Source organism: Alosa alosa, chromosome 2 (assembly GCF_017589495.1).
Source record: "Alosa alosa isolate M-15738 ecotype Scorff River chromosome 2, AALO_Geno_1.1, whole genome shotgun sequence".
NCBI classification, from domain to species: Eukaryota; Metazoa; Chordata; class Actinopteri; order Clupeiformes; family Clupeidae; genus Alosa; species Alosa alosa.
The window spans coordinates 798,058-870,146 of record NC_063190.1 but is presented as its reverse complement, the minus strand read 5'-3'; the positions used below and the strand labels follow the sequence as shown (position 1 = coordinate 870,146).

Here is a 72,089-nt window from a genome sequence, read left to right as displayed (position 1 = left end):
AGTCACGCTACCGTAAGGCTGATAATAGCTGTGTCCTCACACTATTGCATGCGTCAATTTACTTAAAAAGGTGATTTTCTCCTCTTCTAGCGTATCGTGACAGGAGAACCATGCCAACTTTGGATGCGGTTATCTTAGCGATAGTTTTTGCAATACCCTCGATATACATATAATTGGAAAGCTTAGTTAATGGCCGTTCATGTGAGCACACTAACTTAATTTTGTACATTTTACCAAAGCGACTGGTTTCGCCTTGCAGGGTCACATTTAAACAAGTCTCCTAGCCTAGAAATCTAGACGCACCCTAGCGGCGGCGGCAAATTAATTTGCTCAGCCTGTACGTCTAGTAGCAAACCATAGGGATTTCTATTGGCTGACGCCATGGACGTCATCCAATCACAGCGCTCTATTTTGTTAGAGAGTCTTAAGGCGGGCTTAACAGGATTACGACAGTCCTGCGATGGTGAACAACAAGGAAGGTGGCTATGGCAAACCAAGAGCGGTTGTTTGAATCAGCGTTGGCGTCAACTTTGGAGGAGTTGGACTTGTGCTTTTCTTTGAAAGTTGAGCAACACAATGCACTTAAGTCATTCCTTTCGAAGAAGGATGTATTTGCCGTTTTGCTGACCGGATACGGATATGGTCGTAGCGCTGGCCTATTGCATGCCTAGGCAGTTTGAAAGACAATTCTCTGCCCGCCCCTTGGATTAAGCGAGGTGAATGGTCACATCTGTTGCTAGGCAACCCTAAACAAATGCTACGTGGTATGTTTTTAACATTTCTCTAGTTTTATTGCATCGTATTCATCAAGTTCTCGGTTCAGCCCCAATTCGACCGTGTGTGTGGTTCTGAAAATAAAACAGATAATAAGTACATGACTAGGTTAGATAAACCACTGCCTATTTAGAGCATGTTACATGCATCACGTAATGACAGTTATCTGAAGAAATGCGCATTGGAAGCTACACCAAGCATCACATCAGCTAACATGAATTTGATAAAATCCATTCCCTAGTTTGTAACGATATACATTAACGTTAAACTCAAAACGTATGAGCTACATAATTCACATATCTGCAGTGAACCTACTTTGTTCATAGACGACAACTTCATAAACTGTATGTTGCCGTAGACTAGGCTAATGAGCAGCTAACCTGCTAGAGGTTAGCTTCTAGCTTATTAGCTCATTAGATAATGCTAACCTTCTAAAGGTTAGAATCTAGCTGCTAACCTGCTAAAGGTGAGCTAATTGCTACGTTAGATATATAGACTTCCGGTTCCGGCGCCGACAAGAGTGGCAGCATGTTGAGGTAGCTCCGTGTCTTTTTTTTGTACGTCTTTTGTTTACTTTTTACTTACTGTCCTTATTGCTTAGTTGTGTTTTTTATATTATATACTTTTATTACTTTTCTGCTGTTTGTGAATGTTGTGTGATGTCTGTATGCTACTGAGACCTTGAATTTCCCCTTGGGGATCAATAAAGTATGAAAGGTCAAAGTCAGCTTTATTGTCGATTCTTCATATGTTCCAGACATACAAAGCAATGGAAATTACGTTTCCCTCCATCCCACGGTGAAGACAGACATGTAGTTAAAAACTAGACTAGAATTAAAAACTAGACATAGCTAAAAACATTTAAACAGATCACACCTATAAATAGACATTTAAATTAAAGTTTGCAAGTGGCATGGCAGTGCAAAGACAGTTCGGTCATAGCAGCATCGGGGGGGGGGGTCATCTTCTTGATGGCCTGGTGACAGGGGAGAGAGTTCAACATCCTAACAGCCTGGTGGATGAAGCTGTTGCTGAGTCTGGTGGTGCGGGAGTGGAGGCTCCTGTACCTCTTCCCAGATGGCAGGAGGCTGAACAAATTATGAGCTGGATGACTTGTATCGCTCACAATTGTGGTTGCTTTGTGGATGAGGCAGGTGGCGTATATGTCTTTCAGGGAGGGGAGTGGGCCCCAATGATCCTTCCGGCTGTGTTTACTATGCGCTGCAGAGCTTTTCTGTTGTAGTCAGCGCAGCCCCTGCCCCACACAGTGATGCAGCTGGAAAGAATGCTCTCAATGGTATCTATCTATCTATCTATTACATTATCTCGATACTTTATTCATCCCCAGAGGAAAATTATAGAACGTTACGTTATATGTTAACATTTGACAACTTTTCATTCAGTTTTGTTACTTACTTTCATCGGTGGCCAACAATGGTGTACTTCTTCCGAATGCTGTTTAGCTGATCCTAAGCTGACCTCAATGTTGCTACGTAATGACGTGTAACCTGAAGTCGTGCATGGATGTGGATGTCTCTGTCCTGCAGGCTGTAGCCAGAGCTCTCTCAACTCCGCTGCCATGTCGTGAGTTTAGAATTATAAGGTTCTATCTCCGTTTAGGGTAGTTCTGAGATATTGAGCATCAAAGTTTTTACACCCCAGCTGGCAAAACTGTTATGTAGTATAATCTACTATTATAGCTCAACAAGACCATCACCCTACAGGTACTTTGAGGATAGAATATCAAAATCTTGGCACATTTAGAAATGGGATTTTTTAAGATGGCCCAAATGGAGATAGAACCTTATAATTCCAAAGTGAATCAGAGCTCTCAGAATTATAAGGTTCTATCTCCACTTTTACAAATCAAACAATGCATATAACCATTGATTTGAATCAATTTATACATTTATAATACAAGCACACAGCTTGTAGTATATAATATAATGTATAATAGTATAGTATACATCAAAGCCAAGCAAGTTTGTATTTTATTTTTTTCAAAGTTCAAAGTACATGGAAATTTAAAATTACAGCTGAACAAAACCCCCACCCCCTCTCGGAAACATTTCTCATTTATTTCATTAAACTATGCCACTTTTTTTTATTATTTATTATTCTGTATGTCTGTTTTGTTATGTATCTGTCTCTGCTGCCCTGGCCCTGGGTGTCTCTACTACTGTCCCTCTCGCTGCTGCTCTGGGAGTCTCTGCCTCTCCTGGCATGGCTGCAAAAAGTAATACAGCTGAGCATCACAATAGCATTTACTAGAAAGTAACTAATGGTGAGACATACATTTTGCAGAATACGATCATCTATACCAGGACAATCTGCATGGCTTAACTGGTACTGGACCCACTGAGGCACTGTCCAGGACTACTACCATCATTTTCCTTACAAAGACTGAACAGGATAAACAGTCAAATAGGCCTATTGATTAAGTACTTCTTAGTGTACACACTGACAGTGGCATGTTTGCCTACATAGTAGTGTCTGAAAACATCTGTGCAACTCGAGCATCACTGCCCATTAAACCTGCAATAACCCCAGCAGTAGCCAAGAGAAGCTAAAAATTCTTTATTATTACATGATCCAATATTATAATAATGTGTCAGTTTATTATTTTGTTTTATGACACCGATAACATAGTTTGGGTATTTTACAAACAAAGGCACGGTAAATACCATAGAAATTCCACCCATCTATAGAAGTACCCACCACTAGATACTGTCTTCTTTGCTGCTCCCACTCCCTTTGGAGGACTTCCACCACTATCATCATTTCTGTAACAAAAAACAATTGAATTATCATCCTGGTATAAATGGGGCAACTTTTATCAATATCCAATAATCTAGCAATCTTAAAAAGCTAGTTAACTTGCATTTATGGAAGGGGAGTAAGTTAGAAATTGGCATTATGTTAGGCTGCAGTCATTAAGACACCAATAATCTAGCTAGTTTAAAAAAAATCTAGCAGCTAGCTAGCTTGCATTTATGAAAGGAGAGTAAAGTTAGAAATTGGCGTTATGTTAGCTAAGATGCAGTTGCCCATCTACAAGGATACAAAGATGTTTATTTGTCACATACAGAGATTTACAGGTGCAAAACTGTAAGCGAGCTGTTGGTGAGCTATCAAGCTAATTCTAACGTTTGCTAGCAAGCTAATGTTCGCTAATGCTAAGCTAGCTAGCTAGCTACCTTGGCAAACAAGCTGGTTTACATTAGCTAACTAATGATTTGTAAATTAAGTATTATATACCAGCTCTATGTGCTTCAACTTACCGATCTCTTCTAGTGGTGTCTGTACATTTAAGTCTTTTGATCACCATCGCCGGCTTCAGATGTCCAGGGCAGGCTAATGTCCAGCCATAAGCTCTGTGTCCAGGCTACAGAGCTAAGAGGTGGGATTTGATTGGTCCGTCTGTGTTCATTCAGGGTTTTGATTGGATATTGAATCTACTGAAGATAGAACCAAAGATTGTTAAGGCGGAGCAAGATATTTCATCAGGAGCCACTTCCGGGAACCCGGATCGCACGAGAGGGGGTCAAAATCCCCCTTTATGCAGAGCAGAGGCAGCGACTGCTCCATTGAAGTCTATGGGCATAACTCAGAATTTCACCACATATGCTAAGGTCTTGGTTCTATAGTTAGGAATGTGAATTTCGTGCACGTTTTTATGATCCTCAAACTCTTCTGAACATTTCAGGTACATTTTTAGCATTTTTGAACATTCCAGTCTGGAGAAAATCGACCTTATATCAGGTGTCGCGGCGGTTATTTATGCAGCTGCTGTTGGCCGTTGCAACGCATCATCAATACGTCCATCGACCGCGCTCTTTATGCAGACAGGATTCGATCCCCATTTCGCGCCCATAGACATGAACTACGACGAAGTATCTTGCTCTGCCTTAACAATCTTTGATAGAACCTTATAATCCCAACTCGGTTTATGTTTTGTGAGATGGAACCTTTTTATTTTATTAATAACTAAGGGCATCGCTTTCAAATGGCCACTTCAATCGCGCATTACGAGGCGTGAAGCTGCGTGAAGCTTTAGTACCACTTTCAGCCACTGTGCGTCGCTCTGCCACTGTACATCACTCTGTCAGTAGCCTGCCTGCCGCCCCTTCTGAAAAAGCAGGAGGCTAGGCTACCTTTAAACGTAATTGTTACCGAGAGGAATCCCAGCCTACGAATTCAATAACAAAATAAATCGTAATAAGGCTTGACTACACGGTGGTAGCAAAAATCGAAATCTGCTTTTGATAGCCTACCGGTGCCGCTCCACAAAACGAAAAAATATCTTAATTTGCTGTCTATGTTATTGTCAGTGTTGGGGGTAACGCAACTACGCAAATCAAAACAGTGTCTTAATTTGCCCTACTTCTTGACTGCAATGTAGTCAATTGACTGCTTGACATGTCATTTTTATTTTTCTGTACAATAAACAAATACATCTGCTTTATGCAGATGTATTTGACGCGCCACTTCTCTCCCCATATTCCAAGATTAAGATAGTAGCCTATACAAAAAGCACTTCATACTATCATAAAAAAAATCGTTAAAACGAATAGCTATTTGCAATTTGACAAAACACTGGTCCTCATTTTGCGAATGCGAGGACGATATGAGCCTGTTGCATTTAGTTAGATGTCCGAGTCATGCATAATGTTTGAAAACCACTGGCTCGTAATCACAATAATTTAACACACGACAGTTGGATAGCCTACTTCATCATGTTCCCATGCCTACATTTTTGTGAGTAGCATAGAGATCGTTAAAAACAATGAAGTATGGCTCTCCGTTTGGGACATCGAAAACTTATTTTTAATACACTACCGTCGAAGATGCTGACTTGCAAAAGCCTCGGGATAACACGTTATCTCCACTATCATCAGTCATGCCCCTTGATCAAAGTGGGGAATGAAATAAAAGTTTGAGAACCACTGGCTTAACAAGTTACCTGCAGTTCAGAACACAGAATCTGTTGCAATATTCTGATGATGGGCGAGGATATCGGCAAATGTTTGTTTTCCAAAGTAAGAATTTCACTTCACCATGCACCTTCGACAATTTATAGCTCATTACACTTGTTAATGTTAAACGTAGGCCTACCTGGTCATTACAAACATTATTCTGTGTCCTAACACTGGCATATTTTATGGCATTGTGTCATGCAAGTTCGTTGCAAAATCTAGACAAATGTGTGAGGTGGTCAGCGGGGGACAATTGAGACACACATTGGATTGTGTTATTACTTGAACATTCCACACTATCCACAGCTGTGGTAGGCCTATCAGGGGCAGGAGGATTACTGTTAGCGCAGGCTTTATATAAAATTCTTCAACAGAAGGCCTTGAAAATGAGGGCTTCCCTCAATGACCCTCCGAGAATAAATAAAGGTTGAATGAATGAATGCCCAAAATAAAGGCCTGTGGTTTGCGCAGCCTACAGTAAATAACAGACCAGCCAGAATGTGCGTTATGATGCTTTTTACGAGCAAGGTGTTTTGGTACTCTCCACGACACTGCATGTTCTTAAATAACAATGATCATCAGTAATATATTGACCATTAATTTGGGTAAATGGGCAAGCGTGACCACCTTGATTGGCTGATGATTGTAACGCGGGCATGATTCCAAACACCTCCCTTACGATGATGAGTGACAGGTCTCAGAATGCGTGCGCTACACAAGGACGGAAGATGATAATAACTGGGGCCGTAGGCTATTCACAAAGGCTTTTTATCTTACTACTAGGAGTAGGCTACTCCTAAATCGCACTTAAAGATTTTAGCTTGGAGTTTTCTCTTAAAAGTTATTCACAAAGCCTTTCAGACAACTCCTAAACTAGGAGTGAGTCTTCGTATATGGATGACGCCATTACTCATGCACGAAGCTTGACTGAAGTGACCACCTTGATTGGCTGACAATTGTAACGCGGGAATTCCAAGCACCTCTCTTCCGATGATGAGTGACAGGTGACAGGTCGGAGAATGCGTGCGCTACACAAGTAGTGCGAAGGACGGAAGATGATTAATAACTGAATAAAAAGGCCTAGCCTAAATGAATAAAGAGTAAGGCAAAACAAATAGCCTAGTAGCCTAATGAAACATAGGCCTATGGATTGATGCAGTAGCCTACCTTTGCAACATTATTAAATGAATCTGTCACCATATGCCTAGGCTTCGTTTGCAAAGAGGAGAACATTTAATTTGATTCACAATGAAACGTCACATTTCATTTACATGTTAACAATGAGTAGTTTGGGTTGTTGTTGGTGGCATTATTGCATCCCTTTTATGAATGCAAAATTGTTCCCTCGCTATTGGAAGCTCCTGTTGCGCATAGGCTACACATTTCAAAACATCGCAACGTAAAATGCCACAAAAAAGCTGTTTATGAATAGGTCTTAGTGAGTTAGGAGTTCTCTCGACTTAAGCGGTCCCAGACTTAGGTGCTACTTTTAGGTCCAAAATGCTTTGTGAATTACTTTTTGTGAAAAAATTAGAAGTCCTAAAGTTAGGAGTGAAACGCCCATTATTTTTAGGAGTTGCTCCTAAATTCGCCAGTTAGGAGCTACTTTTAGCCTTAAAATTCTTTGTGAATACGGCCCTGAATAAAAAGGCCTAGCCTAAATGAATCAAGGCAAAACAGCCTAGTAGCCTAATGAAACATACGGATTGATCTTTGTAACATTATTAAATTATTCTGTTACTATGCCTACGTTTGCAAAAGAGAACATTTTAATTTGATTCACAATAATGTTACATTTAATTTACATGTTGACAATGATTAGCCTAGTTTTGGTTGTTGTTGGCAGCGTTATTGCATGTTAGTTATGCCTACAATGCAAAATTGCTTCCTCACGATTGGAAGCTCCTGTAGCTGCATAGGATTTCAAAACACGGCAAAATGCTGCAGGTTTGTGAATAGGTCTGTGAGTAAGGAGTCCTCTTGACTTCTCTTAAGCTGTCAGAGGTGGGAAGGTGTGATTTGTTGGGGGCAGGGGCGGATTAACTGGGCACAAATGTCTGATGGCCCCCCTTACCCCCAGCCAACGTGAATCGGGTGGTTAGTTAATAGGCCTATGGTGAAGATTTTTGCTGCCATCTAAGGCACGAGCGCATCTATGAGGCCAAGCCTCACCAAGTAGCTCGTTTGTTTACAACTAACATTCCATTTAATTAAACTGCTTTATAGGCTATGCCGAAATAGTTTTCAACATTTTGAATACTATTATATATTATATATTATATATATATATATATATATATATATATATATATATTATATATATATATTATATATTAGTGTCGGGTGAATTGAAATGTTCTCTAAGTAGATGGCTGAAAGCTGCTTGGGATGCCCCCCGTCAAGCAATATAACCATACAAACGCTTCCTGCACTCATTGTTTCAAAAAGGAGTAATTTTGGCTTTGTCAGAACTGAAGAGCTGTGGGACCTGCACGGCACTCCCAATGAAAATAAATTAACGCAACGCAACACAACACAGACCCCGCTTCTCTAAATCAGTCACTGACAGTAACCTAGAATAAATGCATGGGGAAAAACACTTCCCCATGACAAAGACATCGTAAAAAACACTGAAAGTTAACATTTTGTCACTAGCAACATACATCTGTCCTTTGTTAAATGTATTATGTTCCAAGTAGCCTATCGTAATTCTGCTTCATAAAGTTGAACAAATACATTTGCTTATTTCACAGAAAAATATAAATAGCCAGTTAGGGTCTACAGTGCAGAGTTGGTAAGTTATGGTAGGCCAACTTGCAGTGAACATACAAACAGGGGAAATTCTTTCTCTTGTAGCTGAGTAGCCTCAGGTGCTTACGTGAACATAAGGCCGAACATGCAAGCCAATGAATCGCGGTCTCACGACAATCAATGCCGTTAAACTTAAATAGGTTAACATCACTCCAAGTTAAGCCTTCAAGCAAGGAAAAAACGATGATTTGAAGACATCTGTTTTGTTGGAAGGGCAAGGGGTAGCAACAGGGCAACACAGAGACAGGCCCGATGGCAGGGGCTGTTATGAGAGTATTAAAATATGGGATATTCTACGGGAAAACATTAAAACGGCAAGACAGCGGGGGAAAGTTAAAATACGTGATAAATACGGAAAAAGTTGGCATGCATTGTTTCGGTCCCCGTGCACAGGGATTATTTGTCATATTAATCACATATGATTATTTGTGAAATTGTGCAAATAGGCGCAACACATTTGAAAAGGGAGGACTGGTAGCATGCAAGCTCACAGGAAAGATTGATTTAAGAACGTTATCACAGTGTGTGGCTGTGGCGCGGGTGGAAGACAGCGACAATTGGCAGGGGAGGGTCATGTCTTTTTTAACAATTCTGTCATTGAACAATTTCTAGCAGGCAAGATAGGGTCATGCAACTTGCAACTGAAGCACTCAAGCATAGCCTCTCGCGGTTGCACCCATTACAAACAAACATGCAATGTGAACGTCTGGGATTGGGGAGAGCACTAAATGCTCTACTGAATAAGCATGAAGTCACACCTTTAAATGAAAAACACTCTTTAATAATAATAAAAAAAATAAACCGCTAATCATCGTAAACTTGTAACCATCAAAAATAGTTTATCGTCTGTAACTCCGTGATAACAGGACGTAACAGGAAGGTATTTGGCTGAGCAACGGAGGTTAATATGCTCTATATTTTGTGATTTCATGATTTAAACTGGCGTAGCTTACATAGGCATGTTGCAGAACTGTTTGGAATTACATACAAGTTGGTTCAATATTGCAAACAACTCATCTATATTATATTTTATCATGTCTGCTCGCGGACCACTTGGAATAGCTTGTGGACCACCAGTGGCCCCCTGACCACACTTTGAGAAACACTGGTATACTGTGATCAACCCCAAATGTTAATACGTATCCTTGCCAAGGACGGATTAAACAGATATGGCCCCCTGTGCACAATATCAAAAAAGCCCCCTCCCCCTGACCGCGAAGATTTTGAAATTCTGGCTGTTAAATACACCCTTTTAGCGCAGTTTGGAAGGGGCATACAAACTTTAACAGAGCAAGCAGGGCCCGTTTTCTGTCTGACTCAGGTGACGTGAACATTGGCTACCTGCATGATAAGGTTTTTACTTCACTACTGATTGACACTACCTTGCATGGAGACATATTTCACGTTAACAGTGGAGATGTTAGTAAAACTATAGCGTTTGGTATATGGAGATGCAGATCATCCACCTATTTTAAATGGGTACAGTGGGCATCACGCGGTATCACACGACTTTAATTTGTATTTTTCCAGTGACGCTGCAACGACGCTGCAACGACCCAAACAACCGGCAGATGTCTCTTGTGAGCAGGGTATCTCGTAAAAAGAAATGGAGCCTGGAAAACCCTACACAGACTTCACTACAGACTTTAGCAGACTGGTTTAGAAATAATTTAATAGCCAGAAATATGCCTGCCCTGCCCTAATAAAGAAATAGTTGGTTAACTGCGAGTGAATCCCGTATGCAGCCGTAGAAGAAACGCAGGACAAATGAAACATACCGGTTTTCTCTGAGTGCAACGATGATAGACAGACATCATTTGGACAAAATATAGAGAATATGGTAACACTTTACTTGACGGGTGAGTTCATAACACATTCATAGCAGCTGTCATAAACTGCACATAATGCATTCATGACTGTTTAATGAGACATGACTCAACATTCGTTGCTACCAAACCTTTCATAACCTTTCATAAATATGAAGTTTACTTCATTAGCGGTTTATTTTTCTTGATTATTAACAGGGTTTCCCGCAGGAAATGTGTTAGTCAAGGTGGTAGGTCGTAGGTGGGGACTGGGGGGGTCTGGTATCAGTTGCCGTCCGACTGGGGTGGGGGGTTATGGTGTCGGTCCGACTGGGGGGGGGGGTGGTTGCTGGCGTCTTGTTTGTGCGATACACTACAGACTTTGTACATTAAACACTACATATTAAATAAATAACCAGCTAACAGTTAACAAAGTAATAACACCAAGCAAACTATACAACAGTATACAAATATTTCAAAATATTTGTGTAATTTGGGCAATTTTAACAAAGACTATTACAAACTATAGAACAAGTGCAAAAGAAAGTGCAAAACAACAAAATTTGCAAATGTCATGATCAGTCACTACTTATGGCAGAGCTGACAACTAGCATGTTACAAGCAATCCTCCTTGGCTTTAAAAAGATCATTTCAAGGGCCCTTTGGTAATTGCACTGTTTTACTATTGGACCATTAATGCTTATCTTCATGCAGGCTGTCAGTCTGTTGCCCTGCAGCCTGTTCCGCAAGTCTGTCCTGATCTATACACCGCGAGTGAATGAAGAATAGATTATACTATAGTTTTGTGTAATATGGATCGAATTTGAGCGCTGAATGCTTTTTAATTTAGAGGTCGGAGTGGCCGCTCTGTTCCGCTCCGATACCGCTCACACCACGAGTCTGAGGCATGCCCAACTGTCTTGCTAATAAAACCAAGACCGTTTTAGATATTGGCCATATAGCCTAAGTTCGTTGATGGGGATGGAGTTAGCTAAATAATTTAGAAAGCATACGCGTAGGCACGGATGGGCCTGGACGGGCTAGGCCCGTCTATTGTCAGTCTTGTGCGTCCGATTAGAGGGCTTTCCTTCGTTTACGCTCACCATCTTAAAAAGACGCACAAGTCAACACTGTGCTGAGAGCAGGTGGCTGTTTACTCGGCCGATCCTCCGGTCAATTTCGCTCCCTGGTCCCAAACTAAGAGCACCGGCAATATATGTCACTCAGAACATTTATTTTAAAAGACTGCAACACTGATAGTGCAACAACAAACAAGCTTGGCAACGTTAATACACATAAGCCTAAAACTAAAGGGATCAGTCAGGATTAATTGCCAAAAGAATACAGGCTTAGCATCCAAGTTTTACTTTAGCCTTCTACTTGATATGAAGCATATTCAAATTGCTCACGTTTTTCTTTGCTCATGTTTCCGCGAAATGTGTCTCTTAGATTCCAAAATGAATCTTTACTCACTGGAACAGTGTCACCACCACATGGTTATTCTTGCTCTACATTGTTAGTATCTAGTTGTTTTGTAGGAATAGTACACTGACTTATCAGTTTCCTTTCTAACAGTAGCGTAGCCAGAAATGTTCAAATGGGTGGGCACAGCAAATTTGATTGAACTTAAGAGAGGCCTAAATTAGATACACCATACAAGCATTAATCATAGGCATGTTATATTTATGACATAAAACAGGAATTTATTGAACGCATTTGATCACAGCTGACAAATTATGCAGAAACATTATCAACTGGAGCAAACAATGCATGAATGTAGCTTCTGCGCGTCATATGAAACACAATTGAGACAGTAGATTGACCATATTGGACAACTGCAAAGCCTTATCATAGGCATGTTACATTCATGACATGAAAATTGGAACTTATAGAACGAAAATGACAAATTACGCAGTCGGCTAAACATTTTAAACTTGTGCCAAATGGATGAACCCAGCATCGGTGTGTCGCATAAATTAAAACACAAATTGAAGCAACAACTTGATCATTGGACAATCCTACCACAAAACCTTTCCACAGGCCTGCAACGTTTATGACATAAAAAGTGGAATATGAACGCATTTCATCACACCTGACAATTAAACGGAGCTGTGGCTGTTCGCAATTTGACTGATTCTTGAGAGCGAGGAGCGAGATATTTGCACCGCTCAGCTCCGCTCACTAGCTCTGATTCGGAAGCATATCACATATGTTAAAATGATAAAATATGATTATTTTTCGATTCATGACACGTTTCTTCTTATTTTTTAATGTGTTCTGCGGAGAAGGGAGATTGGCGTTGGTCACGGTTTGGAATGAAAGGGAGAAAACAGGACAGAGTAACATGTTTTTTTTTTTTTTTGCGACGTAGTTAAGGCGGCAGGCTTGTTTTGCCAAGGCCTTGACTGCGGGAAACCCTGCATTGGGAGCTTGCTATGGCTAGCTGGGCCTCTATCCTTCCATCCATCCGTGAGCGGTGCTGCACTTGGTCGAGGGGATTTCTTGGGACAGCTGGACCAAGGTTAGCCTACTCTGCGAAAGATCTGCCGCAACCGCCGAGCTGTTGCTGACCTGCGAGCTGCCGTGCCAACTGTCTGGACATTAATGTTACCGTAACATTGAAGAACTCTGCATTCTCATGGACTGTCGCTGTCAACAGTCCACCGAGTTGCTGATCTGCAAGATCACCCATGATTTCAGACTGCTTCCAGTGATCTCCAGACTGCAGCCTACAAGGCCTAACGTACACTTCATTTCAAATTTGGATCTATCTATCTATCTATCTATCTATCTATCTATTTCTCTGTCAATATCCTCCATCCCCTGCTTCATTCCTCTTCTCGCCCCCAGAAGTCTGTCCCAACCACCGCGGCATTTAGTTTAATCTTAACTTTTTTACTAGGGCTGTCAAACGATTTAAAACAATTAACTAATGAATCTCATATTTTGAAATGAATTAGATAGATAGATAGATAGATAGATAGATAGATAGATAGATACTTTATTGATCCCCAGGGGAAATTCAAGTTAATGTAGATTAATGTAGATTAATCACGATTAGAAAGTACATTTTCTCCCTAAAGAATAAAGCTTCTTAAGTGGCATATTAAATACAATATAAATCACAAAATTAATGAGTATAAGTAAGTATAAGTATACTCTTTTGATCCCGTGAGGGAAATTTGGTCTCTGCATTTATCCCAATCCGTGAATTAGTGAAACACACTCAGCACACAGTAAACACACAGTGAGGTGAAGCACACACTAATGGGAGCAGTGAGGGGTTAGGTGCATTGCTCAAGGGCACTTCAGCCGTGCCTACTGGTCGGGGTTTGAACTGGCAACCTTCCGGTTACCAGTCCGAAGCGCTAAACAGTAGGCCACGGCTGCCCCCGGAGTAACTTTTTTTGTTTTAAAGCCTTCTAGTAGTGGGAGGGGAGGCACTGTTCCTATCCCCGACAGCAACTTCTATTACTTTCTATATGACAACCAATGGGACATGCTCAGAGTACGGCAGAAGTGCTGTTTGCCTTATTCAGAGTTTATGTGGCATCAAAATGATTTTGGAAACTTTATTTTAAGGTAAAACAAAACTCTTGAAATATCAGACAGAGACTTGAGTATTTGTATTAAAGCATTTTAATTAACTGAACCTTATATGGTAATTAGAGACACACAATAGCATCTCTTCTATCAGTGATATAAATCAAAGGTGTTACATTTCATGCCTGCATGGCAGCAGGTGTATCTGGTTGACATGAAGGATGGCTGACTTTGAAGGCCTCGATTTTTAATAGTGTCTGATTTAGCCTTTTGATAGTTGGAAACTGGCAGATGTCCACCTTAAACCTGTTAATAATAAGATTCATAACAAATAATTGAGTGATTATGAAATTTTTATTATGACAGATGAGACTGGTTTGAGTTTGACAAAATAAACATTGCTTTGTTTACCTCTCAGCATTGTAGACCTGAGGCACAAGACAAATGTCTGCCATGGATATCTGGGAGGGAATCAGTTGTGTTGTACATTTCAGTTATTGGGACAAAATACACCAAGTAGAGCTGATTCATTACGGATAGTTTCACAATCAGGGTAAGTGCTTTGTTTAACAAAGCCTCAAAATTGAAGCCGTTGAAATATCATTATTTATGTTTTTGTTTTGTTTAATCTACATCAATTGGAGGATAAAAATTGGATTGGACTGAAAGAAATGTCATTATTTACAAATAGCATCATCGTATATAATGTGTTTTTTATAGCACGTCTATGGAAAGTGTGTTGGACTGAACAAAAACTGTTTGACAGAAAAGTTAATCAGATATGATGTTCAAATTGTATATGGAAATTTTGTTGGTAGGTTGTTACTTGGTTTGCCGCATTTCTGTTTCTATTTCTTCTGCTAAATAAGTTCAACCAGGTCAGCTATATTTCTGAACTTACATTCCCATTAAAATCATGATGATTATTTGCTTTCTTCGACATCACAATTGTAACATATTACAGAATGTCCTAGTGTGGTCCAGTTTTCTGCCCACCGTAAAATCTAATGTGTTGAAGTGATGTAATGAAACGTGAAGTGGTAAAATGAAACGTGAATTTGGGCATGAAAATGATGAAATCATTTCATGAAAAGGATGTGTTTTGTGCCAACAAGCGGTATGTTCTGCACTTCTTTTTCCAATTGTCAAGGTGCTCCCCTAAGGGTCCGTCCACACGGAGACGCTTTTTGGGTTAAACGCAGAGGTTTTGCTTCGTCTTGGCTGAGCGTCCAAACGAATCCTGTAAACGCACTGCCCGAAACCGCACTTTTTTGAAACCTGGTCCCAGAGTGGAAAAATCTGAAGCCCTTTGACGACGTAGTTAAGGCGGCAGGCTTGTTTTGCCAAGGCCTTGACTGCGGGAAACCCTGCATTGGGAGCTTGCTATGGCTAGCTGGGCCTCTATCCTTCCATCCATCCGTGAGCGGTGCTGCACTTGGTCGAGGGGATTTCTTGGGACAGCTGGACCAAGGCTAGCCTACTCGGCGAAAGATCTGCCGCAACAGCTCGGCGGTTGCGGCAGATCTTTCGCAGAGTAAGCTTTTTGAATTCGTTTGGACAGCGAAACCGCACATCCTACTTGCGTATCGATGATGTCATCGCCACACCTCAGCTGCCCTGGACTTGACACTATAGTACTGCCTAACAATACTAGTTTTCATACATGACATTACCTACGATTACACTCCGTAGGATAAATATCACAACTGATGCTGTGCTGCGCCGATAGCTTATTGACTTGGTGGACTGAACACTGTTTTTCCCGGTGTTTTTTTATGCATTCTAGCTACTGTCAGTGACGCGAGAGAACTTAAGTTATTAGAGAAGTGCGGTGTAAGTTTGCATTAATTTGTGCGTAGTGCCGGTGTCATTCATCTTACAACATAAATAAATGCATTCATAGTGAAGTCAGATATGAGCATACAAAGACGTCTAGAACTCATGTTAAGCCTATAGATGCGCACTAAATGCGAATGCGCGATTTGATGCAAGCAAAAGTATCGACTGTTACTAACAAAGGTATTATAGCAATATTATAAATGTGGCGACGGAATGGCCTAGAACTTGGGTACGCCTAGCCTTTGCACTTGCGGTGATAACCAAAACTAATCGTGGACTATCCTACAACCAAAGAAAGTAAAGGAGATTATTTTTACCTGCGTTAGCCAAATAAAGGACGGGACTGCACCCTTAAACCGTAAAAATTAAGTTTATTCGTTTTACAGTGGACTACACTTGACAGTTCACTATAAGTCCACACAAACAATTCTGGTTTCCTTGCACTATCCATTTCGTCGTAGCCTATTCTGTCTGTTTGTATAGCCTACAGCGCAAGATTTGGTCAATTTCTGTAAAGAAACAGTGCCACCTATAGGCCTGGGATATGAAGTAACGTGTTGAGATGGATCCGTTTGGACGCAAATATTTTTGATACGGTTCCAGGGAAGACGGAGGAAAAAAAGATCGGTTTGGTACGTGTGGACTAGGCCTAAGTCTACTCTACACAAAATACAGTTATCCAACATAATTACATATTGAGGTACACAGACATCTATGCGGAAAATTGTCAAGCGCGTATCCTTATGAAACTACTTAATCCATCCTGTTTAACATGGAGCTTCTCACTTACCTCATCCCCGACACTATACATTCCTGCAGTCTGTTTGAGGATAGGCTCCAGGGCTGTGGTGGTAGGAAAGGGATACACATTTGTGCATTATCATTACTTCATTTCGAAGATGCATTTGTGAAAGTAAAGCATGCATAGTTTTCTTACTCATGATACTGAGGGCCAGATGTACTAACGCTTTTGCCACTTCAGGCGTATTTGTTTCGCAACGTGCGTGTAAAATCATGGCGAGGTATGTACAAACAGGCTGCACTGAGGTAAAAGCACAGACTGCCCGTCACGGGAGCTGAAAACGGCAAATTGCTGTCACGCTATCCAGAGAAATTCTTTGGTCACCTCTATTACCGATTTACGGCTCCCCCATTGTGTACATGTCTTGAATGGAAGTCAATGGGAGCTGTAAATCGTTAATAGAGGTGACCAAAGAATTTCTCCGGATAGCGTGACTGCGGTGCTGGTAGATGGACAGTTGGTAAGTGTTCTACTGTCTTCTGCAATAAACTCCGGGTTCGCTAACTAGGTTGTTAGTAGCCGTTTTATGTGTAGAGACCCTAAGCAAGCTACTGACGAGGTTTGGTGCCGTTTTGAACAATATTACTGGTTAAAAAAAATGCTATTTGGGAAGCGTTTCGCCTACTGCCCTTAGCTAATCCACTGCTTACAATTTGGGGCTATAGCATATACCAGGCCAAGCTCTATAATGCTTGATCAACAAAAAATAATGCAGAAAAACACCCTTGGGTCAATTTCCGCCGGAATTACACTTTAAACAAAATTATATGGTCATAGCAGTTTCAATTTTGTTCTAAAAAAATGTTTCTGAATGTAACTGTATCACAGCACTAGCTCTTGTGTATATCTATTAAGTATCCATTAGTACATTAAAATATGATTTATACAATAATATAATGAAAACATTTTGATGACCAATATTAGCTTTTGAGATGTCTAACTAGGGGTTTTTAGGGGTGCTGAATCTATCCCAGCCATTAGTTTTGAGCAACATTTGCAATTTTTTTTGCAGATTGGCGAAAAAAAAGCCTAACTTTCCCTAACTATTCCCATAGTATTATATTTAAGTATTTAAGATAAAATATCGTATTGAATTGCCACCTGTGCTGTGTAGCAGCAAGGGAGATGATGGTTCCTGAAGCTGTTATCCTAACCTACGAAACATTTAGCGCAGCTTTGAAATCTTCCGTGAAAATCTAAATTATTATGGTCTGGGTCCGGATAGGATCACGTCAGGGTCCGGACTTGGACCACGGTCCGCCATTTGGGGACCCCTGGTTTAAAGGATGTTACGCCCAAAACACACCCATGACTGATTAAGAAATATAAGAACAACCCTTTTGCATCCAGCGGTAATGTCTATAAACTTTACGCCTCTGACCATCCGTTTCTGATCACCAAAATAGGGCCCAATGTTAGTGTGGTATCATTGAGAGGTTTTAACTCACCTTCAAACCCACGCTGAATGAAATGGTGGGCCCATGAATCTTTCTCAGCACCAATCTTTTTGATCACATAAAGGTTCTAAAACATAAATATCAATTATGAACAAAAACGATTTATCCTTTAAAATTATTATAGTTAATGTAATAATAACAATAATAAGCTGTATTTGTATAGCACCTTTCATACACAGAATGCAGCTCAAAGTGCTTTACATTTGGAGCATGTAACACAATAATAGAGCAGAGTCAGTCATTCAGTCATTATCAAGAACATGTACCACAATAATAGAGAATAATCAGTTATTCATCTTCGTTGCTGTGGACGTTCATGATCCAATAAGCAACATATCAGAAATACTTAGCAGTATATACTGTATATATAGGCTTTGCTAACAAATGGTTAGGCTAACAAATGCTTAGGCCCCGTTGATGTGGATTCTAAGCAGGTTGCCTTAGAATGATCTTAGTATGTGACATGTTGTGATTACATGACTTTATATTCAAACGTTTAAAGAACACCACGACCGGAAGACTGGCAGCCTTAACCCTTTACCCCCTACAAACACGCCATATGACAACTGTGGCAAGGAAAAACTCCCATATTCCAGGAAGAAACCTTGAGCAGAACCTGACTTAATAGGGGGAGCCCATCTGCTTCTGGCTGGCTGCAGCTCTAATGGCAGCAGTCCAATGTAGAATAATCCAAAAATGTAGTCTGCAAGATAAGAGTTACAGTAACTAAAGGCTCTCGTATACAGGTATGTTTTTAGGTCTTTTTAATTTGGTTTTCTTTCAGTCGAGTTCACTCAAGGATTACTAATGAGCAGTACATGTAATCCTCGGATCATGTGACAAAGGCTGTTTCTCAAAGTCAAGGACGGATCCTTCAAAGCTGCTTTTTCAAGTTTTCAATGTTACGCCATCGAATCTTGCCAAGCACTGTTCCAATCAGTGTTCATTTCGTTGACTAAGACTATGACGAAAAATATTCGTCAACGAACCCTTTTCACAGATGAAGACTAAATAAAAACTTTTAAAGTCAGATATGATGACGAAGACTATGTCAAAATATAACTGACACTTTAGTCAACGAATAAAAATGAGACAGAAATGGACAGAAATAGAGATCCAATCAAAACTACTCTTTTTGTCGGACAAGTTGGGAAGAAATCCAATCAGAGCGAATCTTTGAGGGTAGGTTGATCTAGGCAGAAGCAGCAGAGCCATTTAAAAAGCCGCGGCAAATGCAGGCATAACGGCTAAACAAACAAAGCAGCAGTTGCATAGGAGGAGAACAAAGACGAGTTTGCAGAACTTCGCACAGTTTCAAGGATGTTTTCACAACAGTTAGGTTGTTTACATTATATGCACAGACTTAGTTACACAGTTGTGACTGATTTCAGCTGTCTTTGCTCATTTCATAGTGACATTTGACCCAGTGCAGTCTGGCTCTCGTGATTCAAGCAGGCAGACCAGAAAGCACTGCTTTGAATGAAACATTTAGCCTATGTTTTAAAAAGAACACCCAGACCAGTACTGTTGACAGGAGCATCAATCTACTATTTCTGAATCTGCAGTAAGGAATTTCTGTTGCCTACCTAGCAGTTCTCACGTCTGACGTCCCACATAAGTAGCACCTAAATGCAAAACAATCTGGAGGTAGCAGCTAGTCCTACGAACTACATTTCCAAGCCTGTCAGCCTGCCTCGAGCCTGTCACTTCCCAGCCAATACAGAAAAAACAAGGAAAAAAAGAACGGGGCCATAATAGCCAAACAGGAAATAGCACCTCTGTAGCTGGGTAAGATTGAACGCAACAACTAATGAAAATCGTTCACATGATTCTTCCGAGTGTTTCGTTGTACACACACGTTGTATGTCACAGTGGAAACCGCTGGAGCTCGTCACACTTGGAGCACAGAGTAAGTCGTCCCCTGTTTTAATGTTACAACAAATTCACAACTTATTTGACAGAAAAAATGACAAGTTGATCGCTGTTAGAGAATGTTGCCTACATAATTAGCATCTGTTTTTCAATGCTTAGCGTCATTGTAGCCTAAATTTAGCAACAGTTTACCAACTTGTGCTCTCTCCCTCACACACACACTCACACCATGCATAGGCTGCATGCACACATGCGGACAATTAATAATGATTTATACGTATACTGTAGAGAGAGTCCTGTAAAAGTAGCCTATACTGTTTGTGAAGCTGTCCTACTGTAAAACTAAACATAGCCTTCTGATAAACTATTCAGAGATGGACATCAGAAAATTATTCCTGAACAGAGGCAGAGGGAGAGGAACAGTGAGGAGAGATGAGGAGAACGAGGGAGGTATGATAATTGCCCACATTAACGGTAACATTAACATTTATGCTGGCAATAGCCAGTGCTGTGATTTGATCAATGGTTTAAATAAGTTTGCTGCATTTGCAAATGTAGCCTATAATAATCTACACAGAATAGCAAGAGTAGCCTATAATATAGTACAGTATGACCGTGACAATAATAATTTTGAAGCTTGTACTTGTAGGCTAGCCATTTATTTCATATTGCGCGCACATTTTAAAAAATGTTTTTTTTAAATGTATTGGGAGCAAAGCTCTAGGTCTAGAATGGCCCCTGTTCTTATCCTGGACTGTCACCTACTCGATAGAAAAGGCAACAACCTAGTAATTATGTGAATTAAAATCTACAACATGTTTGAATGGCCAAAAAAAGAAAAATCATCACATTACTTTGGTGTTAGGGTAGCCTACGCTGCACATGTCATAGACAGTGAGTGGTAACTTCAGTCATTTGCATTTATCATGCTAAAAATCTGACACCAGGCACTACGCTGATGCATGATCCAAAGAAAAATTATAATAAAAGAGAGAGATGTTGAACTTTATCTATCATGTTGGTTTGGCTCTTCATTGATTCACTCATCTGCCAAACTTGTTTTTAAGATGTTCATAGCAAAAATGGATACATGTGATTCATTTGGATTAATTAATCACAGTATGTACAGTCAGTGTTTTTGACATTAAGAATAAAATAAACATCTTTTGTATTACAACCGTTAAATCTGTGTCTGTATTGCATATTCAAACCTTAATGCCATAACAGACTGATGGATACTTCCAATGACTGCAAATTCTGGAGAAACATTTAGTCAACTAAGTCCACTGTAGATTTAGTCGACTAAAATCTGCTAATATTGGTCGACTAAAACTAGACTAAGACTAAAAGATTTCAGATGACTAAAATATGACTAAAACTAAATGGTGTGTTATTCAAAAGACTAAATCAGAATTTACTGTCAAAATTAACACTGGTTCCAATGTCAAGGGTGCTTTAAAATTGGTATTGAGTTCTTAGTACTGAGTCCTTCGTTCTGATCATTTCTGAGATTTTCAAGGATGCATGTGTGTATCCTCTGCATGCTTGGAACACCCACAATCCTGTGCACACATTTATGGAAGACTTAAAATCTGTACTAAACAAGGCAGTTAACTATGTATTTAAATGTAAACATTGCGTTATTGTCACTATGTAAAGTTACCTAAATGAGATATGCGCTCAAATAATTTTGACAACTTTGAACTCTCCCACCGTAATTGTGTAAATAAGGCATTTAGTAAAGGGTATTTAAACATTTTCTAAAGAGAGCTATTGCGATCTAAATATTACACTTTTCTCTTTACAATTTTGCTTAATAGTTTCTGCTCTGTGGTTTATAAAATAGCCTCACATCATCACATACCCTTCACCATACCTAGAGATTGGCATGGTTTTATTTCAGTTAGCCTATTAACTTGTTTGATTTGCATTGAGCTCAATGAGCATAAAAATAAAACCATGGCAATCTCTAGTTATGGTGAAGGGTATGTGACGATGTAGGGCTATTTTAATTCCAAAGGCCAAGGGAACTTTATCAGGATGCATAGTATCCTGGATCCATGAAATAACTGGCCTTTCAAAATAAAAATCTGCCTGCCTCTATGGGAATTTAACATAGGGGTGCTAATACGTATGACCCCTGTATTTTAAGGAAGAACATTTATTTATTTACAAATTCATTCTTTAATTTACACATTTACATTATTCATTCACAAAGAAAATTGGTGTCCTTAAAGGTTGGATATTTTCTCATTGTTTTACTTAAAGTGTAAGTTCAGTGTAAACTGACCCCTAGTCCTGTTCAAGCTCATCACATGCAGCCCCTAGGAAAAAGAATGAGACACTTTGGGACAACATGGGCCAAGTTATGGACAGGCAGCTTAAAGCAAACCCATGGGCCAAGTTATGGACAGGCAGCTTAAAGCAGACCCAGGCAGCTTAAAGCAGACCCATGGGCCAAGTTATGGACAGGCAGCTTAAAGCAGACCCATGGGCCAAGTTATGGACAGGCAGCTTAAAGCAGACCCATGGGGCAGTGGGGAGTTACTTTCAGTTTCCGTTTTGATGCCCCATGGGTCTGCTTTAAGCTGCCTGTCCATAACTTGGCCTACGTTGTCCGGAATTGTCTCATTCTTTTTCCGATGGGCTGCATGTGGTGAGCTTATACAACAGGGCTATGGGTCAATTTACACTGAACTTACACTTTAAGGCATTAAGATCAATTTCCAAAAGATGATTTTATATTCCTCTTTTTAGTCAACTTTAGCAGAGGTGCCAATAATTTAGGTACTGTATAATTTAATTTAATTTAATTTATACACATGGGAGAATGACTGGTGCATTCATTGTTTTTCAAAAAGAAGTGGGCAGGAGGCATGATTTTTAATAACACACACCTGCAGCTTCCTGCACATTGTGTGTTTTCCGAATGCTAAGAAGCCTTGCCTCGTCTTTGAAGGATTTGACTCGGCAGAGCTCATTCTACCAAGCATGAATCCTCGACTTGTTTTTTGTGGGTTATAATAGCATGACAGAAATCCAAAACCCTTTTTCATTTGATCTGACGAAGCAAATCTTTAAATCAGACCTAAGCCTTCAACCAAAGACGCAGCAAGATAACACGACCAAGCACTCACTGATGCGCTTTTCAAGTCTCTTTTAAAGTTATTTAGAAGAGTATGGCTACGGATCTGAATAGTGCTATTCCCACTCTAGATGAGACAACCTGCATGCACACCAGACTGCGGTCACCAAAATGACAGCAAACATACAGACGGCACTGCATTAATAGGCTATTTCAGTGGCTAGTTGTTTACATTAGTTCCAAAGTATTTTGAGAAGTCCATAAAATAGGCTACAAGTTTTAATTTAAGGCGAAAAATAAAGTTGTCACCTTCTTCCTCCTGTTTTCATTTTTATTTCCACTGTTCTGCCAGTTGTGCACGTGAAAAAAACATTATGTGTAATGTAAATGTGAAAAGGTAAAAAATTGTGCGCATTTTCAACGATGTGCAGCTTGAAATGACAGGGAATATTCAATCTGCCTGTTTAGGTGACAGTCGCATTGGCACATCTGATTTATTTCCACATATAAATGAGGCCTGAAATGGACCTGAAATTATCACATTCCATGTGCTTTTTTTCTAATTTACACATTCGTGCCGCACATCAGAATTGTGCCACATGTGAGCAAAACCACACACTTGTGGTTGCATGACACATTTCTGACTAAACCAACACCGTCCATGTCGGAGACTGTTAGTGCCATACTCTGTCTGTTAAACATGATGCAAGCATTTCAGACATGGTTTTTGAAACCGCAAGATGGACAACCAATATTAATACTGTATGTGTGCTTACATTTGGTGTTAGGCCTTAATAGGTCATTAGATAACAATCTACTAATATGGGTGGTAGGCTAAGTTATAATTTTTGTATAAATAGGCAAAAATTGGTCATTAGGTGTCATGTCTGATATTTACATGATAAGATGCATACAGGAAAACTGCCGGTTTTGTTTCTCTCAGTCTTGCCTGTTGAATAGGGCTGGGCGATAAAACGATATGTATCGCAATAGACATGTAATCGATACAATAAAAAATACGCTCGATAGAACATTCGATAATTAAAAGCAACACACCCCTCTCGCCTTACGTTGTCCATAAATAAATAGGCTAAATATATCTTGCATTGTAGCTAGCTAGTATGTGCAACTCTACCAGAGTAGGCGATAGAAGTAGGCCTACCTCAACACAGACTCTCAAGGAGTCCTTGCCCCGTGCACACACACTCTCTCTCCCTCTCTCGCTCAACAGGCGCATCCCTCCTCAGCATGCACATGTAATCCAAACATTCACAATCGTGCAAGACGACTGGCTAAATTGCTATTAAATCTGGTTAGCATCATTAGCACGCTGCACGAATTTGTTCAAAACTGTTGCATTCAAATTGACTGCTAAATTCTATCATCTCAATCCCGATGCAAATGGAAAAGTATTTTCCAAGAGTCAAACGGGCCTGTCCCAAGGAGAAAAAGTATCCATTTGAACTAACCAGTAGACTATGATAAACTAGCAAATTAAGCTACTTTGTTTACAATATGTCCAGGCTTCAACCAATGCTGCTTTTAATTCAGATTTATGTGCACATTTATTTATTTGAGTGTATTTCATGATTGTGTTGCTATTTCTTTGCCCTGTTTGCTTTGATTGATAACTGAGGTGATTAAAATTTTTCTTTTGGTCCTTATCTGAAATAGATTTTTTTTTTAAATCAATAATTATCGATAAAGTGATATAAAATACTTATATCGTGATACAGTTTTCAGCCATATCGCCCAGCCTTACTGTTGAATTTCAAGTCTAAATAATTAGTCCATTGGTGTCATTTGATACACCCATTTAAGCTCATGTTCATGAAAAAGGTAGCCTAATCCATTCATCCCTTTATAATTTACCATTAACAAACACAGCACATCTGGGGAAAGAATAGACAGACAGCAGTTCAATGTTGGCTGTGCATATTGACTCCTTTATGCTGACATTCTTGTACCACCGCAGGTTTAAATATACACACATGCCACTTACTTGAGACTTCCCTGTGGCCCTGTCCAACCTGACAGGTGTCCCACATTTTAAAACCCTGCACCGATGTGCTTGCATGAATGTGCCATTGTTGCACCGTTATTCCGATTAAATGGTTATTGTATATATCACACCTGATCAGATTACATTATTATGACATGTTAACAATTGGTCAAGTGTCCAAACCCTCCATGTGATAATGGCTATTGCAAGAACAAAAAATCCATTTTGCATGGACCCTAATAATGAGTACAAAAAACCTTACTACAAAAGTAGTAAGGTTTCAGCAGCTTCGCTGCTTGGACCCGTAATTGAGGCTGACCTGCAATGGCTGGATTCCAGAAGCAATGATGTCACAGATCATGCGCACCTGGGCACGCTTTTTGAGGTCAGGTGGAAGAAGGTGAGGTCCAGGGCGCGTTTCCTCAATATACTGGATGATGGCCAACTAGGGGAAAAATATCATTTCCAATCATTGATGTGCATACTATTAATGATGGCTTGTAGGACATTCTTTCATAAGACCTGACAAAACCCATCATAAATCATAACTCATTTTTTTTCATGATTTTAAGATTATGGCGTTCAGTCGTTGTTTAATGCTTTGTTTGTTGACTTCCCTTGTCTTGTGTTTATCGCTCACAAGAAATAGATTAGGGGTGCTATTTTGCAAACTGGCGCATGGCAGAAAGCTAGTTATTTGCCCGGCGTTAAGTTAAATTCATATTTTACAAGTCTCTTATATTAAACAACACGCCAGGGGGTGTGGCAATTAACAACCTATGGAGGGGATCTAGCGTGTTGTCTAAAATCGCTATTGTACACAACCTAAAACGCATTGTGCCACTGACCAAGAGAAACCTGGTCAGAAGTCCATGGCGAGTTGTTTATGTTATTTTAAGAGCGCATTATCAACAGTCATATGGGCGGGTGGACAACGCACCATCCTTCTATCCTCCATGAACGCGCACCAGCACACATCCATGCAAAACAACCAATGAGTTCAAATAATAGACGAGTGCAAATGCGTGAAGGCTATACTATGCTAGGTTTTAGTAAAGCATGATTTAGTGGAATAACTGTTCCATACAGTCTCAAGTGCAAGCAGATTCCTTCAAATGTACCACTAACTGTCAAAATACCGATGCACAGTTTGAAGTTGCGCTCCGCACAGATGTCCTTTTCATTGGTTTAAATGATGTTACGCCCAAAACACACCCATGACTGATTAAGAAACATAAGGCCCACCTTCTTGTCCAGTGCACCGGACGTTTCATAACGTTTCATACCTAAACCACACCCAATATGGACTGGACAAACCCCGAAATTGGTTTAAACTATTCGCCAGTGCGCTTTAGACTGTCATAATAGGGCCCTAGGTCTTATTGAGATCTCACCTGTTTCTCTGAAGGGACTAAGAAGAAGATAAGAATAGATTGAGAGGAAAAACTATTTTAACATGGTGTACTGTAAATAGTATCAATATAAATGTTGCTCTCATATGACCAGACTATATGCTGACAGTAATGGAGTCTTGCGGGGTGAGCATGCATAGAAGCCATGGTGGTGGAGTTCTTTGCCTATTGTTTTCTCAATGGCCTACTTGCACTAAAGTCTCTCAATCCGGCCTTTTTGTTTCCCGTGGAGCATTAACAGTGTTGTAACGGCATCTTCTGTGACGTGTGATTGCCTGAGTCCTAATGTCATGTGGATAGCCTTATTGGAATTATACTTACTGAAAAAAAGTGTTGATGCATTCAATGCTTATTTCCCCCCTTTAAAATTACACAGATGTCTATCTTAATTCTTTGGAATTAAGTTAACAACTGTATTTAAAACTTGTTTACAAGAAAGATGTATTTCCTGTACTTCCTAAAAGATTCAGCACAAGTTTAATGTACCAGTTTAAATTTAATTTCACTGCTGGTTACTCCCCTGAACAAAGCACCCCAGACGAGAATCGTTCTGGTGATAGCCAGGCTAGTATTAACCTTCTCCTGATACAAAATACATTTTGAGCTTACATTATGTGGTTACAGTGATGTTTATAAGGTAGAGGGAGAGTCGTCCCTGATAATAATGTTATAATCATGTCATAAGAAGGAAGAGTCAAAAGAATAGGTCACAACAGAACAGTGTTAGTTCATGAGAGCAGCTTACCGACTGAGACAATGTCATGTCATCAATGGTCAAAGTAGGTACTTGCTGCATGGGGTTTATTTTTTTGTATTGATCTGTTACCTGAAAAAACAATGATTACTATCAGTTTGGGCATTGGCATGGTAACATTTTGTGGTATTACACTACTGAAACTCAGATAGATACTAACTGGTGCCCTACCTGTTGCCCACCATCTTTTACAAGGTTTACATTATTCTGGTCATAATCAATTCCTTTCAGAGCCAAAGCTGAAGAAACAGTAAACACATGTCAAGTGAACAGGACACATTTTCACATTCAATAAAAGTATTGTTGCAGACACAATAAGGTTAATGTAGGTTACAGTCACATCACTAACAAAGATACTTTAGTTTAACAAGATGAAGCATATCAGGATTCGCCAATGGAACGAAAATGGTAGTCCCGCCCTGCGCGGGACTGTTTTCTTCATCCAGCTGCTCCCACATAATAATGGAGATGCAGGAGAAAACATGTCATTTTATAGGCTATTAATAAAGAGATTCATGGGGTTGTTTGTTTCTCCATCCTGTCGCTAGTGTTAACCTTTCCTGATTGCCTCGTTTCCGACCGTGGTCAGAAAACCAGGGGCAGTGTTGGGGTCGTTACTCAAAAAAAGTAATGCGTTACAAGTTACTCGTTTCTTCTTTATATTGTAATGAAATTACTTATTTATTTATTTATTTATAATAATTACTTATTATTGTTAATATTCGCAATTTCAGATTCGGCATTGGTCAGCTAAAAGTAGCCTAGTAGGCCTTCTTTCATTAACAATAGCCTATATTAATTTTGTCACCTTTGCTAAATTTACCTTTTGTTCACTTTTATTTTACCGTGTGTGTGCTTTAACATCAGTGCAGCTTTGGGCTTCATTCAGCGTTTTGTTCTTTCATTGGAAATTACTCTTCTACATTTGCTACCTGCTGCATCCTTTCTGTTTTTGTTGTTTAGAAAACATTTGAGGTCTTGAGTTAATGCATTAGGTAAACATTGTTTGCCCCACATGTACAATCCACCAAAACAATCTGCGCTCCTGTCCTGGGGGTTGGCCATTGAGCAGTGAAGTGGGAAAGCCAAGATAGGCGGCTTCGCAGGAGGAGGTAGGGTTCTGGCCTGTGAATCTTCAGTATGATATGAGGCACCCAGTCCCTTCTCAGAACCAAGTAGGGTTAAGCAAAACTGGCCCAAGTTCAGTGCAACAGGGTGGGGCGAGGCCATTGCTTACCTCAGTGGGGAGTGCAGAGAGTGGGGATACTGTGCTCGAACTTAGGCATTCCAACAGAGGTAACTTCGGGATGCCCCCTGCACGGTTCGGACATTAGCTTTGTGGTCGACCACCGGTAAAGGGGGGAGGAAAATGTTGTGGGTGGCTATGGACAATGGTGGGTTGGGCTTGAGTACTGATGTTATATTGTGTATATCCTGTATAATGTTTACTGGCTGATTGTTGATATAATGACCATTCTGTGTATGATGGACTGTACAGTGGGCATCGCTTTCAAATGGCCACTTCAGTCGCACATTACGAGGCGTGAAGCTGCGTGAAGCTTTAGTCACTGTGTGTGTCTCTTTCAGCCACTGTGCGTCGCTCTGCCACTGTACATCGCTCTGCTTTTATTTTTCTGTACAATAAACAAATACATCTGCTTTATGCCGCAGAATTACATTCATAGTTGGAACTTACATAGTCCAATGCATCGTTACACTACGTTAGTGTTTCCCAAAACCATAGTAGCAACGTTCCGCTCGCGAACCACTATCGTCAAGTTGTGTAGTTACAACTACACCTCTCGACCTGTGGTAGAATGCTAGTAGAAGCATAGTTCCAGGGATCTTCATGTCAAAGACGCGTCACTGGCGCCAGTTATTTGTTTGCAAATTAATAATTATAAATATATTTAGGTTTCTAATTGATATTTACACTTCTAACCACCATACATCCATATTTTAAAATGCCCAAGGCAGAAAATACATAAATTAAAAGTCAATTTGCAGCCATGTGCACGTGTAAAAAGTCACACACCTGCAGATAATAATAAGGTGGTGCGACTTTTTGACGAAGTCAGCTGAGAATATGTAGCCTTTGATTTTCATGGAGGGGGGGGGGGGTCCTTGTTAGTTTACGCAAACCAAGCCAAGAAGGCGGATTCTGATTTTGATAATATGATCTGCACAAAAGATAAACTTAGGTAAACAACGATGTCAATATTGTTGTCAAAATCTTAACCCAGATTCGAACTCTTGGACAGGGGACTGGTAACTGCTGTGCAACGGCGGTTGTCATCCGGCCTTAACGCAATGCGCCACAGAAGTATGTGCAGGTGCCCGTTCACGTGCTACTAAACGTCATTAACCACCTTAGTCCAGACTACTGAAGTTTGGAAACTATCATGGTCCAAACTTACAGTACTATGTAAGTACTTCCTGTTGCCATGGCGCCGCCGCGTTCGGACGCCTTTTTGGTTGCTCCGCCTAATTTGTGCTTATATTTACTCTTTTACCTTGTATTAACCCCTAATTTAAACTAATTTTTTGCACTTTTCCACTGCACTGATTACGTATGATGGCGTTACACTCAGAAACATCGGAGATGAATTGCCTTTTTTGTTTCGGGATGTTTTAATCGACGATTTTACCTGGCCGACTGAGATTCTCCGAGATGCATCAGGGAACCATGGAGACGCATCTCGGCGCAGAAGGAAAAAACACAGAGGAAAACGAGCCAGGGCCCGTAACAGATTGAGGAATAGAGCTAGAGGCCTCCACTGCCTAGCATTCTTCTAGCCAATGTCCAGTCTCTTGTGAACAAGATGGATGAACTAAGAGCGAGGATACAGTTTCAAAGAGACATCAGGGACTGTAACATTCTATGCTTTACTGAGACATGGCTAACTGAACTTGTACCGGACTGTGCCATCACTCCGGTGGAGTTTTTCTCTGCTGCTCGCTCTGACAGGACTGAGGAATCTGGAAAATCGAAAGGTGGCGGTGTTTGCATCATGACGAACAGCAAGTGGTGTGATCCTAGAAATGTCACCGTTCTCTCAAAGTCCTGCTTTCGCCTCATCTAGAACATCTAGCGATGCGTCTGTCGACCCTTCTACCTGCCCGTGAGTTTACCGGTAATATTCAACGCTGTCTACATTCCTCCACAAGCCAACACAGATGCTGCGGTTTCAGAATTGCAAGAAGTGTTAAATAGAAAACAACACACGCACCCTGAAGCTGCGCTTATTGTGGCCGGTGATTTCTATCAAGTACATCTGAACCGGTCCATGCCTGAATTTATTCAACACATTCACTTCCCTACACGTGGTGACAACACACTGGATCACTGCTACACACAGTTCAAGAACAGTTACAAAGCTGTCTCTACCAGCTTTCGGAAAATCAGATCATGCCACTGTCTTCCTACTGCCTATGTACAAGCAGAGAAGTCAGACAGGAGGTCAAGCGCTGGACTGACCAATCGGAAGCCAGGCTACAGGACGCCCTTAGCAACGTTGACTGGGAGATGTTCAAGACGAACTCTGCTGACATCATTGAGTTACATCAATACGCTAACTGATTCCATCATCCCAACTGTAAAGATCCGAAGCTTCCCTAACCAGAAGCCATGGGTGGATAGAGAAGTGAGAACAGCATTAAAGACACGCACCATGACTTATAATGCTGGGCTTATTTCAGGGGATATGACGGATTACAAAGCAGCATCTTATAGTTTACGAGAGCTATTAAAGATGCTAAGCGGTTATAGATACAAAGTTGAAGCTGATTTCTTGGAGGGTGATCCAGCACGAAAGGTGTGGAAAGGACTCCGAACCATCACTGGCTTTGAAAGAAAGTCGCCTCCTATGATGAATGTGGAGTAAAGCCCTCCCTGATGAACTTAATGCTTTTTATGCTCGCTTTGACATGAAAAACACTATCTTGCACTAGCTGCAGCATGTGAAGCAAATGAGGATGCACCTTTCTGTGTCTCTGAGGTCGATGTGAGCAATGCCTTTAGGAGGGTTAATTGTAGAAAAGCTGCTGGACCGGATGGAAACAGGGTTTTGAAATCCTGCGCTGCTCAGTTAGCTCCTGTGTTCACTTATATCTTTAACACATCATTGGCTCAAGAGATGCCTTGCCTCAAGCAGTCTGTTATTGTTCCAGTACCGAAAAACAAAAGTCCATCATGTCTGAATGACTACCGCCCAGTAGCCCTGACGTCTACAGTGATGAAGTGTTTTGAGAAGCTTGTGAAAACATTATCTGCTCATCCCTCCCCTGCCTCCTTCGACCCCCTCAATTTGCTTACAGAGCCAACAGGTCTACAGAGGATGCCATCTCAAACCTCATGCACACCACCTTAACTCACCTGGAGAAGGGGAATGGGAATTATGTGAGGATGCTGTTCATTGACTTTAGTTCAGCATTCAACACGATAGTACCTATCACCTTGGTCACAAAGATGAAGGCCTTAGGACTGAACACCACCCTGTGTCACTGGATATTTTACTTCCTCACCAACCGTTCACAAGTGGTTAGAGTGGGGGTCTGACATCTGACTCATTAACCATCAGCACTGGTGCTCCCAAGGCTGTGTTTTGAGTCCACTGCTGTACAACATCTACACACATGACTGCAAAGCCAACAGTAGTCATACCTCCATCATCAAGTTTGCAGATGACACAGTGATCTTGGGCCTGATTAGTAACAACAATGAACAGCTCTACTTGGATCAGGTTGATGAGGTGGCACAGTGGTGTCAATCTAACAGCTTGACACTAAATATCACTAAAACCAAAGGAAATGGTAGTGGATTACAGAAGGCAGCAGCAGAACTACAGTTACACCCCACTAATGATCAGCGGGCAACCTGTAGAGAGAGTCACAAGTTTTAAATACCTTGGTGTCCACATTACTGAAGACTTAACATGGACTGTTAACACTCAATATGTTCTGAAGAAGTCCAGACAAGCGACTCTACTTCCTTCGTCAGCTAAGGAAATTCAAAGTTTCTACATCCATCATGAAGGCCTTCTACACTTCAGTTTGAGAGTGTTCTAACTGGTAGCATCATCACCTGGTATGGGAACTCCACAGTTAGAGATTGTAGTACTCTGCAGAGAGTAGTGCGCTCAGCTGAGCGTGCTATAAGAACTCAACTCCCTGCTCTACAAGATATCTATTCCAGAAGAGTACTCCTAAGAGCCCAAAAGATTCTGAAGGACTCTTCTCATCCTAACAATGGATTATTCCTAACACTGAAATCAAGAATACGCCTATGTAGTCACAAAGCCAGAACTGAGAGACTCAGGAGAAGTTTTTATCCCCAGGCCATCCGAACTCTGAACTCACACTATACTGACTTTGCACACATTCACTCCTCAGCACTCATGACCCCCCCCACACACACACACACACACCTACATGACTTTTAGCACTTTTACATCCCTCTCCCTATGCTACAGACCTTTTATTTATTTTCTTATTTCATCACACGTCAAAACACACACACACACACACACACACACATATCTGACTTTCTCCAACTTGCACATCTCCATAGAACTTTTTTTTTATTATTTTTGATTTCTCCTCCATCTATCTACCCATGTCCTTGACTGCCTAGCCTTTCTGCCCCCACCCCCCACCCCACCCCCATCCCCAACACACACACAAAAAAAAACCACACACACTTACATCATCACTGTCATCACCTCACACACATACAGCACACTGCTTGCTACAGTAAGCCTCCTCTACATACTTGCTGCACACTGCCCCCTACATCCACAGCACATTGTCTTCAGGATCTTCTCCAACACACATCCTCTGCATACTTACAGCACACTGCCCCCCACTGCCCTCTGCAATAGTAAGTCCCTTCACCATACTTGCAGTACACCACCCCCCCCCTCTCCCCTACATACACAGCACATTATTTCATCAGGAAGCTTCTCCAACACACATCCCCAACATACTTACAGCACACTGACCCCCCCCCCCTCCACCCCCAGCAGGCAGCAAATGTAGAAGAGTTATTTCCAGTGGAAGAACAAAATGCTGAATGAAGCCCAAAGATATGAAGGCATATCTGGCAAGTTGTTATTTTTTGAAGATGTAAATGGTTGGGCTATAGGCCTAGTTTGCAAGAAGGAGACATAAAGCGTGAGCATGTAGGGGGTAGGAGGATTACTGTTAGCGCTTAGGATTTATATAAAATTCTTCAACAGAAGGCCTGCAGCGAATGCAGGCTTGCCCAAAAAGGCCTGTGGTTTGGCGCCTACAGTAAGTAGGTCTTAGTGAGTTAGAAGTCCTCTAGACTTCTTTTCAGCTGTCTCAGAGGTGGAAAGTTGCGTTGGTTTTGGGGCAAGGCCGGATTAACAATTCATAGACCCTTGGGAACAAATGTCTGATGGCCCCCCCCTGCCCAGCCAATAGCGTGAATCGGGCGGTCAGTTAATAGGCCTATCGTGAAGATTTGTATTGCCATTTTAAGGCACACGAAGCATCAGTGAGGCCAAGCCTCACCAAGTAGCCGTTTGTTTACAACTAACATTACATTTAATTAAACTGCTTATAGGCTATGCGAAATAGTTTCAACATTTTGAATATCAGTGTCGGGTTGAATTAGGAAATGCCTTATGGTTGAAAGCTGCTTGGGATCCCCCCTGTCAAGCAATAACCATACAAAAGTTAAAAACAGATGACATGATGGAAGTCACTGACATAATCATAAAATAATATAGCCTAGATATTCCAATATATTCGAATACATGTGTTTATTTTAGGGGATATTTGAGCGTCATTTTTGAGCAATTTTGACCGCCCTAGTTCATTGTAGGCTCATGTCGTCTATTAACACCTTCCACCTAACCCGGTGAGTGGGGAATTAAGCTATAATCGTGTGAAATAGCACCATTGAGTAGCCTATCTTGCGAAATAGCCTTAAAATCGTTCGGTGTTGTGTGCCTTCTGGTTTCTCCACCTACTGGTTTCCCTTTGCGCGTGCATGAGCTGCAGCAGTTGTCAGACATTCACAAACAAGTTGTTTTAGGCGGTTTGAAATTAAACTTTTCATGCCATGGCCGGGCTACATTACAGCCACTTGGACAAAGACATGTAAAAAATATATATGTTTTGAAAACTAGCATTAAACTGGATTTGATCCGCAAAAGCAACACCGCAGTGACTCTCTCCATCCTGATTCTCTACTCTTTGAGCCAACTAATATGTTCACTGAATCAATTAACTATTGTAGGCTACCATTAATTAATAACATAGGCAACACCCAGGTAACATGTTGTCCAGGCTATCTGAAACAAGGGGTTGCCTCTCATCTACAACAACTGGTTACCTTGGGCTGCTACAGTCGTCAGTGCACTGTGCACAGTAGGCCTATGCTACTCTTTGTGGTTGATCAACTAAAAATAAAAGATGTATTTGGTGATGACATTATTGTAGGCCTAATAGACCTAAATTCTGAGAAATTAAATAGTGCAGCATCTACATAAGCGCCCAGACGCGATGTCTTCAAAGGGTTGAATGAAGGGAGTTTGCAAAAATTAGTGTATTTTTCAGGTCAATAAACATTCTTAATTTTCTTTGTCTTTGTCAGGGAACATCTGACTTTTAAAAACCATAAGCCTGGTAGTCGCTCAGACAAGGAGTTATAAGATAAAGGCAATACCATTTGTGTCACCTAATGCAGTTCAGTGAATTAGCAAGATACCATCAGAAGGCAACAATCATAAAGCACAGTGGTAGCGCTCTCTCCCCTGCGCATAAAGCTGTCTGCGTGTTGTAGGCTAGATTTAATTGAGTTCTTTCTATCTGCTTTACTTTTGTGAGTTCCCGACCACCTAGGCTATGTTATAGGCGTTCTATGAGGTACCAGTGTTTAGCTGTGTCACAAAACAATAAGCTTTGTCAGACTACTTTTAAAAATGATATTCAGGGGCTATATACATTTTAAACATTGAGACTGAAGACCCGACAAAGGCTTCGTTAATTCTTCAGGTGGGAAGTGTCAGGAATTTTCATCGAGAGGCGCTCTCATTGGTGGTTAGTATATGAAGTAGGGAATTGACAGCAACATATCAATCACATTATGAGAGATGCTGAATTTAACATAAACTGCAATGTTTGATTTTAAATTAATGTAAATTTAGCGGGACTGTAAGCTGGCTGCGTGGGTGCTCGATGTTTTCAGTGGGTGCCGAGAGGCGGACACCCTGGGTATCGGCGACAAAGCGTATCTCCAGCGGTTGCATCCATTACAAACAAACATGCAATGTGAGCGTCTGGGATTGGGGAGAGCACTAAATGCTCTTCTGAATAAACACTAAGTCAAGCCTTTGAATGAAAAACACTCTTTAATAATCAAAGAAATAAACGCTAATGAAGTAAACTTGTGACCATCAAAAATATTTTATAAGCCTGTAACTCCATTGATAGCAGGGCGTAACAGGAAGGCATTTAGGCTGAGCAGCGGAGGTTAATATGCTCTATATTTTGTCCAAATGATGTCTGTCTATCATCGTTGCACTTTCGAGTAAAACAGAATGTTTAATTTGTCCTGCGTTTCTTCTCTGACTGCAAAAGCGGGATTCACTCGCCGTTAACCAAATATTTCTTTATTAGGGCAGGGCAGGCATATTTCTTGCTATTAAATGGACAAATTGGACAAGAGAGGTTTTTTCTTAAAAGTTTATACTTTTTGAGAAATAGGGGATTAAAAATGTCAAAAAGCTCATTTTTCCCCCATAGACTTGTATGGCTGTGATGTCATAATGGCCTAAAAGGCAGCTAAACTTGTTAAGCTCCCAGAGTAGTTCACGGGCTAATCAGAACACTGGCACAGGTGTCACCTGTGAAGTCTCAGCTTCTAATGCATACAATCTGGTGCTCCCTAGAAATACACATCCTGTTTAAGTGTTTCCCGTGTGTCAAAATAAAAAAGTCACAGCCATATCTCATGCTTTGCGCATTATATCTCCAGAATGGCTTGACGCATATGCTTCAAATTTGGTACAAGTGTTTGTATGGACTCAAAGATGAAGTGAGTTGATGTTGGAGGTCAAAGGTCAAGTCCATGAATACTCTGAGCGCGATATCTCAAGAATGCCTTGACATACATGCCTGAAATTTGGTATGAGTGTTTGTTTGGACTCAAAGATGAGGAGAATTGATGTTGGAGGTCAAAGGTCAAATGTCAAGGTCAAAAACACTTTAAGTGTTGTATCTCAAGAACGCAAGAACGTTTTTTTGGTACGAGGGTTTGTATGAACTCAAAGATTAAGTGATTCAATGTTTTTTTTTTTTTTTTTTTATCAGGAATCTCCCCACCAACATTAAGCCAGCAGCTTTCCATCCACTATTGTAATTCCTCTGGCATTACATTTCTAGTTACATATTGAGCACTTTACACATTCATTGTTTATGGTGGCTAACTTGCACTTTACACTTTAAAGGTTCGACTTAATGTTTATTCAGTATAGTAGACTAGACCTAGTATTCTCTACCATCCCAGACTTTCATATCGCATGCTTGTTTGCATTGAAAAGCAAAACATAGTGACATGCACGAGATGTATAGCCCTGCAACAATCTATCTAAAATAACACCTTTTGGGAGTATCATTCATGATATGTAGTCTAGTAAAATGTTGAAGTTGTGGGAAGTTTATATGGCTTAAACTGTAGGCCTATGTTTCATTCGTCCCCTTATGGTGTTTCAACTATTAGTATTGTTTCAACTGTCCCGACCAGGAAGGACGAATGAAACATTACGCACGTCCCACTTTTGCTGTATTAATAATTCCTGAACGGTTTTGTTCAAAGCTAAAAATGCATTTGTATTTGACAGAGGACACAGATGTAGGTTGCTACCAAATATTAGCTGTCAGTGTGGTACGATCGCTTTGTAAATTATGTTTAATTAAAAAGTGTTACAACTGTCCCGGCTCTTCCCTAAAGATCCGTAAACAAAGTCCATTAGTTGGTTTGTTCTTTCAGTTGAGATCTTTTCTGGCATGTACGGTAGGGGCTAAACTAGCCCATGCCTACTCGTAAGCTAATTAAAGGTCCAGCCACACACCCGATTGACCACCACTGAAAACAACGTAGCCGCCTACGTGAAGAATATTTATTTTAGTTGCAACTTTAAACCCGAAACTGATCCGACACAGTGGTTTCCAAATTACGTGGGTGCCCAGGCTACTTACCAATGCGAACCCTCCAAGAGCATGAGCTTCTGAAGTATCCATGAAGGACAGGCTGAAAGACAAAACAGCGTCCATGCATCATTTTAATTGGACATGACCCATATAGGAATTTTGCTATAATTCGATAGGCAATTATTTCACCTTAGTTGAAGTTGCCATTTGGAGAAACGCCGAATCCTACTGCTTGCAGCATGCAGCACATTTAATCGTCAGGTCTGTAGCCTACAGCCTAACCAATCGGAGGGGATTGCCGAGATCCTCCTCTCATCTGGAAATCATGACTTCGCAGTTTTGAAAATTGTCCATTTGCCCACCAAAACCCTTCCAGCTGCCACATGCTGAAGATAGGTTTACAAAAATAAACTAGCCTACAGGTTGCTATCTCTATCTTGTTATAGTCTGAATATATATAGACACCTCAGTGCTTCTTGGAAGGAAAATTATGATGCACCACATTTTGATATTCTGATGTGGTGGATGAAAGACCAAAAGACTGCCCCGGACAAGTATGAGCAAAAACGCTACTGGAGTGTTGTCGGCGCGCACCACTTGCCTACTGTCTCACTCTCACGGCACTCGCCTATGCCACTTGCCTATACTATCCCTCAACACTCGGCCTACTATCCCAGGCACTCGCCTATATTAGCGGAGAGATTTTATTTTCAATTGTCAAAAGTAGTCAAAGCCCATATAATGGTCTCTTCACTAAGTCACACTTGTTTTATATTTACTTTTTAGATTTACTTGAATACTGTGTAATGAAGGCTACCTGGGCCTGAACTTGAAACAAAAATAGGCCTATAATTATTAGCACTAGGCTACTTTTTGTATTGGTTTTATAAGAGGTTTGTGAAATTTGCACCAAAAGTTCTGTATTTTGACTGAAATTGTCTTTGCTTTCTGATTCCTTAAAATCATGGGTGGTAAACAGCATCATTTTCTGGGGCCATGCAAACCTGTAGGCTATTACTACTAGTGTGGAATTATTCTACAATATTCACTCATCATGACCATCCAAGTCAATCTACTGCAGTAATTCCTTTCTCAACCAGTAGAAAATGCAGAACACCTGATTATGCATGGAAAAAAAAAAATAGGCCTTACATTAGTCTACATATCGTCTATCATCTACATATCGTCTACATATCGTCTATTGTCTAAATAATTAATAATTAATCCGATACATAATTAATCTCTATCGTCTACATAACTGCACAGAAACCTGCACTTTGGTATTATGCATCTTTTGCACTTCTGGTTGGATGTCAACTGTATTTCATTGGCTCTGTACCTGTACTCTGCTAAATGATAGTAAAGTTGAATGACCAGCCAGCTGGAATCTGCCAGTCTCTTTGTCTCTCTTCTGCGTGCACAATATGTGTTCCCAATTGGAAGTAGAGTAAGTAAGTAAAGTTAGTTCTGCTACGTGGTGGAGATTGAGAGGACCCAATAATAACCATCCTTGCATGTTGTTGGTGCATTTTGACATTGTAAACGTTCTTGAGGAAAAGTGAAACGCAATTTGCAGTAAAGCTACTAAATGGCTAAATGTTGGTGATCCCTGTCTTTTGGTACCCTACACAGTGTGTGATGCATCTGGTGGGAGCGGCGGCACTGTTAAAAATAATATGTTTATTTTATATAGCGCTTTTTGTCAGACCCAAGGTCGCTTTACATAGTGGAAAGGAAAATACACCAACAACAAAACAAACAAAAACAAAACATCAAAGATAAGCTATGAGTATGGACGTGTTGGGTGTGGAGGAAAAGTGATCATTAAACAAAAATGTCTTGAGATGTGCTTTAAAGGAAGGAAGAGAAGGACAGAGGTTGGGGAAGGGAGTTCCAGAGTTTGGGGGCCAAGGCACTGAAGGACCTGCCACCCAGGGTGGAGAGTCTGGTGCAGTGGATAGCTAAAAGATTGCCATCCTGCAGTCTCTCACTACCACCAACCCCATTGGCCCATTGCATGAAATGTTTTATCCAGCCAAGACTTCATTCTCCAAATGCGGTCAGGATGTGGCATATTAGTCGTGTTGTCTCAATTGAATGTCAAAATAAACCAACATTTGATCACACTAATATGTTTCAAGTGTTCATTAACAAAGAAAGGATGTTTGACTAATTTTAATCCTCTTTTATGTTGTGTGAAGTGATAGTGGCCCAGAGGTGGCTGGTGTTGCCAATTGTTTGGCTTTTCTGTACATGCTGGTTTGCCCAACAACAAATGTGCAGTCTCATTTGTGTTCATGGTAGAATGAAAGTATAGACATTGTTACAGACTAGCAATGTTTATTTAATGATTATACACATATCTCACTCCTATTCACTGTGATCTTGCACACCTAACCCTTACCTTTTTAGTCAGTAATAAGGAAAGGTCATAGATAGATTTCATGAAGATAGCCCTGTTTGGAGTAGGTCATTCTTAGCATCAACCACTGGTATGCCAAACTCTTGACATTATTTTGAAACGATCAACACTTTACCAGACATCTGATCAAAATGTTCAATTATGCCATTATGATTCATGTCAGCAAGCTAAATATGCTATAAGAAGGTGTAAATCTCTCTAGATATTTAGGTGACTCAGAATGACTTTAGGTGACTTAGGTAGGAAAATATAGCAAAATTAAAAACAAATCTAACTTTGTTACATCCATGTTTGTATGATTCAGAGAGATAGCCATGGCTATATTACTATAATATACTGCATGTATGATTATATGCTGTAAAGCAGCATAATTACAATTTTTTTTATACAGTCACAATTCTGCAAAATGCTGCCTGAGGCTCTTCAGGATCTGCTGGGTATCCACATGCTCAGGGAAGGCGTCTTCAGCTTTTTGGGCTGCTGCATAGCTGCTCTGGAGATCGCCAATCTTGAAAAACAAACAAACACAAAAAAACAGTGAAAATGCAGACAGGGTAATTAAGTAGGATAAGGTATAGTATACAGTAGAGCTTACTGCCACTGCATACTGATTTACTGTCTCTCCAGCATAACTGAATTGGAATACTCAAATAATATATATTCAGAGGCCACTATAATCACTTAAACATAATAATAAGGATAATAACAATCTTTATGAAACCGTTTATCAAACAGTTGTAAAATCATACATTTTCAAAATAAAACAAACAAAAACAGTCAAAATATATAAAAGCCACAGAGGTTTAAAAATAAAAAAATAAAAAAAATAAAACAATTAATTATACAGTATAAAAAGCCAAGTGGGTATGATGATTGTTCTGAAACTGAAAAAAATGCACCCATACTGTGCAGATCTACTGTTGTGAAACATGTTGTGAGAATAATTACCTTTTCTGCTAAAGTTGCCAAGTTGTAGTGTGGCTCATAGATATGTGGTGCCAGTGATGCTGCCGTTTGAAGGAAAGCTTTGGACTGTTAGGGGGGAAAAAGTCATCAACAGATGTAGACAAATGCAAAGAACGATTCAAATAAAATCTGCTAAAATGCTTGTTTTATCATTCAGGGGTCAGGGGCCTCTTTTATACAAATGTTGTGTAGAAACCATTCAGTATTTGATCGAAGATTAAATGAACACATAAATAAAACACTGATCATGAAAAAACGGTGGGATTACAAGAGAACTTTTACTTGTCATCAAGAGTTCTAGTATGAATGTAGTCCCCATTTGTTGGAACGAGAATGACTTTCTAGACACATTTCAGTGTTTCCCACAGAATTGGATTGGTAGTGTATAGGTCTAATTGAGTGCCTGTCACAGACGTTCGTGAGGGAACCCTTGCAAATTGCAACTGTAACACAGTCTAAAGGCTGCTGATGTGTGGATGCAATTCATAACGTTTTCTAAATAGTTAAAATAAAGGTTCATCCTTCTCCTTGGGACAAGCACTTTTGAATTTTGGAAAACACTTTTCCACTTCCATTTACATCAGGATTTTGCAAACATTCAGAGTCAATAAAATGAGCCCTTCAACGAATTGACAAGCAGCTGTAAGTAGGCTAAGCATGCTAAATTCGACATCCAAACCGTAGCCTATTCTAACGTTAGCTTTGAGATACTGCTTGATTGCATAACTTAACTTAGTTTAGTCTCTTCAATGTAGCTTATGTTGTGATAAGATCTTAGCAGAGTTAACTTCAATGCAGCAGTTTTGAACAAATTTAAGCATGGTCCGCGATGCTAAAAGCGGTTTAATAGCAATTTAGCCAGGCGTCTTCTATGCAATGCTTCTATGTGGCAACAACAATCCTTCAACAATGCATTGAATATTTTGTTAAATGCACATGCAGAGGAGGGGCAGCACTCTCTGAGAGAGCTTGAGGCGGGGTAAGGAAGTGCTGCGTGCGTAAAAAGCGCAGCTCAATGGCAATGCAAGGATTTGGTCTTATATTTAATTTAAATTAAATTACATTAAATTAAACATAAAATATTTATATGTGGCGGCCGATTTTTATTGTGTGACGCCCCGCCATAGAGTAGTCAATGTATGGGAAACACTGCTCTTGGTTCACTTTACGGCCTATAGCAGTTCTTTAACTGTTTTAACTTCATCAAAAAATGTAACTTATTAGCAGGGGTTCCCAACCGTTTTTTGCAGGTGACCTGATTTTATGTCACAAAACATTGGCACCAATCATTCACAACATCTTTGTTGTAACATCCAGTCAAGACCAGTATTTTAATTTTCCCTAGCAAGCTAATTTGTTTGGCTTTGTTGCTGGCATTTGTTCATCTTTTAGGGGGGGACAAACACCACCGTTTTGGAAGTTGAGGGAGACGTGTCCCCCCTGTCCACCCCCAAATACCGCCACTGCATGTGCAGTGAATATTTGCTACACACCCCAGACTTCAGCAAGATTTTTTTGTTTCAGACAAATGCCTCAGAGGTAGACCTAGGGGCAGTCTTGTCCCAAGTACAGGATGGTATAGAATACCCTGTAACCTTCATTAGTCATAAGCTACTCCCCCATGAAAAGACTTATGCAACCACAGAGAAGGAATGCAGTTAAATGAGCTATGGAGAAACTACAATATTACTTACTGGGTAGAGAGCTCACTTTAGTCACTGACCATGCCCCATTTAAGTGGATGGCCAACAATAAAGACAATCATTCCAGAATATCCCATTGGTTTCTACACCTGCAGGATTTCACATTTACAGTGGAGCACAGAGCGGGGAAGCTGCATGGGAACACTGATGCCACTGATGGTTTGGAGCTGGTGGGGGAGGGGGGGTTGGTAAGGGACCAGTCTGCGATCAGATGAGCGGTATAGTGTTGGATGGGCGGTACTATCTCAGATCAGTGTCCTAGGAAGGTTCTGGGCAGTGTCCTAGGAAGGTTCTAGGATGGCTCTGGTTGCCTCTCACCAGATGCTGGGTTAATCAGGCAATTAGCTTTAAAACTCCGCAGGACAAACCTCAGCAGACTGGCTTGAGCTACCAAAGAGTTGAGCTACTAAGTCTCGGGGCTTAGCCACCCTTTTTTAGAAGTAACCATTCTTTGTTTGCCTGTTATGGAACATTGAAACCCCTTTGTCCAAGTAAAGTGAAATATACATAAAGCGATTGTGCTGCTGGAAGATGCAATGGCTGGAACAGGATGGAGGAACTGAATCTCGAGGACCGACACACCAGGACGACCAGGTGGGCTGGGTGGCTAGGTCCGTGGCAGGGACTGCACTCCCCACTAACGCTGACCTGTCTGTCTCAGTTTCACTGGAACCTCTGTGACTACTCTGTTCCAACTAGTTAACTCACTATTCTGTCTCGCGGCCACAGTGCATCAAAAACTTGTTTTGCCCATATGCCTGTAGGGGCTCCGTGGAATCCCATTGATTTGCTACATAGCTATGCTACATAGGTTCTCACAGTTAAGCATGAAGCACTTCATATCTACGGTCACCGCTTTTTCCACACAATACTGATGAGATTTTACCCATAGGACAACACCATCTCATTCTCTCTCCTCTGTACTTTGAGTCCAGTACCATCTCCAACATGAAATCTCTGTCTCCCTTTTGGTGAAAAATAAATCGAAAAGTACTCACCTGCTCAATGCGACCTTTTCGTAGCTCTAGCACTGCCAGATTATTGTAAGCCTCGGCATGGTCATTGTTGAAAGCTAAAGCCAGCTTGAAACACTGATATGCTAGTGTCAAATCACCTATTCCCTGAGAACAATAAAAAGGCATCAAGTTTGTTTGTTTGCTCTGAGAGAATATGTATACTGACAAGTACATACATTGCTTGAAGATTTACTGCTAAGGATAGTCCAGAAGACGAAAATATGACCTACCACTGCCACATGGCCCAGGTTGTACCAGACGTCAGCTTGCTCTTCATCACTGGACACTAGTGCAAGAGCTCGTTCAAAAGACGACAACGTCATGTCGTACTGTTGTGCATAGAAACAACAGAGGCCCAGGTTGTTATACAGCTGGCAGTTGTATACACCCATCTGCAACAGCCGTCTATAAGAAAGGGAGAGTGAGAAAGAAACACAAAGCTTAATGGTCACCCTGGGAGTACCTACAGTAGATGCATATTTCTCCTTGCATTTAATGTCGTTTGAAATTACCAGGGCTTAGCTGAGGTTATGCCTTTAAAAAAATTACGCTTATTTCCCATGATTCCAGGGAAAATTGGCTTCTTTTCCCGGAATAAAAAAAAGGCTAATTTTCGGAAAAAATATTAATTCTTAGTCTAGATTACAGCCTAGATTCAACGAAAAATCAAATCACAGTTGTCACATGCCTTGCCTTTCTTCCTTCAGTCAATATCAAGTGTGCTCTTGTCTCACACATTGGTGAAGGTCAAGGTGAACTTTATTATCCCACAAGGGGAAATTCATGTCATTACATGTTTTGTCACAACATAATCTTTAAAGATATCACAGACAAAACAGTAAACACTTAAGGGATAATATATAGAACGCCGGTCATTATCGGAAAATAAGTCCCGACAGGGAGAACAGGACCTCCACGCACTAGCGGAAGGGTTTAGCTTCGTCCTGAAGGGACTTATTTTATACACTTTTATTAAGTAGTGAAAGTGGAAATATCCAAGGGGGGCGAATAATTTTTATAGGCACTGTAATAGCGTTCAGGGAGGTCCTAAACATGCTGGGAATTTACCTAAACTATCTTACTTGTGCCTGTCACAGCTAAGACGTGAGGAGTTATTTGAAGCTCAGGGCCACAACAAGGAAAATCAAAAACGAAACGTAAACACAAAATGTCTCAAAAAGAGACACTAGATACAGGCTAATCCAGACCTGGAGAACACTGAAATCATATGCATATTTTTCCATACTGTGTAGGAACCCTGGTGATTTGCTCATCTAAACCTGGAAATAATCAGAAACTGCAAGAATTTACAGTTATAAAGCAACGAGATCATTAAGAAAACTAAAGGCCATGCAGGCCATTTATTTATTAAGTCATGGGGAACTTCAACTCAAGGGGATACCTGTAAAAGCGCAGGGCGATCTCAGACTGGTCTGTGTAAAAGTGGTTGCTGCCTATGCAGGCAATGGCCTCCACATGTGTGTTGTCCTGTTTTAAGACATCTTTATAGTACTCAGTGGCAGATGTAATGTTATTCATCTCCTGAAAACATTGAACACATGAGCATGTTAAAAGTGTGATTGACTGCATAAAACAGCATGACAAAAATAATCTATAGTTAAAAAGTACAGTAACATTCTTCAATAACATACTTCATGAATGCGTGCAATTCCCGTTAGCAGCGTAGCCTCTCCAGGGAAGTGGTCAAGACCTTGTTTAAAGAGGTTTAGGGCTGTTATGGGCTGGTCTAGGCGCTGGTACACCTGTGTAAATAAAAATAATGTATAGGTAATAAAACATAAGAACACAACTAGAATAAAAGATGGCATGTTGCCTTTACTAAGTATAGGTAAGGAAAATTAAGTAACTAAGGCCCCTGTGTGGTTGCCAGGTTGGACTGTTACCTTTGCTAAGTATAAGTATGTGTCAACCATCTCCTGGTGATTGAGGGCAGATCGGAACTGTTTTTCAGCTTCACGATGTAAACCCAGCCTGGAATTATATGGCCGCGAACATATTTGTTTCATTTAAAGATAGCCTCATATTCTTTTATCAAGACCTGCAACATTAGAATATCTCACCTGTAGTAGCATTTACCAAGTTGGACCTTCCACCACCAATCCTTAAACTGAGCATGCTCAGTGGCAAGGGCCGCAAAATCCAGGGCCTTTAATGTAAAATGTTATATTCACTCTTGATGATAGACATTTCAGAATTGGTCAATGTAGTATTTGTGAAAGTATATGTCATACAAAATGTTAAAATGGACTTACATTTTTTACATCATTCTCATGGTGGAAAATATATTCAAACAGGGTCTAACATGAAAAGACAGAACAACAGAAAAGTTAAGAGATTTGGCAATTCAATCAGTTGTTTATCAGATTTGAAGACTGAATTTGAATAAATAAAAATAAGGCCTTCAACATTTGACCTACCTTGGACATATTGGGTTTTTGAGCATATTTCGTCAGGTTGAGCCTAGACAGGTTAATAAATGGCCCATCTAGATTGGTTAGCATGGATGCCTAACACAAAATAAAAAGTTAAAAATTAAAATTAAAAATGAAGAGTTTGATTTCAAAATGCTATATCTCCATTTTTACAAACATTAAGGGCTATATCTAGGTGATCTAAAACACATGGTCACTGGCGAACAGCTTAAACAAATTTCGGGGTTTGTCCAGACCACATTGGGGTTTTTGTTCTTGTTCTGTTTTGTTTTGTTATCAAACATCCGGGCCTGGCGCAAAAAGGCTGGTCTTATGTTTCTTAATCACTCATGGGTGTGTTTTGGGCATAACATCCTTTAAACCAATGAAAATGACATCTGTCATTCTCTTTAACAGCAAGCAGCTCAACTTCAAACAGCGCATCTTCAAACAGCGCAGCAGTATTTTGATAGTCAGCGGCGCATTTGAAGGAATCATATGGCTTTACTAAAACCTAGCAGAGCCTATACGCATCTGCATTCGTCTATTATTTGAACTCATTGGCAAAGTGAAACTAACTTCACCGTGGTGTCATAGTCAACAACAAAACAGTTATACACAGTTAATTACTTTCACTATTGACTGACAATGGGTTACCATCGAAAACATATCCTGAAAAAAGCAACACTTACCCCAATAATATTCAAATGACTGAATAAAAAAACCTGCTTACATCTCGTGAAAAAAACCTGCTTACATCTCGCGTCTTCAGCTGTGCTTCATATGCACCTTTCGCTATAGACCAGGTTTTTCTTGGTCAGTGGCGTAATGCTTTTTAGATAGTGATTTTTAAATAATGCGCTATACCACACCTTAATTGGCGCATTGTTCAATAAAAGAGAAAGCATGGCGAAAAATCGGAGTGTACAATAGGAATAAGCTTTGTGTCGTGATAAGAAAACGCTTTGCGCTGGATCAAAATAGGGCCCTAATGTCATGCTATTGTTTATTTCAGGTAATATCAATCAAATTGCAGTTGTGTTGTTTTGATTGAGTAAATCTATATCAAATAACAATACCCAATTACAGTTCTACTGAAATTACTTGGAAAACAAAATGGGAAAAATTATTTATGAAAATTCATTAAAATGGTGGATATAGCATTTTGAAATCAAACTCTTCAAATGTTTACATTTATGAAGATATTCATATGCTTATGGATCATTCTATAATTCAGGGTACATTTAAAGTGTAGCAAAACAGCTCAACTCTGTCAACTCAAAATGATGGCCCGAGCACCGAAGGGTGCATGGCCCTATTGTTTTTGGAAAGATTATTAGGGCCCGAGCACTGAAGACTCTTCTCTCTGTCTTGCCGTTCAACTCCCTCTTCTCCCCTTCTCTCTCAACTCTCCCTCTCTTGCCTTTTCTCTCTTTAGTATAACACTATATAGTACCATAACAATACTAACCCACTCTATATCTCTCTCTTTCTTCCCCCTTGCCTCACTTGTGAGGTAAACCATTACCAGTCATCAGCCATCCTTGTGTTTGGCCCTCATCGAACCTGAAGTCCCATCCCTATGACTGCCCTACCATCGCCTGTTGCCCTCCCCTTACCCGGACACCTGGCCCATGCAGCCTAATGACCCACTACAACTCCTAATCCCTATGGACAATTCATTCCCTACACGGGACTATTTGAACTTTCTGACACTACATAGGATTCATGCATTATCATACTGGATATGTAACCATCCTACCTCTTTGTAACATATACCTCAGGTGGCTTTAAACACCATGTTCTATTCTCTACACCTAACCTCTTACTTATCATGTATACAGACCTTACTGCCCTGTAACTGACCCTAGGCAGATGGGTCAGGCCCTTGAGTCGTGGATCTGCTCGAGGTTTCTTCCTATATGCATCTCCAATTCTAGGAAGTTTTTTCCCCGCCACTGCTACTCATGGGCTCTCTCTGAACCATGAGACGTGTGTAATGTTTTGGCGCTCTATAAATTAAATTAACTTAAATTAAATTAAACCAGGTTAGATCGGCCTTTTCCTTCTTTTGTCTTGCTGGAGTTTTTTGAAGAGATTGCTTTACCTTTGCTGTTGGACTGTTAGTTGTGGAATTACTATTTTGGGGACAAGTTTTTCAAGTTTTTATTTTTCATGTTTTTTTTTCTTCTGGCGTATAGGAGGTGCTTGAAGTGATTGAAACCTAGAGACTCTGCCTTGAAGACCATTTCTTCCTTCATTCACCTTTCTCCCCTTACACAGTTACAAAAATAAATCAACACTTTAGAATTCAAACCATGAATGCATGTTTTAATAAACCGCAAAACGAAAATAGTAGCAACTCAGTTTTCGAGTTCGAAAACTGACTCAATAAAGATTATTTTTTGGAAAATAACTAAAGGTTAATTTTGGAGATCCGAAATTAACCCTGATTTATAGAATGACCCTTATATCTGTGTTGTTAATGATTAAAAAGTCATTCAATGCAAGTACCGTTCCAAGTCTAACAAATCTCCCAGAGGAACTTGTGACTGGCCGAGCTGTGTGGGCAGTTCGTGGGGTCTTGATGGCTTGCTCCATAGTGCCTGGCCTTCCTGACTGTGTGCTGGGTCTCACAAAGCCAGTAATAGGGCGACCAGACTGGGTCATGGGCCTAAAGTTAAAGGATACATTCCAGTTATGGAAAAGCCAAAATACCTGCTTGATGTTTGATCTTCTAAGAATGGAAAATCCATACAAAACCTGACAGCTGGACTAGGGCCTCCTCCTTGGCTTGTCCCTGGCAGCCTCAGAGATGTTCCTGGCCCTTACAAAGCACATAGAATAATTAACATTTCACAAAAAGTCTTAAGGCCCATACACACAGAGTCCAAAATTATGCAGCCTATTAAACACATGCATTCTTATTAGTCCACACCAAGGACGAAATTCGTTGTGATGAAAAAAAACTTTCGCTACGATAATTTTGCATACAAAGAGCTACAGCATCTACAGCAGTGAATAGATCACACTGCACAGATTTGCATGAAAAAAACCCGACATCCATTCATGGAAATGGAAGTTTTAAGAATAGGCCATTGATTAGGCATCTGGACCAATAGTTGAATGCAGCTCATGATAGGCTATGCTGCTGACAACAGCATTACTGAATGTCCAGGGTTACCACCATCGTAATTTTGCCTCACGTTTCCTGGTGCGTTAACGTTGCTTTATTCTTCATAACTGAAGTAGCCCAATGTGGAACTCTGAAAAACGTTCTGTGGATCTTATAAAGGTAGCTAATAACTGGCAGGCTATCATTATTAGCCTAGTTTTTGCTGTGTGTTGATCATCGCCATACAAGCTGATCAATTTTAACCACTTGTTGCAGCAGTGCGATTTTATCTCATGCTCATTTCTACAGGCTGTCTCTGTATGCCCTCCCGCTCCTTAGCAGATAACTTTTGAAGTAGCCTATGCATGCGTGTGAAATGGTTTTGTGAGTTGTACATGATATAGGCTATGGCCGTTTTATAGCGTGTTGGCGTATAACATTTTGGCATGTAACATTTTAAATGACGCCTTGCCTACCCTACAAGTTGTTAGGCTACACCAGTCCGCCCAAATGGCATACCTCGAGTCCAACATGCGGGAGCAAAAGGTGGTTGCGTGTGTTGTGTATTGGGGTGGATGGGTGCACTGATGAGCCCAACCAACTCCTATGTGTTCCATCAGTGGTTCGACTGCACAATTATCACAATAGCAATAGACAAGGGATGGGAAGGATGGCCGTAAGCTTTAATTTCTCCAGCACTTCTCAAGCCAATGCACGGTTCCATGAATGATCAAAGGCTATAATCTGCTTCAAATCTTGATCATTTTATGGGTTCTCCCTGCTTACTAAAAGTCGCTGTGTGAACCGGCGTGACATGAGCGCAAAATAGAATGAGAATACATTACATTGGGACAAACATTTCACTTACTAGCAACTTGAGCAATGGAACTCTCATCCAGCATCATTTCAGCAATGCCTTCATGATCTACATCCACTTCATCTATATATACCATCTCAGTCAGGGCCCGTGTCTTTAAGCTCCATGCTGCCTGCACAATAAAAACTTCAGTCACACCAACATTTTAAGGTAAACATGTTTACTTGTCTGTTGTCATATACACCTCAGAAGTGAAGGGGGGGATAGAGTTAGATAGAAATGGAGTAAGAGGCAAGGTATAGGATCAACTCCTGAAAACAAGAAGGAAAATAAGTTACATTACCTCGGAGATAGGTAGAGCCGAATCAGACTCCTTGGAGGAGGATGTAAATACAAAAAGAGGATAAACAGATAGAAAGGATATAATGAAAGAAAATAAATGAATACATTTAACCAATCTAGAAAATAATTACGGCATACAGAGAAAGGTAAAAGTGAGATAATGTGAAATAATTCAAATCATGTGCTGAGGGTTTCTTCAAAAAATAAAATATTCAGAATTACAGTGCAAAAAATAAAATCTAACCAAGTGTTATTAATCTAATATTAAGATCAAACAATCTATTTGGTTTTGTTTTTAGTATGAAGAGACTTACCTTGCGCTCTCTCGAAAGATCATTTTGACTTAATTTAAGAACACTTTGACTCATTTTAATGTTTATCAAGACAAATTTACTCAACACACTGGCTGACAAATTTCCTAGTGTTTAGGATAAATTTGCTTAACACACTGGTAGACAAATTTGCTTGTTTTCAGAATGAGATGTCTTAAAAGAAATCTAACTCTTCTTAAATTAAGTCAAATGATTTTATGAGAAAGCGCTAGGTAAGTATATTTATACTGAAAACAATACCAACTAGATTGTCTGATCTTGATATAAGAGTAATAAGACTTGGTTAGATTTGATTAGATACACAGTTTTTGCAGTGTCTAGTATTCACTGCAAAAACTGCTTATCTAACCAAGTGTTATTCATCTTATATCAAGATCAAAAAATCTAGCTAGTATTGTTTTTAGTATTTCTAAAGAGACTTAGCGCTTTCTCATTAAATAATTTCACTTAATTTAATGAGAGTTTGACTTATTTTTAAGACTAACAAATCTGGCTGCCAGTGCATTGAGGAAATGTGGCATGCAACAAAACAAATTTGGCTGCCTGCACTGCAAAAAATAAAATCTCAAGTACTATTAATCTTATATTAAAGGTTGTATCAGCGATAGCGGGGATACATCACTTCTGTTGATGTTCAAACAAAACAGAGAGCTAGCTCATTACTCCCTCCCCCTCCCTCCTGTGCAATTAAAACTCTCCTAAACTCACATCTCGTCGGTTATTGGTTGAAACACTTTATTTTGCCTTTGAGTGGGTTGCCAACCCTAGGAGCCTAGGCTGCCTACAGAGATGCGTTTTTTGACTGCCTGCTTATGGGGCAGACAGCTAGCGGATCGAAAGATTAGATGAATGTGATCATTTATGTTTGGGCCTTTTTTGGGCCTGAAATAGCTGATACAACCTTTAAGGTCAAAAAATCTATTTGGTATTGTTTTTAGTATTACCTAGCACTTAACCTAGCTCTCTCGAAAGATCATTTTGACTTCATTTAAGAAAACTTTTTAAGGAGTCTTATTAAGAGAAATTTACTCAATGCACTGGCAGACAAATTTGCTTTTTTTCATGATGCGACAGCTTAAAAGAAGTCAAACTCTTCTTAAATTAAGTCAAATGATGTGAAGGGAAAGCGCTAGGTAAGTCATTTTATACTGAAAACAGTAGCAACTAGATGTTGTATGCAAATGTCTTGATAAGATGCCTTAAAATTAAAAAAAAGTCAAACTCCTATTAATTTAAGTCAAACTGATCTTAGAAAGAACGCTAGGTACTGTTAGTGTCTTTCTACTAAAAACAATACCAACTAGATTTATTTTAATTTTAATAACTTGCAGTTTTCTCTCAGCTGTGGGTGTAACCTGACCTGTACTAGATAGAGAGATCTACCAAGATGAAGATGGAGAAAAGATAGATAAACAGACAGATAGACAGACAGCAACTGAATGTGATCTTTGGTGAGTGATCAAATCGGAACATAATGATCTAACAAACCCACGTGAGATTAATCTACAAACAAACCCAAGCGCAATTGTTTCCTGATTGGTCACATTTCATAGCTGAAGGCACTATCCCGAAGTCGCCTAACACTTCACCCCACATTTAACTTGTTATAAGAGCTCCATATGGGCGTATGTACAACCAAGGGAGCAGCTGTTGTACTACTGGTTAGCGGTTCGGACTTGTAACCGGAGGGTTGCCTGTTCGAACCCTGACCACTAGGCACGACTGAAGTGCCCTTGAGCAAGGCACCTAACCCCTCACTGCTCCCCGAGCACCGCTGTTATTGCAGGCAGCTCACTGCGCCGGGATTAGTGTGTGCTTCACCTCACTGTGTTCACTGGGTGCTGAGTGTGTTTCACTAATTCACGGATTGGGATAAATGCAGAGACCAAATTTCCCTCACGGGATCAAAAGAGTATATATACTTACTTATACTTATACTATGTATGCAAGCCTAAAATACATTCATTTAAAACATTCAAAACATAGGCTAGCTAGATCTCTACTCTGTTAAAAGTTGAATAGGAGAGGAAATGGCACAAATCCAAACTAACTGATGACCTCAAAAACTACCAGACACTCCTAACCTCCTTCTCAATCAGCATCACTGCTGCTAAGACGGCTTTCTACAATGACAAAATCAACAGCGCAACAGACACTCGAAAACTTCTCAACCTTCAAATAGCTATTAACAAACAAAGTGGCGGCAATCAGCAGTCAATTCTCTACATGCCCACAAAACGCATCAGACTCAGATACTGCACTCCTACAACCTCTAGGGGCTACTGGAACATCTTTTTCAGCATTCGCGACTCTCTCCGAGAGTGTAGTATCTAGACTCCTGACATGTAGCCGTCCTACCACATGCTCGTTGGACCCTATACCTACGAGCCTACTTCAGTCCATCAGCCCGACCATCGCACCAGCTATCACACATGTGATCAATACCTCTCTAACCTCTGGCACATTTCCGACAGCGTTCAAAACGGCCCGGGTAGAAAACTTCTCTCAACCCTGCTTCTCAACCCTGCTCAAGTCGAGAACTACCGCCCTGTCCTGACTCCTGCCTTTCCTATCCAAAGGCATTAAACGAGCAGTCTCCAAACAGGTCTCTGACTTCCTTTCACAGAACAACCTTCTGGATCCAAATCAGTCTGGGTTCAAAAGCGGCCACTCTACCAAACCGGCTCTGCCGTCTGTAACAGAAGCCTTAAAGGAAGCCAGGGCGACCGCTCGGTCATCAGTAGTCATTCTGCTTGACTTATCGGCTGCCTTTGACACAGTTAATCACGCATCCTTCTCTCTATACTCTGTAACATGGGAATCTCCGGTTCTGCTCTCTCCTGGTTTGAATCCTACCTCACAGGACGCTCGTTTAACGTATCATGGCTTTGACAGCCATCTGCACCTCACTATCTCACCACAGGGGTCCCCCAGGGCTCAGTGCTGGGCCCCCTTCTCTTTGCTATCTACACCACCTCCTTGGGACAGATTATCCATTCACATGGCTTCTCACATGGCTTCACGACACGCAGCTCTATTTGTCCTTTCCACCTGATGACCCCTTGGTTTCAGCATGGATCTCGGATTGCCTCTCAGACACATGGATGAAGGCACATCTGAACAGCTGAACCTCTCAAAAACTGAACTGCTGGTCCTCCCATCTTGCTTGAATTTCCCCTGGGGATCAATAAAGTATCTATCTATCTCTATCTCTATCTAAACCTACCATACACCACGACATCAACATCAAATTTGACTCCCGGTCCGTTTCACCTACCAGGACTGCAAGAAATCTAGGAGTTGTTCTCGACAACCAACTAACCTTCTCAGATCATGTTGCCTCAGTCCCCCGGTCGTGAAAATCAGGACTTACTTGACTCAAGATGCTACCCAACTCCTGGTCCAGGCCATAGTCATCTCATGACTTGACAACTGCAACGCCCTCCTGACAAGTCTCCCAGCCTGCACAGTGAAACCCCTTCAGATGATCCAGAACGTGGCGGCGCGCCTGGTCTACAACCAACCCAAAAGGGCACGTTACCCCGCTGCTCATCCAGCTACACTGGCTACCTATGGCGGCCCGCATCAAATTCAAGGCTCTAACGCTTGCCTACAAAGTAGTCTCCGGTTCTGCTCCCAGCTACTTGAATGCCCTCATACAGACATACGCTACCTTCAGACCGTTGTGCTCCTCAGAAGAACGACGTCTAGCTCTACCACCGGTATGCTCAGGCCAATCCAAATTTTTTTCATCTGTTGTTCCTCGTTGGTGGAACACACTGCCAGTTCCTACAAGGGCAGGGACATCCCTCTCCATTTTCAAAATACTCCTGAAGACCCAGCTCTTTAGAGAACATCTCCTCTCATAGCACTACTTACAACAAGTCTTGCTGATCCTAGAACTTATCACCTGTCTTGAACTGACACTCAACTGTTTAATAACAGCACTCATTCTTACTGTACTCTACCGTTTTTAAATTATCCTAAAATTGTTGAGAGCATTGCTTTAAAACTTAAACTGTTTACCATGTTGTTAGTCGCTTTGGTTAAAAATGTGTCAGCCAAATGTAATGTAATGTAATGAATAAACTTGTAGCTTAATGTGTAGGCCTACAAGGAAGAACTTGGAAAAGTTCACTGCCACCATGACGTGTAGCTTGTCATCGTCAATGGTGTAACCAAGGCCGAGGGCTTTGTTATCCTCTTCAGTAAGCTGGTTTGGCAGGATCATGGTCTTTGACTCCATCTTCTCACCTCTCGGCCCTTTCCTGCCACTTTGATCGGAGTAGACCCAGGGCTTCATGAAGAATCCTCCTGCTTTAAGGATCTGCTCGATGTTGGACGTGAGGAGTTTCAGGTGGTCGAGGTTGTTGTGAGAGGTTAGGATGTCATTGACATAGGAGTCTTCCTCCAGCACATGTTTCTCTTCTTTGAAGTGGCTGAATGGAGGCAAGTTAGCGGTCTCTCGCATGGCGACTTGGGCTATGCAACCAGCAGGTTTGTCCCCGATGTCGACTCTTGTTATGGCGAAATCCTCTATCTCTGCATCTTCAGTGTCGCGCCACAGGAACCTGTGCAGGTGGACCTCTCTTTCTTCCAGCCAGACAGAGTTGTACATCTTGCGGATGTCACCAAGGGCAGCAAAAACACCAGCTCGGAACCTCAGCAGGACAGCTCTGATCGGATTCAGAACATCAGGACCTTTGATCAGTATGTCGTTCAAGCTCAGGCCTCTGTACTTCTGGCTGCTGTTCCATACTAGCCACACTGGGGTGGAGACTGAATGTGGATTTGGTGCAATCAGGTGACTTATGTACCACACTGGCTCGGTCCAGCTCTGCAGAACTTCCTTGGACAGCTTCACTGCAGCTTTGCGATGAACCATTTCATGGACTTGCGAAGCATAAGCCATTTTCCACTCTGCTTCCTTCGCCAGCTGCTTCTCTGTTCTGTGGAATGTGGCTTCAACCGCTCTCCTGTTGTTGGGTAGAGATGCTGGATCCTCGGTCCAAGGATACTTGGCGTGCCAGTGTGGTTCAAGGCTGTGGTGATCTCCGTTCCTCACCATCTCCATCTCTCTCTCTTCAGCCAGCGCCATTTCTTTCCCCCCGGGTTGGCAATTCCCGCAGCGACATCCTCCACATCTCGGCTCACAAGCGGCTCCGATGCTTTCCCATTTCCACCACTTCAGAAAGTCTCTGCTGCTAGTGGCTGTATTGGACTGGGTGCTGGGATGGTCAGGGGACTGGCAGGAGACTGGATCTTTACAGGTGAGTTAAGTATTTAACTGCTGCAGTTCTCATGGATCTTGCAAAGTGTGTCTTTGACGTATGGGCCATTAAGGTGACTTCTTCAAAGAGGTCCAGGTGCGTGCCTCCAATGGTTTTGCCGAGTGGGCCGTCCCAGAACACCAGGTCACCGACGGAACGAACTTTCTGGGACACCAGCTGCCCTTCTTTGTGGCTGATCAGGAGTTGTATTTCACTTGGTCTTGCAAGGTCCTTGAGGGAAACATCCGGGAAGATCTTCTGCAACTTGACGGCTGGAACTTCTGCAATTTTATAAAAGTCCATAGCAGATCAGTTGATGTGACTTGACACTTTCATCCCTCGAATGCCGTAAACCACCAGTGTCACATCTTCACTGCTCAGGTTCAACTTGCTCGCAGCTCTGTGTGTTATGTAGTTCGTGTCTGATGCCAGGTCAATGAGGGTCCCGATTCTTTGTCCATCGTTGGCAGTGACATCAAGGAGCATTAGGATCACTGGGTATTCGTTTAAACGGTTGTCCTCCAGAAGCCCTCTTTCAGCTGCAGTGGAGTTGTATGCCCTGGATGCTACATTGCAGAAGGCATCTTGAACAGCAGCATAGGTGAGCCAGTCTTTCTTTAGAGTTTCTGGGAGCTTGCCCTCGATGGATTTAGTCACTATCGGGTTCTTTATGGCATCTGCATTATCCAGTTCACTTAAATCATAAAGGGCCTTTTTCCACAGTTAGCTCTATGACTTTTCTTGGCTGGCCGCTCCTGACTGGTGGAGTTGCTTGTAGCTCCTCGATGATCTCGAGAGCGATGGTGGCTTGGTTCCCAAACCGGTTCTCCAGGATTCGGAAGATCTCGTCTGATGAGTTGTATGTTGACAGGCATAGGTCTCTGGCCACCTTCTCATCGAAGCTATCGAGCAGTTGAAATTTCTTTACCTCTTTGGAGCCGGTTGGTTCACCTTGTTTCTGCAGAGACTCCCATTCTTGCCTCCATCTGTAGTAGCCTCGCTGGTTACCGGCAAACTTTGGTAGGGCTGTAGCCTTTAGCTTTATCGCTGCCACTGGAGCTAAACGGCGGTCTGGGGGGTCTTCAGTGTCCGGTTTTATCCTTGCTTTAATGAAGGCGGCCTTCCGCGACACGAGCTGGGGGAGGTGCACCTCAAGTGCTCTTAGAAGGCCATCAGCGTCTCCTTGCTCGGCAGGCGGAGCCCAGCGGTTCCAGTTCTGGTTCCTTTGCCTTGAGTACCAACTTCTCTAAGTGGGTCAGCATAAACTCATACGCCTCCAGTTATGTCTAGCTGGGTGGAGGAGACATTCTTGCACTCACTCTCTGCAACATGTAAAGCTAGGGACAGTTCTTTTTCTCCATATACGTCCCAGAGTGTCTCTCGAATTAGGAGTTTAACTTCTTTAGTCTTCTGCTTACAATATTCCTCTGTCTTTTCTATGTCGGCTCTTAGTAATTCGTCCAGTTCCTCTGCAGTAGCTGCGTTGGCCTCTGCCATGTAAGCAGCCTCTATTTCTTCGTTTGCCTCCATGACTCTGGAACTCTCTTGTGTAAGCTTCTTGAAGTTCTCTTTTAACTCCTCTATAGACATCTCTGTGTGGTTCCTTGTAATGCTATTGGCAAGACGAGAGAAAAGTCTCTTAGCTGTGGTCCTCTCTACTTTCAAATCGTTGAGTGACTTTGCCATTTTGTTCACTTCAGTTGACGGGACCGCAAGCTTTATCCTCTAGGCCCCCAGGTGGAGTGTCGTCCCTCTTGGTTGTGGCCGCAGGTGGAGTCTTTGCTGGTCACTGGTCACAGGCGGTTTTTCACTGGCAAGTGTATTTAAACATCATGGCTTCCCACACTTGAAAAGGGAAGGACTTGACCAGACCAGACTCGTTGTTCAATTTATTTGACCAGTAAACAAGCAAGGTGAAAAACCTTTAAACATACAAAAAATAAACAATTTAAATAAAGTTTAGCATTTTCCATCAAACACAACAAAGCACAAAAGTTAATTTAAATAAGGCAATTTTAAACATAAACAATGAAATGGTTAATTTATCAGCCCAGGCAAACAGTGGCAAACAGTATAGATATATTACCAATTAGGCATTAAATAAGCAGAAAGCCAGTTCAAACCCATTTTAATTTAACCTGTTTTACCTTATGTTTAACCTAGATGTCTATACAGATTTTATATATACACACACACACACACACACACACACACAATATGACATGTATTCCAATCATAATTTTAACGAAATGAAATTAAGCATTCAAAACGTTTTACTGTAAATTAGCATAACCATTACTGTGCAGGAAATAATCTTAAAGTTTAATAAATAGTTTAAACAGCTCAGAATTAACTTATTACAACCTATAAACAGGCAATGCATCTCAAATCAACAGACAACACATTTCACTTGTCCATAGACAGACTACTACGTAGCCAGCAATCACATTTAAACAGCGTCCAGAGTCCAATAAATACATTTGAGCTTACCGTTAGCCCTTTTGATCTTTTCCTTTTTCCCATGAGCTTTAATTCCGCGATCCTTCAGCAATTTCTCCTTTTTCTTCTGTTCTTAGCTGCGTTGCAAACAAGTGAACAAACTCGCGTCGCTTCATTGTCTGGGGGTTTCTGCCGTGTGCGGCTAATTAGTCAGATTTCGCTCACCTGCTGAAGCGCGCTGTGGAGCTGCACGCTTACCGTTACGCGTTTGTAGCAGCAAGGCCGCGGTCACATGCACCCGCACACAGGCACACCTCCCGGCAGATCGCCGCAACAGGGAGTTGTTCCACTACACTGGCCCGATTGCTTTCTCACTGCAAACAAACCGCGAGAGATCGATTGGAAACAAGTCGAGACCACCTCCTCCAAGCGCTCTCGGCCCGTTTGTTTTTGAAAAGGAGTGCGAATTGCTGCTTTCACAATCTAATCTAATCGAACCGATCTTTTCAGGGAAACACTGTACATTCCGATTCAAAGAGCCAGGTGTGAAAGTGTCCTGAGAGAATGTGGGAGGTAATGAATGAAATAGATGGGGAAGATAGACGATAGATAATGCAAAGCTTTGAGCTTTCTTGTAAGATTCTTTGTCCTAAAATAAGTCGAAATCTTCTTAAATTAAGACATAAAAACAAGCAAATTGATCTGCCAATGGATTAAGTAAATGTATCTTAATTTAAGATAGATAAATTTACTTGTTTTTAATGGCTTATGTTAAGATTTTGACTGATTTTAAGTCAAATAATCTTACAAGAAAGCTCAAAGTAAGTATATTTACTAAACACAATACTAACTAGATTTTATCTTAGTATAAGATTATATTAGTGCAGTGGCAGCAGTAGCTAAGGAGGTAGAGTCATCATCCAGCAACTGGAAGATTGCTGGTTTGATTTCAACTCCTCCTGACCCTGTCAAAGTGTCCTTGAGCAAGACAACCCCCAGTGTTCCCGATGAGCAGGTAGGTGCATTGCATGGTAGCCTCCGCCATCGGTGTGTGTGTGTGTGAATGGGTGAATGTGAGGCATGACACTGTAAAGGGCTTTGGGTGTTCGGAGAAGTCGAAGTGCAAAAAAGCAGAAAAGTGCAATGTGATATACAGTAGAAAGTATAGACAGGTGGTGCATAGACAGGACAAGAAATATAGTACAGTGTAGATAGTATAATATAGTTGGTTTGCAGAAGGTGGCTTACAGTAATATAAATTAAATATAAATATGTGCAGTGTATTAGCAGTTACCTTATAAGAGCAGAATAAATATGGTTATGTATTATGAGCAATGTATTATGAACAACACAGGGCTTTGAACCAGAATGTTTATCCAATTGGTTCATTCCGAACAGAAACAGTATTCTGTTTCTGGTTTTTGGTTCAACCCTAAAATTGACGTTCCTGAACCGGTTAGAACAAAAAAATAAAGTTCCCGGACCGGTTAATAACGTTCCATGTCAGCTGCAGGACATACAAATAAGTGGGGTGAACAGTCTGTGGTTGGGGTGAGAACAGTCTTTGATACTGCGCGCCTTACGCAAGCGACGCTTGCCCTGGATGGCCTTGATGGAGGGGAGTGAGGAACCGGTGATGCATTGGGCAGTTTTCACCAACCTCTGCAGTGCTTTCGGAGCAGTTGACATACCAGACTGTGACATAGTTGGTGAGAATGCTCTCGATGGTGCAGTGGTAGAAGTTCACCAGGATCTGAGGACACAGGTGGATCTTCTTAAGTCTCCTCAGGAAGAAGAGACGCTAGTGAGCCTTCTCAATCAGGGTAAAGGTGTTGAGGGTCAAAGAGATGTGGACACCCAGAAACTTGAAGCTGGTGACACACTCCACCTCAGTCCCGTTGATGAGAATGGGGGTGTGTGTGCTAGCGTAAGACTTCCTGAAGTCCACAATGAGCTCTTTGGTCCTCTTGGTGTTCTTGGAGCCAGGTTGTCTTCAGTGCGCCACAATGTTAGGTCTGGACCTCCTCCCTGTAGGCCGTCTAATCGTTGTTGCTGATGAGACCAATCACTGTAGTGTTGTCTGCAAACTTGACAATGGTGTTAGAGCCATGTACAGGTGTGCAGTCGTAGGTGAAGAGGGAGTAAAGGAGAAGGCTCAGCACACATTCCTGTGATACGCCAGTGTTCATGGTGATGGTTGAGGTGGTGTGGTTATCTAACACTTACTGCATGCAAAGATTGATGCACTTCCTGAAGGAATTACAAGTGCAGGCAAAGTGGTTGCTAAGGTAATTGAACTGGTTGCCATCCTGGTTGTTAAATAGAAAGATGTATTGCTACAGTTAAATGCAGGGATGGATTTAATGATGCTGTTCGATGGATCATGCGAACAGATGGATGGATGATAGCTAAATGGTTGGATGATACCTGGATAAAGGTAGTTAGATGGATGGATGATAGAAAGAAGGAAACCCAGCTCAAAAGGTCAGGGCCACCGGATAAAGCCCAGGTGCTTAAACATCACAATGACCCTCATTTATAAAAGAAATGTACGACACGATTCTCTCACAAATTTATATTAGAGATTCATGATTTTGAAATTCTGGGCCAATACTGATATTTAACTGATACCAATATCTGCTATTTGTTTGCTTACTTTGTTTTTATTGTTAAATACCAAGTACCATTAAAAAATGTTCAAGTCCATCCATATTCTAACAACATAGCTAGTGCAGAATTGTAACAGAAAATTATTGGTAAATGTCATATATGCTGCCATTTCAGGAATATACCTGAAATAGGGCTTATATATTGGTCAATGCCTGTTAGGGTGCATCACTAACAATCACACTCATTTTACCTGATAGCCTACAGAAGGAAATGCAAGAACATGCCATATGTTATGTATACTGTATATAAAAGGAAGAAAGTAGGCTTGGAATTAACATCCGTGCTGATGTCTTTATAAAAATGTGGCAGAAACGTGGTCATTTCAAAATTAGATCGCATTTGAATCGAGATCTCGATTTTACGTGGAAGGAAGATGATAATGGGGATGGAAGGAACATGATCAATTGCTTGAATATAGCAGTTGGTCGGCCTAGCTCGATAGTGGGCCTGTGGCTAATGTCCCATGTCCCAGATTCATGAGACTGTGACATATACAGTACAGTGTACAGTACAAATGGACATACAGTACAGTGTGTACAGAGGCCTCTACTACACTACACCGAATCAGATTAGAGAGTTCCGGATCAAATCCGATCTGCGTCCACAAACACTGTAGCCCATCAGTTTGGGAAGCCTTAAAAATCCTTGAAAATCATGACAAACGCATAATCAATAAGTATGGATGCAAGGGAATAAAGATAGATAGATACTTTATTGATCCCAAAGGGGAAATTAAAGTAAAAAGTAAATAACCATTAGATAAAATCTGAAAACTGGGGGAAATAGGATGTTTGCCAAGTTTAGGCTACTGCATGAGTGCAAAAGACAGCATGCTACAAATAGTAATTCACATTATAATGGCAGGTATTTGTCGACGAATGACAAACGAACACTAATACTTAGACTATGTTTAAAGTTAGCTTCTCGGTGAGCATGTTGTGACTTGGCAGTATACAATGTACCCCAGTCAGTCAGCTAGGCTATTGCATAGTATTATAATCTGTATAATTGGGTTGATTGTGAATTTTATGTGACCGCGCTGCATTAACATTAGGCTACTGTAAGGAGTTATTGCTCCCAAACTCCGTCGTAGGGGCTTTTTTGCATGTCAACAGCCACGGTTTCCAGCAGGCTACATGAGTTGTATAAAGAACAACAACAAAATCAACTGATGGCCTCCTTACACCAAACAACTTTGACATGATTTGGGAAAGATTCTGGAAAGATTGTAGCCTGGGTGCCAGTCCGAACTTAGTCCCGCCCACAACATTTGAGGTCGGGAAGTTCGGTCTGGCATTGCTCCATTGCGGAGCAAGTATGCTCGCCCTAGATCGGGCGGACCAATCAAATCGGGCTTTATGATGATGGACAGGTGAGCAACAGCGCCTGGTCTATCACGTCATCTGAGCACGCTTAGATTAGGCCTATGTTTGAAACAAAAACGCTGTGGCTAGAAGGAGACATGGCTTTTAAGACCCCATATGGACAATGCATATTATTTAATGAGGCTTTATCACTAAAAACTATTATTTCTGAAAACTTTGGCCAAAGTTGAGATGTGGGAAAACTCGTGGTTTCACTTTCATCAAGGGAAAACAGCACTGTTGCGTTGACATGCTGTTCCCTCGTTCGTTTGAAATCTCTGATTGACCACCTGTTCGAGGGATTCGCGACAGCCTTTCCCAGCTGTTTAACATGTTTGTAGCATATCAGTGTTCAACAGAATTATTTTATCTGTTTTTTCCTAATAGCCTACCCTACTACGTATCTCTTAGATTTCGCTAATGAGTGTTGTAGGAGTTATTGACGGCACTAACTTTTACAAAAGACCAGAAAACAATGTTAAGGCATTTGTGGAGAAGAAGGATGGTTTGTGTTTTCTTCCTACACCTCACGGTAAGCTATTTCGTTGCTCTGGTTGGTTAGGTCTATCCAATTGAGTGCATAGGCATTCCCCACCTGTATCGGTTGAAACATGCCCCATAATTACGTCCCAATGGAGCAGTATCAGACTCATATTCTGACTAGAATTGAGTATGACTACGTCAGGCTAGAAAGATTGTAGTCTTTTAACTAATGCCCCGCATTCAAGCTTTACTCAAAAGACTACAATCTTTCAAGAATCTTTCCCAAATCTTGTCAAAGTTGTTTGGTGTAAGGAGGCCATTAGCCATTTAGATACTACGTGAGCCTACGTTTTCCGTTACTTCTTTATATGCGCCTATTGGTCGCTTGCAGTGGAATAGGCATAGTTTACACAGAATGCCAGGTAGATTTGTCGACTAACGACAAACGAATAAAATAGCCGACCTTGTGTGATGGACATTATAGAACATAGCCTACACAGTGCTTCTAATGATCAAGAGGGATTTATTTGTCACATAGCCTACACATTTAGGCTATATAATAGCCTAGCATCTTTAAATTGCAAATAATCCGTTGCCATTCACTGTATGGCTGTCAAATGAATAAATGTAGGCTACTTCTCACGAAAACAAAGCAGCATGGCCATAATCACCTGAAACGACCACAACGAATCAGGGAAGGGAAAATGGGCTTGTACATCATCTTTTTTCAGATGGTTCAGCAACACACTACACACACAGTCCACATTCGTCCGATACAGCTACGGAGCAAAATGACTTCGGGGACTCCAGCGGATCCAAATTGCTCCACTTCGGATACGCTGATCCGATGGTCTAATGTGGAAGGGATACACGTAACAAAAGTATACAATATAGTGTAGATGGCCTCAGAGTAGTGCTGTGAAAAGATGGGTTCCCCAGGGGTCTGTGTTGGGCCCTCTGTTGTTTATTATCTACCTCCTCCTACTTGGCACTATCCTCTGGCAACATGGTGTTCAATGTCACTGCTATGCTGACGTCACCCAGCTCTACTTATCTACAAAATCCACTGCCACTCTTCCGCCAGCTGTTACTGCCTGCCTCCATGACATAAACTTGTGGATGACACAAAACTACCTGAAGCTGAATAGTAGTAAGACTGAGCTGTTAGTGATTGGCTCCAAATCAGCTTTTGCTAAGATGGAACTTTCACCCTTTGTGTAGATGGCAGCACCATCCCTTGCTCCAACCTGGACAATACACTTTCATTTAGTGCACACATAAACAGTATGTCTCAAAATGCCTTTTTCCATCTAAGGAACATTGCATGGCTTCGCCTGGCGCTCACCCAGCAGAGCGCAGAAGTCCTTGTCAATGCAAAGGAGATAGGGCTGTCACTTTTGTGAAAAAATCCTGTTTGATTTTTGAGACATAAGTGTTCATTGAATCGATTGTAAAATTGATTTTTCATGTCTAAAGACGTTTCCATTTTCAACGCCAAATATAGGCCAATCCACAAACAACAGGCATTAGGACGAACGTAAAAAGGGCGCTTGTAGACGCAAGCCAGCAATATTTCTGATGATTTATTGGCATGAAGTTTATAAGGCACAATGACAAACATGAGTGCAACATTCTCGAAAAACAATAAGCCGAGTGGACTGCCATTACATCAGTGACAAACATTACTGCAGTCTTCAAAGTATCTGTGTCTGTGTTTACGATTAGAAATGTCAAACAAATTTCGCCTACATAGAACTCGATTGCACAGTTTGCATAGCCTACCTCTTTGTTCTTCTCCATAGTTTGATATACCAAAAATCCGAAGTAATTCCACATCGAACTCCTCAAGTTATTAGGGTCTATCACTCGTCTCTCTCATGTTGCACAGGTTGATCGCGTTGTCCTCCATTTTTTGGCAAAACACGAGCAGCACAGCACATGTAAAATTGGTGGGAATTCTCTTTTTAGCTTCCGCAATGCTTACTGCACTTCGGTATTCTTTTATATTCTTATATTCTTGTTTGTGAATTTTGATAAATCTATCCTTTTTATTTGTTTAATTCGTTTAAAATTAATAGTGTACATATTTGGTTAAAATCGATTCCCTATTTTAGTTTTCGAAACTTGTGTTGTTTGATCCAATCGATTGTGCAATCGATTTTCGAACGTAAAGTGACAGCCCTAAAAGGAGATTTAAGGGGATTCATTTAAGAAGACTTTGACTTATTTTAAGGAGTCTTATCAAGACAAATTTGCTTGTTTTTATGAGACATCTTAAGTCAAATGATTTCACGAGAAAGGTAGTTAAGTCTCTTTATACTGAAAACAATACTAACTAGATTTTTTAATAACACTTGGTTAGATTTTATTAGAGAAGCAGTGTACACTGTACATATTTGCCATCACTCTGGCATTGTGCTCACTTTAACGGATTGAGGTCTGGACTCTGGCTGGGCCACTCTAAAATGTTGATATTGTTCTCTGTTAACCGTTTCTTGCCTTGTTTGGCTGTATGTTTTGGATCATTGATGGCAAGTAATCGTTCCTGCTTCAAAACCCGGATTGCTGCTAAAAAGGTGTGGTCTAGAATTATTGTGGAGACATGGAGAGGCTTGGCATACTAAGAACTATGTTAAGCGCTGTGAATGCAAATAAAGATGTTTCCACTGATTATTTAAAAAGGGTATGAATAATTTTGGATAAAAAAAAAGATGAAACGCTTCTTTTTTGGTAGATAGGCTACGTATTTAACTCCGTAGACAGTAGGAAACAGGTAGGCCTAAATGGACATGGTCAGCGAGGAATGACGTGCTGAACGTGGGCTGAGCTCAACCTTGCGCTCCGCCCCACATAGACCTCTCCGGAATAATTCCCGCCTCCGAAACATCCGTGTCCACTTCCGGTCGACACATGAAACTAGATGGCAGAAGTACCAATCGGCCCACCATTTTTTTCTACTTCGCCACCTACAGATGTTTGACAGGTATGATATTTCGAAACGCCATGTTATTTCCCATAGACATTCGACGCCCGGAAGTTGGGTGGACACGGCTGATTTGGAGGCGGGACTTATTCCGGAGAGGTCTATTGAGCCCAGTGGGGTATAGAGCATCACAGTCCCGCCCCTGCTCCGAGAGAGCTTAGTTTAAGGAAGTAAATTTCCCATTCATTTCTCCCATTGACGTTTTGGAAAAATCTGTATCTAAAGAGTTTTAAAGCATGTTTTAGGATAATCAGCTACGGCGTAACTCATAAGCATACAACATATCATTTCGAGTGAAAAAACGAAGAGAAAGTCCAAAAAAAGTCAAAGGTACAAGACTGTGTACATATTTTAAATTCCGAGTGAAGGAACTACTCATCCCATAAACCACCGCGCCTCACTGAATAATATATAGCAGTTATTTCAGGAGTAATCGTGTAAATAATAGTGTTTTGGTATTGAATGTTATATTCACCATCGTGTATTTTATATAGTGTGTGTGAAAGCGGTTAACGTTAACGTTAGTAACATTGTGCAGTGCTTCGTATCTGACTGCCATCCTGATGCATGGACCGCTCTTGGACCACCATATTCAGTTTATTAACTTGCTGTGAATTATTACACAAAATGTTCATTAAATGTACGAAGAAGTATTTCTAGGTTAATGATTAATGATATGACTTGTACAGTATGAAGGCTACAGTAGCCTAGCTAATGTTAACTACTGTAGATCTAACATTACCAACCTCCCTGCAAAACTCACCACACAACTTTGTAGGTCTTGTCTCTCATGCTGGCCCACACAACAGTCAATAATGTGACCCGATTTAAAGTGGTTTTCACCCCTTTGGACACTCTTGATTTTGTCCTTGAAACAGTGAAGTATTCACAGGGGCATGGACGGTTTGCTAACCATTTAAGCAGGTACTGCAGTTTCTAGCCGGTGGTAGCATCCTGGTCTGGAGGAGGTTATAGGTGCTAAATTATAGCTCAAATCGTGTAATCTACCGCCCACTGACCAATCAATTGTCTTAAAAACGTTCTCACTTGTAGGATTCTGTCTTACAGGTGGAGCTCCGCCTCTAATAACATTTTGGATCTCGAATGCGCCTTAATAGTGCTGTGCGTGTAAATATCCCACTATGGACGTGCATACCATACAACAACTGATGACAATTGATTTATTTGATGTTATAGGTTAGACCAGAGCCCGTCTACGGAGAGCCTTGCCACTCCGTATTAAGTCCCATTGTACCGAATTTTGGATGCAGTTCCACCAGAGTTCCACTGGGGGCGATCGCCATGAGTGCAGAATGAATGGGAGTCAATGGAGCTAGAAAGCTAAATTGGTCTCTTTCACCTGATTGTCGTTGACAAATCTCAGATTTGATTGTAGTTTGTATAACTTCAACATAGGTTATAGGTCAAAAGTTGAATGAACGAGTACTTATGTCCTTTTGATTTCTTACAGGTTGGGTCGTTGTTGCACATAACACGCTAGCATTGTGCTAATGAATGACGTCATTGACACATTTGAAAGGCTTTTTAGAACAATTAAGTGACTTTAAAAAATATAATACTCAACCAAGTGTATTTTCTTTGCCCCCCCTTTCGAATGCAATACTCAAATTACTTGGAAAAAAATTATATCCCAAGAAAAGTGGATTTTGAGGGGTACAGCTCCATAGACCTCCATGCATTCTGCACTCGTGGACGAGCGCCCTCATGTGGAACCACAGAAGGAACTGCAACCAGTTCAGAAACCGGAAGTTTTCCGAGAGTGGCCGTTCTCCCCTTATTAGACATTCTCTGGTTAGACACAAAATTAAGCTAGATTAAGCTAACGCTCATGAATGCGGAAGTAATTGTTTTTAAAAAGAGGCGGTCTTGTGCGTCTCCACGTTTCACGATTGGCCAACGTCATCCCAACACCGAAAACGCGCACAGATCTGAGCTGAAAGCCTAGTTTGACAAATATATCACATAACTGCTATCGTAGTATCACTTAACGTATACCCCTGAGTCAAGGCTTTGTGAAGCCTCGATATGTCTACATAGCCTAGATATGTCTAACGTGCTTCGTAGTATACCCCACAGGACCGATCAGCAAGCTGCAGGCTTCTCGATTAACTTTACATCGGGAACTTAAGATAATCTTCAACAGTTAAATGTAAAAGTTTCAAATGCATGACATGATAGCAATTTTCTGTCTGACTACACCCTCCTTACAATGTAACTAAGTTGTTACATTGGTAGGCACATAAAACGGCTATTAACCCAGCGACATTTTAATATTAAACGGGTTCTGGTTAACCCCAGGTTGAGTGGCGTGCAGCTTTGCTGTCCGTAAGAGCCGTATAAGCCTAGATAACAGAACATCTCGTGGAGTTAGCGCTCCTGGTAAATGCCTCTGAATAACATTGGACGACATCTGTTACGTTTTCATCATGTATTATGCGTGAATACAAACCCATTTTGTTTATTACGCAATGCATGGGATTTCTGTGAAAGGAGCTAACATTACGACAGTTAAATGCACCTACCTGGTCATATGGACTGTCCCCCAGAACCTTTGTGCAAATGTCTGAACATTTCTGGAATTTTCGTCTCCTAAAATAACTCCAAGCGAGAAACAACGGATCCATGGTCACCTCCATTTCTTGCAGACTGTGTTTAACGTTATTCGAGACAATTTCTTATGGCGTGGACATCGGACGATTTGTTTGTTAAGCTGGATCAGTGTCTGGCGTCCATCTGTCACTCTAGCAACGGAAGCTTTCTTCTTCTTTTTATTGCACATATGGAGGAAAGGTATTCTCATCGCCCCCTACTGGTTTCGTTCCTAAGACAAATTACACCCCCCCACCCCCCTCCTCGTGCGATCCGGGTTTCCCAGACCTGATGAAATTATGAAATACATAGCAAACACATAGCTGTCAACATTGAGCTTTGAAAATAAGGGAGATTTCCAGGGTTTCTCACGCAGAATACGGGAAAATGTCAACATTCGTCCCCCAACGTTGGAGTGAATATACAAACAGGGGGAATTCTCTCTCTACTCGTAGCTGAGTGGTAGGCCGATACACACAGCGTTCGGCCGTAGCCTACACTATGCAGGTGCCACTGAATCATGCTCTCACGACAACCACGGCATCATCTTAAATAGTCTCACTGTCGCCATCAAGCAAGCAAAACGATGCTTTGAAAACATCTGTTTCGTTGGAAGGGCAAGGGTGTAGCAACAGGACAACAGTAGCCTACAGAGACTGACAAGTCCGATGGTAGAGCTAATGTTATGAGATTGTTAAAATACGGGATATTTACGGGAAAATATTAAAACGGGAGGGTTGACAGCTATGAACAAACAATAACAAATAGGGGTACATAAAATATCCAGACAAAGATCAGAACGTATGTAACTGGGTAGACTTCTGCGTTGTGTTGATTATTAATAAAGATGACCCAAAACGAGCACGGGATACTGCTGAAGTTTTATTCTGCACACACGCACAGCAAAGCATACAGTAGCCTACAGGGTGAGTTCGCCAATATAGCTCCTCTCTCCATAAATATATGAGACAGGCCAAAATAAAATTGTATGTAAAGTGAAGAATAATGACAAAACATAACTGCACACACGCACAGCAAAGCATACAGTACAGGGTGAGTTCCCAATAGCTCCTGAAAAAGTTCACACGTATAACTATCCATATTTACGACCGATCTCGCCCAGTATGGCCGCCCACACTGCACATTTGAAAGTGTGTGAGAGAGAGATATGTGGAGAAATTTTCAATTTTAGGCTCCGATCCTAATTTGTTACCCCCAGATTTATTTTGTTCCTTATGATCTGCCCCAGGCTTGCCCAATTGGCTTGCGATCGTACCACACTAAAAGCTAATATTTGGTCACTAGTAACCTATCTGTCCTCGATGCATTTTCAGCTTTGAACAAAACCGTTCAGGAATTATTACAACAAAAGTGGGACGTGCGTAATGTTTTATTCGTTCCTCCTGGTCGGGACAGTTGAAACATCATAAGGGGACGAATGAAACATACCGTTTCAGCCATATAAACGTCCAACAACTTCGAATTTTTACTCCATATCATGAATGGTACGCCCAAAAGGTTTTTATTTTAGATAGATTGTTGCAGAGCTATACGTGTCTGTTAACAACTCATTGCCATCATCATGAAGCGTGTATGAAGCGGTTTTTGAAATATCATGCCCTGTGGATGATTCTGCCATGTTTATAAGCTATTATAGCAAACGACCCAGCTATTATAGCTTATATAAGCTATTATAGCTTAACGACCCACCGGCCGTCAGTCTCCATAGATAACATGGGAAAACTCAACCCCCTACCTGGTGGGCCCAAATGTGTTTTCATCTTCCTAAAACTGTTTTTCTATGTCTTACCTCCATAAATTATTGTTTAAACACAGATATTTGTGTATTTAATTAAAATACATGGAGTTACAGCCTGGTCGGGACGATTGAAACACGACACAGACATATGTCACTAGGTCATAGGACGATAGACAAACATCCTTCGATCAAAACATAGAGCATGTTAACATCCTTCTATCAGCCAAATATCTTCCTGCTATGTCATTGCATCACGGAGTTACAGGCGATAAACCAGTTTTGATGCGCAATAGGCTAAACGTCATTAAAGGTTATTTTTGATTGTTAGCCTAATGAGTATTTTTCATTTAAAGGTTCGACTTCATGCTTATTCAGTAGACCATTTAGTTCTCCACAATCCCAGACTTTCATATCGTATGCTTGTTTACATGGAAAGCAAAACAAGCTAGGCCTAGTGATAGGCTATGTCTGTGTCGGGACGATTGAAACAAGCTTCAATCGTCCCGACCAGGCTGTAACTCCATGTATTTTAATTAAATGCACAAATATCTGTGTTTAAACAATCATTTGGTGATGAGACATGGAAAATCATGGAGATGAGACATGGAAAAACAGTTTTAGGAAGATGAAAATGCATTTGGGCCCACCAGGTAGGGGGTCGAGTTTTCCCATGTTATCCATGGAGACTGACGGGCGGTGGGTCGTTAAGCCTAGGCCTACTTATTTGGATGTGCCGTGGCCTAACCCACGTAAAAACCTAGTGAAATGACATTTCCAACAATATAAACATGATATAAATGGGAAAGCTTACCGTTCTAGCTATAAACATCGCAGAATCATCCACAGGGCATGATATCAAAAACCGCGTCATATGTTACACGCTTCACAATGACATGCTATGACTAAGGCATTAAAATGCTGCTTGTTTGTCAGGATACATTTTCACTGATTTATTTTAAAAATATGAGCTATAGTGTAAATGTTATATATTCCATCCCCTAATTCTGTTTTACTGGTTTATTTGACAAATAATCTATATGGATTTGCTCTATAAAGACCTTATGTCTGTTTGGGATTGTTTTGAGAGCCTATTGATGTATCTCAGAATAAAGGAATGTCCACAACATTGGTGATGTTTTTTGTGTGTGTGTGAATGTATTTTACTTAACTCATTGAATGTAGCTGGATACTCATGAACGCATGTCTCTATATAGGACTAATTTTAGCAACACCGTATTTTGTGTGGCCCATAACGACCCAGTGGATCATGAAAATGTGCCAAAATTCACATTCCTTGCTTGTTGTTGGTACATTAATCCCATTCAGATTGCCACTTATCTGAGATGTAAGAGTTCAGTATAGGTTTAAGGTCTGGGGCAGGGATTTGACATTCTGTGACTTCTTCATTGAGGGCTTGCTTAGCAGCACTGTCCACTTTCTCATTTCCCCTCAGACCAACATGGCCTGGGACCCAGCAAAAAACTACACTCAAGTTCTGGTTCTTTAGACGTTCTAGTTGATCAAGCTCAGCTTTGGTTGTACTTTTTGTGTGACATTAAAGCCTACTGGAAAGATTTTTAATTGCAATTTAATTGAATGCAATTTACTTTTACGATTAAGTAAAATTAATTTATCCCTCTCACCCATAGTTTTCTATTTATTTACAAATGTACATAGGCCTACTGTAATTACATTTATACATACTGTAGTTATTCTACTGATCTTTATACTATTCATCCTGCACATAGACTTATTCTTACTACTCTTATAATGTTGTTTCTGCACTACAATGACACTGTTTCCACACTGCACATAGCTGTATGTTATGTACATATCTGTTATATATTTGTCATATTGAATATCCATATTTATTCTGTTTTATTATATTCTGTTAATACACTGCATATATCTATATTATTATTTCTACTATTATAATGTTACTGCTACATCTACATACATTATTCTACTTATTGTATGAGATAACTGCTAATACACTGCACATATTTATATTTAATTCATATTACTCTAAACCACCTTCTGTAAATCAACGGTGTA

The 72,089-nt window shown here is 40.9% G+C and overlaps 2 protein-coding genes and 1 long non-coding RNA gene across 6 annotated transcripts; all 3 read right to left on the bottom strand.

Annotated features, from left to right (window-relative positions):
* Window positions 1-3,336: 3,336 nt before the first annotated feature.
* LOC125291075 lies at window positions 3,337-4,523 on the bottom strand. Its single transcript, XR_007192915.1, has 2 exons — window positions 4,056-4,523; window positions 3,337-3,557 (listed from the first exon to the last, which is right to left on the bottom strand). It is a non-coding gene; the product is annotated as an uncharacterized LOC125291075 (long non-coding RNA).
* A 9,466-nt stretch (window positions 4,524-13,989) lies between these two features.
* Window positions 13,990-37,841, bottom strand: gstz1 (glutathione S-transferase zeta 1). The gene is made up of 9 exons (XM_048238162.1): window positions 37,501-37,841; window positions 37,360-37,411; window positions 27,304-27,371; window positions 27,124-27,204; window positions 25,286-25,411; window positions 17,999-18,074; window positions 16,539-16,591; window positions 14,321-14,370; window positions 13,990-14,215 (listed from the first exon to the last, which is right to left on the bottom strand). The coding sequence occupies exons 1-9, from the start codon at window positions 37,516-37,518 to the stop codon at window positions 14,089-14,091; spliced, it is 651 nt and encodes a 216-aa protein (XP_048094119.1). The 5' UTR covers window positions 37,519-37,841; the 3' UTR covers window positions 13,990-14,088.
* A 1,793-nt stretch (window positions 37,842-39,634) lies between these two features.
* ttc8 (tetratricopeptide repeat domain 8) lies at window positions 39,635-68,450 on the bottom strand. Of its 4 annotated transcripts, none has more exons than XM_048234165.1 (15): window positions 68,209-68,450; window positions 50,126-50,155; window positions 49,834-49,954; window positions 48,614-48,677; window positions 48,365-48,524; window positions 45,857-45,946; window positions 45,692-45,736; window positions 45,500-45,585; window positions 45,323-45,410; window positions 45,071-45,181; window positions 44,821-44,960; window positions 43,649-43,823; window positions 43,401-43,523; window positions 40,682-40,765; window positions 39,635-40,241 (listed from the first exon to the last, which is right to left on the bottom strand). In XM_048234165.1, the coding sequence occupies exons 1-15, from the start codon at window positions 68,320-68,322 to the stop codon at window positions 40,125-40,127; spliced, it is 1,548 nt and encodes a 515-aa protein (XP_048090122.1). In that variant the 5' UTR covers window positions 68,323-68,450; the 3' UTR covers window positions 39,635-40,124. The 4 variants fall into 4 exon arrangements, with proteins under 4 accessions (XP_048090122.1, XP_048090139.1, XP_048090111.1 ...); XM_048234182.1 differs by having other exon boundaries at window positions 49,834-49,950; window positions 68,209-68,265; XM_048234154.1 differs by lacking the exon at window positions 68,209-68,450 and adding an exon at window positions 54,601-61,486.
* Window positions 68,451-72,089: the final 3,639 nt, after the last annotated feature.

Bases quoted from the DNA above. Each gene is read 5' to 3' on its own strand.
- gstz1 (XM_048238162.1), bottom strand. The intron at 16,592-17,998 runs GTGAGTTAAAAC...CTACCACCACAG, and splicing joins CATTCAGCGTGGGTTTGAAG to CCCTGGAGCCTATCCTCAAA. The intron at 14,371-16,538 runs GTAAGTGAGAAG...ATTCCCTCCCAG, and splicing joins TGTATAGTGTCGGGGATGAG to ATATCCATGGCAGACATTTG.
- ttc8 (XM_048234154.1), bottom strand. From the start codon at position 55,554: ATGGCGCTGGCTGAAGAGAGAGAGATGGAGATGGTGAGGAACGGAGAT. The intron at 48,525-48,613 runs GTTTTGTATGGA...CTTTAACTTTAG, and splicing joins GGCCCTAGTCCAGCTGTCAG to GCCCATGACCCAGTCTGGTC. The intron at 45,737-45,856 runs GTAGGTCAAATG...TTTTCATGTTAG, and splicing joins AAAAACCCAATATGTCCAAG to ACCCTGTTTGAATATATTTT.